Source organism: Drosophila willistoni (genome assembly GCF_018902025.1).
Source record: "Drosophila willistoni isolate 14030-0811.24 chromosome XR unlocalized genomic scaffold, UCI_dwil_1.1 Seg144, whole genome shotgun sequence".
NCBI classification, from domain to species: domain Eukaryota; kingdom Metazoa; phylum Arthropoda; class Insecta; order Diptera; family Drosophilidae; genus Drosophila; species Drosophila willistoni.
In genome coordinates this window covers 10191953-10257300 of record NW_025814057.1, presented here as the reverse complement: position 1 = coordinate 10257300, position 65348 = coordinate 10191953, and the positions used below count along the sequence as shown (strand labels likewise).

The following is a 65348-nucleotide window of genomic DNA, read 5'->3' as shown; positions in this document are numbered from 1 at the left end:
TCAAATCGTTCGACACACGCACAAAAAGATGCATTTTTCCTTTGATTGCAACTCCAAAACATTTTGAGTCAAAATTGCAAACTATGGATATTGGAGGCGTGGACCATTTGAGTGTATTTTGGAGATGAGTTAATAGTGCTTTTCTCTCACCAACATCACTCAATTAATTAATATCCAAAGCAAGATAATTCTGTTATGTTTTAAGTTAACTTTGTCTATTCCTGGAAATAATTATTTAATCACTCGACGGCTGAGTTACGATTTATATTTCAATTTGTTGTCAAAAATGTTAACCTTGTTAGGCTTGAGTAGGAAATTAAAATTATTTTCATAGGAGAATTCTAAGAATTCTCCAAGAAATAAGCCATCTAGAGCTTAGAAATTGCTTCACTAATTGGAACTCCAATCCCTTAAAGCTATAACTTTTGCTCTGAACTCCTTTTAATAAGCCTATAACTCTTAAATTTTAAGTACAAATTTCAATACCAATTTAAAATCTTTGTACATATTCATTAAAATATTAATTTTATTCACTATTTTTTAAAGATAACCTCTCGTTTCCTTTCGTGTTTGCCCTTGCTTTGTATGTTCTTGATTAATTGTTCCTCTGAGACTCACAGATGTTCAAATCGTATAGATTTAAAATACATATTCAAAACGTGTAAATCGCATGTTATTTAAATAAAAAAAAAAACGATCAGTTCCTGCAAATAAATAGTGAAATGCTCACAAATTGAGTGAAAAATTTGAGTGAGTTTTATTGCTTGCGAATTGGTTTGAGTTTTGAGTGTTTTCTTTGTTTAGAACTGTTGACTCATTGCAAAAAAGTTATAATAGCAAGAGTTTTAATAATTTTCTAATTTATTTGTTAGTAATGGTTATGAAAGAAATCAATGGCTAATAGCCAAAAGTATAAATTCAATTTTACTTCCAGTTTTTCAAGAAGCTCATGATTTGATTTTCTTTTGCAGATAACAGCAGTTTTCTAAGTGGTAAGTCAATATCAATTTTTGTTCATCATATACTAAATTAAATCATTTTGAGCTGGATTTTGAAAATTGTAATGAACTTAACATGAGAAACTCTTAATTTGTGGTCGATGCTCTTCAACCTTTGTTTGACCAATTAATGCTGAAGCATTGTCCTGCATCAACCGCAAATACAGGGTAATTAAGTGTTCCTTTATCGGATAAGAAACTACATTCTATTCCAGATGATTAGAATGCTGTATAATGCACACATTCTGTGACATTTTGATTAAGTAGCATGTAGATTTGGCAATTCAATTATATTGTATGTGGAAGTAGTTGTCAAATAGTTGGCCATAACTTTGGATTGGGCCTGACATTTCCCATTATGAGTAGGAATACATAAAATAAAAATTATAAAAATCAAATCAAATGACATTTTAAATAATTTCCGAGGAAATGTGTATATACTTGGTTTTGATTGATTGATTGATTGATTGATTGATGCCACAAATCAGCTAATCGGCCCAAAAGCCATCTACTTAAAAGTATATATATACATGCCTCTACATATACATATATATATATTGTGTATATACTTACAAATATATATATAGGAAGTTAAAATTTATCTCATCCAATCATCGCTATTAGCCTTCCTTACTTATTCATCAGTCACTTAACACATGCTCCATTCTCCCTTTTTCCGTTTTGGCCCATTCTCTGGTTAATTTTTTAGCTGTTTCTCACTCTACCTCACGCTGTCTCACTTTCTCACCCTGTGGTGTTATCTTTCCTTGAGAATTGCCACAGGAAATCAGAAGCAGTCAAGGGCATTGTCAACAGCCAACCAACTGATGCAGCCTGAGGAGGCAGCTCGATTTATTTATTAAAGCCAAGTCGACACTCCTCATACCCTTTATCTACTCTGCCTACTACCCGCTACTTTTGTGTGTCTGTGTGTGTGTGTGTGTGTGGTGTGTGAGGTGTGTGCGTGAAGTGCGCACGTTTCCTCACTTCTTCTTTTTTATATACATATTTTCCATCTTTCCCTTTTTTTTTTGTTGTATTTTTTAAGCACATGACATGACACATTTTGATGCCCAGGTAAAGTAAAGTAGTGTTGGTCGCCTCTTCGCCTTTCCCTCTATCTACTTGCCTTCCTCTATCCCTCTCTCCCCATCCATCATCTTACCCCTTGCTCTTGTCGTTTATTCAACGTAAAATTGTGTAACTTAAGTATTCATAAGTTGCCAGTGTTTCTCTGTTTGCGTGTGTGTGTTAGAGTGTGAGTAGGTTTCTTTTTATATTTATTTACTTGCAATCCCATATAGATATGGGTTTGAATATGACTATGGGTATGGGTATAAGTATGAATATGAGTATGAACATCAGCCGCTCCGGCAGCTACGACAGTGGCAGACAACTCAACCTTAAAACCAACTCTGTTGACATTATAAAATAAATCCGCGTTGCGCATACGCCGCATGTGCCCGATGACGATGCCGTGTCGCAGGCTAAATCACAACGCTAATTTGTCTCGGTATCTATCTGTGTGTGCGAGTGTGTGTGTGTGTTTGCATGTGTTAGAGTAAGTGTGTGTTTGTTTATTCTTGACTATTTACACAGTAAAAGTCTCAAAGTTTATGTCATTTTACGTTTTTGCTTAATGCTTGCCTCAATATTTATCTTCTATTTTGCTCATTCTTTCAACAAATTTTAAAATGATTTTAAACGAAAAAAGAACAGAGTGCGGCAAAGGAAGATAGAGAGAGAGAGAGAGAATAATCGAAACTTAGTGCTAATGACCGCGACATTTGAATCACTTTCCTGTTACTTAAGATCGTTTATCCACTTTAGTCAATAGTGGTTGAAAAGTGTCTCAATTTCATACATTTGCTTAATATTTTTTAATTAAACAAGATTTTTTACCTTCTTTGAATATTCCTCTATAATTATCACATTCTATTAAAATCCAAATCTCAATCTGAAGGTTTCCTATTAACGGTTTAAAATTCCTTTTATGAATTGTAGTCCATTACTAGTTAAGGCTAAATTACTAGTTAAGGCTAAAATTGTTGATTTGCATTTGTATATAACTGAATAATAGATAAAATTGTTTTTATTGCAAACACAAGGTAAAACAGCTGATCAAAAATATAAGACCCTCCTGCAAGGCTATTGAAATTTGTCATAAAATGCTTTGCTTTTTTGATTCTTTATTCTTTACCATCAACAATATACTATGTATATACATTTGTATGATGTTATATCCTACTTAAGTTTTTCGTTGGAAAATTAGATTATATTTTTGTCTTTTTTTATTCTTCGTTTTTGGCTCGTCACTGACCTTTGCCGATTACTTATACATACATATGCAGACATATACACTGTACATATATATAGATTCTGTCGACTGATGTTTTTTGTGAATATTTTTGGTTGATTTATTTTTAGCTTTTAATTAACCAAAACAAAAACAAAACAAAATTCTCATTCAAACGTTTAAATGTAAAAAGTCTTCTTGTGCTCCCGCCGCACACCTCTAAGCAAATAAACGACCAATTGGGCGAGTGACTGGATGACCAAACAACCAACCAACCAAACCAACCAAACCAACCTTACGTCCCCCCCGCCCTTACCTTCTTTCGTCCAATTGAATTTTGCCGTCAATCAAATTTGTTGTTGTACATTTTTAACAAGTGCTGGCAATTTATGATGCATCTGTTAGCAATTTTTCTTTTCCTTCGTCATTTTTTCTCCACTTTGGTTTTTTTTTGTTTTTGTTGTTGTTGTGTGTGTGTGTTTTGTTCTTGGTTTTGTTTTATACGTTTTTTGAGATTTTTTAATTCAATTAAACTGTTAGTCTTGTTGTTGGTAAAAGAATTATAACTCTTTCAGCTTTTATTTTTCGAAAGACTGAAAATTAAATTTACCTTTGATGTTTGACAAAGTTTTTTTTCGTACTTTTATGGTATTGCCTGGTGTTGGGTTAACCTTTGCTTCTTAGTCATAAGCAATTTAATAATAAAAATATTATGATGTAAATTGCATGTAAGAAAAAAAAAAACAAAAAAACGAAAATCTTAGTTAAATTGTATAGGAATATGGTAACAATAAGAAGAACTATCGTGCATACCAAGTGCTTACAAGTCACGAACAATACTTGGACTTATATTGGAAACTTTTTCTATTGAAATTATATTTATAGTCTGCCTCCATTTCGCTCTCTCTTTCTGTTTCAGTCAAAGTGTGTCTCTTTTGTTGCGTTCTCTTTCCAAATTACAGTACCTGACTGAGAGGCAGAATACGTGCTGGGTAGGAGTCGCAGGTTCTGGTCCTTCTACCGATTTTTTTTTTTTTCTTTTTTAGCTTATTAGAGGAAACATATCGTAAGCTTTGCTTATGCTTTTTGCATATAAATGACCCACATATGGCCCAGAAGTAGGAATGAGAGTAGAAGCTGAAACTGGAACAGAAGCTGGAGCATATATGGCTGCCACCACATGCTTTTTGTTTATGTGTGTGTGTGTGTGTGTGTGTTTGTGTGTGGTGTGTCGGTGTGTGTATGCATCGAAAGTTGCGAATTTCAATTTAGTTTCTGTCCTTGTCCTTGGTCACTTGTAACAGCCCACTTTGCGTGCTGTCTTTAAGGCTCATTGGCTGCATGGCCCGAAATCCTTTTTTTCGGTTCTTTTTTTTTTTTTTGTTTTGCCTTTTGAAAGCCAACGGAGATTGCTTTGGCTTCCTGTCCTTAGACTCAGCTGCACTCTGTCTTCATAAAAGTCGCATTGAAGTTCTTAAGAAAAAAAAAAAAAAGCAAAAAGGAAATTTACATAAATTCGCTGAGAGATCCTCGGCAATCAATAAACGCACATAAATTTCAGCTCTATCCGTTTTGCAGTTCCTCCATTATTTTGGCATCTTTCTTGTTTGGTTACCAAAAAGTCCTTATCGTTGGCTTAGCTCAATCTCCTCCAGTCCCCGCATCGCTGGCTGCCGAGTGGTGTCTGCTCCCTTTTTCGTTTCGTTTTTTTTTCCAGTTGCCTTTGTCGTTGTTGAGAGAGGGGCATGGCATAATTTATTTGCCATAAAACATGAAATGAAACATTTGGGCTCGTAAATTATGAAAGAAAGGCAAGCGGTGGATGTGTCAAAGTCCATGTTAAAGGCACAAAATAAAGCCAATAAGAACAAAAGGTATGAAAGTTCATCCATAGTTTGATGTCAACAAATGAAATATATGGCAATCCTTGTATAATATATGGAATACTAAAAATTTAATCATTCGCGTATTGAATATGTTTGCAAATAAAGGCCCATACGAAAGATTAAAGCAAATATTAAAAGGTCCCATCTTGATGGTTTTAATGTACAAAATTTGTTTAGTGACACAGTCAAAGAACACTAAAAGATTCATTTGCCATCATATTTTTAAAGAGACAAAAGTCTCTTAAAGTCTCATTCAACAGCGACCCAGCTCAAACCGAAAAAGGACTTGGAAATTAGCGAAAGTCCAGTTGGAAAGTAGCCAACAAAAACAAGAAAGACAAACAAACCAAACAAAAAAAAAAAAAATAAAGGAAAATAAACGAAATGGTTATACATATTTTGTTGCGTGTTGTACAAGCATTTCATTTTGTGGGATCATCTTAGTTCAGTTTATGCACTCATCCTTTAGTATATATGTATGTACGCATGTATGGCCGTTGGCCAGTGCAATTCTCGTAAAATCTTCACGCCCAGCACAGAAGATGCTGGCCAAATAGGACAACTCTCTCTCTTTCTATCCCTTTTTCTCTCCCCGTATCTCTTCTTTTTTTTTTTGCTGTTGATGGCCGAGGAAACATAAACAATAAATCCAGTGACTAGCGCCGAGTGGTGCCGCCGCCTGCTTATCGCAATGAACCAAACTGAGTTGGCATAAAATGCTTTTATGTTAACGAGTCCGCGACTAAGAGCCAGCATGCCAGGACAGGGATAGGAGCTGGTTTCAAGTGGGCTGAAGTCGGCCCCAGGTATACGACTTTATGTGCCTGTATATGTGTATGTGTGTGTGTGTGTGGCCCTTCTTTCTAATGGCCCCATCATTGCGCGTTTTGCTGTCAATATCAGGCATACGACACGTGAGCCCACAAGAGATCTACAAATGGACAGCATATTATACCCTGTAGCTAAAACAGAGAGGTGACAAAGTAAATAAATGAAATGAATAAAGCTCAAGAATTTGCCATAATTATACGTTTTCTTGAAATAGTTTACTTGCTTTAAAAATTCAGTGAAAATACTTCAATTCATATAAAGAGGTATTGAAGGCTCGGCATGTGGCGAATTTCCAGATCCTGCTGTGCACAGGGGCGGACTTAAAAGAGAAAGATTTAACTAAAATGTTTGTATTTGTGGTGCATTATAGTAGAAGTTTTTGCATCAACGTTGTTTTGGGGGTGGGGGTAATTACTCCCCCTCTGGAACCGCCACTGGCTGTGCATGTGTCCATTTTTGTGGGTATGTGGGTGTAGATGTGGGAGTGTGGGCGTATGGGTGTTCGTATGCATGTTGCCTAAGCAAGTGTCATGTTTGAGAAGCAACAACAATAAGGCACACACCCGTTCGAACACCCACAACAGTGCGTTTTAAAGCCACTGTAACTGTAATTCGAAGCTAGCCAGTTGATGGCCTGAAGCCATCTGCCTGCTGTTTTTGGTATTGCTGGTGTTGCTTTTGGTGTTGGTGTTGGTGTTGGCGTTGGTGTTGCTGCTGCCTGTTGGACAGCAAACGAGTGACAGCCTGTTGTGTACTGCTTGTCGCCATCGACGCCATTCTGGCCAGTTGCTACTCATATTTCTACGTTTATTCCTCTGCTTGTTTCACAATACACATTCATATACATATACTTTTGTATGTGAGTGTGTGTGTGTGTGTTTGTTACCCGTGTTGTGGCATAATTTATACGCTTATTTGTTAATTTTGCACGCACTCCAAACGCTGCTCGTTACTCGTCTACATATACAGATAAACATATTACAGAATCGTACCAGTTTGTAACCTCCTCACCTCCCATTCTCAAACTCAGAAAAACACATACACACACACACACATACACACATAATATATATACAAAACTCTTGGCTTAATTAAAAGTTAAGGCAACAAGTTTCCTTTTTGGTGTTTCAGGCAGAAATGAAAACAAAGAAAAAACCTACGAATACCCTTTGATGGCGCATAAAAGTAGACTATACAAAACGAAAATATTTAATCGGAAATTCCCTTTGAGATATACATAGTTAAAATCAGATCAGGGACCAATCAATCTAAGGTAAAAATCAATAAAAAAAAAAGATGAATATTTTTTTTTTAAATGAAAAGAAATAATAAATGTTAATAAGAATATATTAAAGAACCTGAATATTGAGAAGATATAGATCTATAGTTTTCATTTCCATTTTCTTCTTTGGTTTTAAATAACTTGTAAATGTTGAAATATTTATTAATTTTAAAGCTTATTTATAGAATAAAAGTAAAATCAACTCAAATTATAGCAAGCAGAAAGCAGAAAATAAAAATTTAAAATCTATTACAATTTATAAGATATGTAGATGAAATTGTTTCTACATTCAAATACTTGGAATTATAATATTCAAAAACTTGGAATTCTAATATTAAATAGTGAAATTAATATAATAATAAGTTCATTTTAATCAGCTTATTAGAATAGAGATCTTGAAAGGGTTTGACTTTTATTAATTGAGTTTAGTATCATGATTATTAGAAGTATTTTAGTTACTTGTAATTGGATTATTGTTATTAAACAAAAGTGATGCATAATTCATATTGTTAATATAACCAACACATGCCTCTAATGACTTCCTCCTTTGCCACATCTAACCCTTGATATTAATCAACTATGTTTGGTTTTTTGTTCTTCTTCTTCTGTTTTATCCCCCATTATTGGTTATAAAGGTAATAAAGAAAACTCATCTATCTCACTCTTACTCACTCTAGTTTTCTTACTTGGCCAACAACACCAACTTGATGAGTATGGCGATAAGCAACATTCTCAAGTAGGGCACATACATTGTGTCTATCCGTGTGTGTCTGTGTGTGTGTGTGTATATGTGTGTGGTAAAACGAGCTCAAGCTGTAAGCAAAGCAACAGGATAATTATATCACCATATGCTTAAATGTCCTGCTGCTGCTGCTGGACAGAAAGAAGGCCACTTGGTCGGTTGGACCATGTAATTGTAATTTAGACACCACATACGCACACACACACACACACTCATGAGCTTATATATGTATATACCTTTTTATATTGTATACATATGTAAAAGTGGTTTTGTGTCCATGGGTTGTAGAATTTTTTCCGCTGTCATGCGGTTAAACGTGGAAATTACGCGCCCATTTTCTACTTCTTATGCCAGCCGCCAGTTGCGCTGCTGTAGCTGCTTTCCTATTGCTTTATTTAATTTTCTCACCTCATTTTTATAGAATTTTATCTCACAACACACACAAACACACACACAGACAACTCGACCACTTGGAGCCACGTGTGTGTTTAACCTAATTACAGGAGATTGTGCACATCGTCCTTGTTCTCATCTTGGTTTACCCATCATGGCCAGGAGGCTAGAATATCCATCATTATTAATACAAAAGGCATATTAGTGCCCATGTCAAATCAAACGCAAAAGACGTCTTTCATATACGCACAACAATTGTTTTCAGATCTTTCTTGCCTATACAATAAATAGTAATTTGAATTAACCATGAACTTGATCATACTTCTTTGTTTGAGTATTAGCCTGGTCAAGTGAATGGTTTGAATTAACAAAGTCCTCACAGACCGACTGTAAGACAGTTCCAACTAATATCAAATTCTTCTTAAAGAAACCAAAGTTCTACAATTTATCAAGACATATCATTAAATTTACTACAATGGCAAATAGATATATGGTTTATATCGGCCTCACTTATGTATACTTTTCGAGGGTATACAATTTTCATGGGGATTTAGTTTAAAATTTTTATAATACTCATTCGCTCGCTTGCCGTGTTTAGGTCATTTATCCTGATGCTTGTTGTTGTTGGTTCTGTTGACTCATTATATTCATTTAGAAATTCAATTAGCGCCATAATTGCAGCAAGTGGTTTAATGATGATAATGTATTTACCGCCAGCCGCTTTGGTGCTTATTCTAATTATGAGGCCTCTAAGACCGCGCATCTAAACAAAATTTAACCACATCAAACCACATCTGCATACATATTAACCATCCATGTTCAAAAGGAAGTTTTATTTTTGTTTACATAGTGGATGGATGCTTTTTGGCGAGATTTATGCATTTTTGTGTGTAAATTATACTTTCATTTTGTGCCAAAAGGCAAACAAAATAAAAAAAAAAGAAAAAGCATGACAACTTTCCTTTCCTGTCTTTCTCACTCCCTATCTCTGACCTCTTCACATGCACGGAGAGAGGGCGAAAGCAAAAGGCAAAAACTGTTTAAAAATCATTTATGTAAATGCCAACAAAGGCATACAAAATATTAGATTTCCATATAAATTTTTTTGTTTTTCTAAATTTCATGTTTTTTTTTCGAAATTATTACATTTTTAATTTGCATATCATAGAAGCGAAAGAAAGAGAAACAAATTAATTGCAAATCAACTTAAATATAACATTAAAATTCAAATTAAAAAACATGTGGCTGACATGGCATCCCATGGAGCACATAGAAGGAGAATGTCTGAACTAAAAGTTATTTGTTTTGGTGTGAGTTGGCATGTATTAAAAACACATACATACCTATTAATTAAAGTATGCTTGAAAATTAGAACATTTAATTAAAATGTTATGCAGTGTCTTTTTTATTTACTAACTAGTCAATTATTATTACTTTTTTTTTTGGCAATAAAATGAACATGATTAATTTGACCAACTTTCCTGCATGTGTCCAATTCCCTTAATTATTTATAGTTTGACGAAAATGTCATTCATTAAATAAAAGTGGTGATGAACTAGTCAAACTTTTTTGTTCGTTAAATAATATGATGAATTTACTAAATGGAAAACCAAATTATGTAGACGAGGCGAATGAGTATTCACACAAACAAATAACTTTTCAAAAACGTTAAAACGTAGTTTTAAGTTTTTAAAAGATATGGGTATTCATTTGCGTCGTATAGACATTTACATAATATTTAGAATACTGTGACATTCGTAAGGACTCGTTTCGGTTTCGTTTCTTTGGAGTTTCTAAAAATGCTCTCATTGAAAAATATTCAGAGTAATCGAAGTTTTGAATTCGATTAGCCCCCTAATAAATGCAAATACATCCAAAAATTAATCTTAAAACTGACTGTTATCTGAAAATTTGTTATAATTATTAGTCAATTAGTCAAAGTTATATTTTAACAGCAGCTTTTACTTTTGTTTTCACCTTTTTTGACTTGTTTACAAATTTGATAATTCGTATCCCACAATATCCACAAAGGAATCTACTTTCCTTTACCTGATTCTAAACTTAATGTTGTTTTGAATTGTAAGTGTAATTGTAGATTCGATCTCTCTTTTGATGATTGCTTTTCAATTTTTAGTAGAAAAAAAATAATTTGTAATGAAATTCACTTAATCTTAGTACTTTACTATTCAACCTCAGCTTTATTTACCATATTGATCGCAGGTGAAAACTTTTCAGGAACTTCATTCAAATTCGAGAGCATCAGATTCAGTTTTACTGAAAAACTTCAGAACATTGTTTATGAAACATAAGCTCAGTTAATGCCGATTACCGACCTAATATTGCCATTAAGTTTCCCTTATTTAAAATAATACGTATATTCACCCTAGATCCTAAAATTCGATAAATATATCGCATTCATTTTAAGGTGTGACCATAACCATGAGAATACAAAAGCTTTGCGGGCTTTTTGAAAGCTATATAAAGCTTAGTTCATTGAATAGACAAAAACCGTTAAATTTGCTTTGCTCTTTTTACAATTTGATATTCGTTTTTATTTGCGTTTATAGATTTTATATACAATTTTACAATATCATGTTATTTGGGTTTGTTTTGTTCATCTCGTTATTCCAATTAGCTCGTTCATTTGTCCATCTAATTAGATCGTAGGTATACCGTATAATAATTGGTTTCATATAATATTAAACTTTAGTTTCTGTTTATTTTTTGTTTTGTTTTTTTTTTTTGTTTGTTTTTTTTTTTTTGTTTATTGCACTCGACTTATATACAGTTTCGTAAATTGTTTGTAGCCTATATCATTCATTTTATATACTCTTGGCTGGAGAATAAATAAACAATATAACATACTCATTATGTTTGTTTCGATGTAATATTTCAAAAAGCTATTATACAAAACTATGTAAAATCATTGGAAGCAAGTTTTATCTTTGTTTCTCAGATTCATTATATGTACATATGTACATATGTATGTATGTATGTATGTAGAGTAATATGGGCAAATGGTTTAGGAAAATAACACAATGATAGGAACAAAATTTTGTGATTTTCCCATCGAAGATGACAAGTGGTGCTTGAGAATTGATTTTCTATTTTTGAATTGATTCGATATAATAATTTTGTGTATAATTTCTAACAATTTGTTGTTTCTTATGTTTTTTTTTTTTTTTTTTTTTTTTTTGTGTTATTGGTTTTCTAAATATTTGTTTTATATATTTCTTTTTTGCCATATACAATTCATATATAATTTCTAGATATATACACTCTACTATGTATGTAATTAACGCTTTTATACAAATGAGTTTTGCTTATTCGGATTTTTGTTGTTGTTCACTTCTAAATTAATTGAACTACAATTGGTATTGCCTATAGGGAAAGTCTTTATGCATTTGAAAATTTGAAAATTACCTTTAATTGAGCAACAAAACTTTCGATATAAACAATATCAATTGTTGGTATCAATTAAAAGTGGGGAAGCCTTTCAATATTATAATTCGATATTATTCCACATGCTTTTTATCCACTCTTCGTTTTAATTTTCATAACGATATCTATATATGTATATATTTTTCTATATATATGTACATACATATGTATATATATATATATGTATGTATAAGTTTAGTATGTAAATATATAAATTAAACAAAGTTTTTGTTTTTCTCTAGACGATATGTGTACGAAAAAGTATGTCAAATATATATATATATATATATATTTAGTATATGTATATATAAGTAAAATGTATATCTATATAGGTAACATATTGTATATATGCATAAGTACACGGGTACATCTATATGGTAAATATATAGGTTTTTATTATATAGGTATATAATTTTCATCATATTCGGATCAGAATCTTTCCTCTAATTACTTTGCTTAATAAGCTAAATTTGTTTTTTTTTCTGGCGGCATGATTTCGACCTCGACATCGATTTCGATATCGATTTCAGCATCTGTTTGTTTGTTTTAGATTTTGATATCGACATCAATATCAATGCAATTGTCAAAATTGCTGACATTTTAAAGCTTATTGTGTGTGTGTTGTTTAAAATATTTTTCGTTTTGTTGCTTCGGTTTTTTGTTATATTTGTTGTGTTGTTTTTTTTTTCGTTTTTGTTGTATTATTTTGTTTTTTTTTTCTTTTTTTGTTTTGTTATTGTTGTAGATAGTTTATATATTGATTAGTTTGAGTTATTTCTGGTTTTATAATTAACTAACTTCGATTATACAATATAAAAAGCCAATAACTGAACAACAGCAGCTACAAATTTGAACTACAGTTTTATATATGTATGTATGTATATACAAATTTAATAAATTGTTCTTATTAGGTTTTGCCCTTTTTTTCCCCCCTATATACTTAAATTCAATTATTTGTCAATTGATATTTGGTGAGATCGACAAGATGTTCATAAAGCATATCCTCCTGCGGTGTTAATCCAATCATTATCCATCCCGAAATGGCCGCAATACTGCGAGTTACCGACAAACTGCTCCATACACTCTGTACACTGTTGCTTAGCTGTCATTTGGATAGAAGAAATCGTTCAAATATGATCAGTTATTGTGTGGAAGAGTATAATATTTACCAGTTCATGTTGTGTCAGTGTTATATTTGCATTATTGTTGAATAGATAGAGTTTCTCATCGATAGAGTCCGAGCATATGGTGAGTATTATTGTCGCTATGTAGATCATTGTGATGATGAGCCAACGAAATGATATCAGTTCGCTGGCATTTGAAAAGCTCCAACGACAAATGTCCATGCTGTAAGGGTAAAGCAAACAATAGGTTAATATATGTTTACTTAGTTAAATATTTTTCTAATTTTATTCGTTCTATGAGAGAGATCCTTTTATATTCCTTATACCTTGGACTAATTTTCATTGCTTTTTTTCCACCTGTTTCTTTTTCTTTATATTTTAGGAATTTTTTTTTTTTCCTAACTCTCAAATTGCCGTTTCTATTTCGTTTTCTTCCACATCCTCCTTTTCCTTTCATCTTTCTTCATTCTTCTTTCTATTTCAATTTCTTTCTATTAACTTTCTTCTTTCCGCTATCATTTCAATGTCCCTTTTTTATGTACTTATTTGTTTCTTCATTCTTCTTTCTCTTTTTCATTTCTTTTTTGCATTCTTAGCTTTTTCTTCTTCAAATCTAACTTTCTCCGAACTTCAGCTTGTTCTCCTTTTCACTTTCATTTGCAGTCCTTCCCTTTATTGTTATTTTTTAAACTTTTTGTAACAAATATAAGATTATCTTTATGAATTTAAGCTGGATGTTGTCCTTTCTCAGCGTTCTTTTAGTTAGTTAGTATACAGTTGACATTTATGCCTCTTAATTCAATCAGAGTCAGAGTCTCAAGTGGGTTAGCTCATCTGCATGTACATAAATAATGTTATACTATATACTGTATACTTAGTAGTAGAATATGGTTGAGATGCCAACAGCAGTGAAAGGTCAACAACAGATACCCATAACGCCCACAGTCTGACTATACATGAATAACATTTAGCCAAAGCAACTGGCAATGTACAACAAGAACGTACATAAATCAGCGGCCACAGGATAACGAAGTGAAATGTCATACACAGTTTCACACTTTTATCCATTCTAGAAATGAAAGAGGATGAGAAGGTTGGTTCATCATGGACACAAAACAGGACAAAATTGCAAGCCAAAACAGCAAAACCGAAAAGCAAATGAACATCAGCAGACAATTGCTCTACTGCCACCCACTCAAAATTCGTCGCAGCCTTTAAAGGTCAAGAGTGCAGGCAGAGCTATAGAATGGAATGGAATGGCGTGGGACACTGGCACGGCACGGGACGGTACAGAGTAGAAGAAGAAGCAGGGGGGTGGGCAAACGCAGATGGTGGTGGCGAAAAAGAGCAAAGTTTAAGGGCATTAAAATATTTTGTCGCGGCTGATGAAATCGACTATATACATTGAGAGCTATGAATACAAATTATTTGCCATGAAGCCAAACAAATAGTTCAACAATTTCAAATTCGTTCAAACAAAATGAAGAAAAAATAAAAACACTAGCCTACATTTCAGCGCTTGTCTAGACTCGCACACGCACACACACACATACAAAGATTACGCTACACATGCATATCTATATGTATTTTTATGGTAGACTCAATTTCCCTTGAGATTGGTGGATATTGTATGTGGTTTTTTATTTTTTTTTTCGTATGTTCTTCAATGAAAATATGCATGACGGCTTATCCAAGGGTCTGACCAAGCTTAGGGGCCTGCTATTTGAGGTCAATGTGTTCTTGAGCCCACACCTATAAACACAGCCTTATACTAGAATCTAACACGCACATGGCTAACCCAACGCTAACTAAACTAACTACTTCAGCGAAATGAGTTTGACTTTCACTTTCTATTTTTAGCAAGGATATATGTATATGAAGGTTGCCAGACACACGAAAACTTGTAACTGAATGAATGGGAAAAGGCCTTAAAATTAATCCTCTTTCGATTGTAATTGTATTGTGTGCCATGTCATTTTTCAAGTGAACTGTCAATATATGTCCTTGCTGTTTGTCATTTTCCTATTCTACGATTAATATTTGATTGGACGCTTTGAATTAAACTCTTCTTCTCTCACTATTAGAGATTATTTTTATTTGACTCACCGATCAAATACCGAAACGAGACAGATGATAGCCAAACAGTAGAAGGTATTTAAATAGATTTCCGCAAATCCAGCATAATCACTTATTAATGCCAAGGCATCGTTGGCATTTGTCGTTGATCCTGATGATCCTGCCGCTGCTGCTGATGATGAAGATGATGATAATGAAGCTTCGCCACTTCCGCTTGTCTCTCCAATATTTAAATCTATATTTAAGCTGGTTGTTGTTGTACCTGTAACTGATGCTGTTGTTGTTGTTGTTGTTGCTGTTGCTGCTGCTATTGTTGCTGCTGTTGTTGCTGCTATTGTTGTTGTCGCTGTTGTTGTTGTTGTAGTCGGTGTAACCATTATCATAGATGTGGCAGATGTTGTCTCGCCCGCAAGACTCATGCCATTGATAACCTTTGCCCAATCCATGGGATGACTGCTTAATACAAAAAGTAAATGAGCCAATGCTAGACCAGCTAACAGGCCATGGCATATATTTGAAATGAGTAGCCAAATTCGTTGAATTACACAGGCCAATTGTATATTACTGGTAATACCACCGCCTCCGCCATTACTAAAAAGAAAAATAATACAAAAGAAGGGGAAACCAGTTAAATATTTTCATACACTAACATCAATTTTATTATCTAACTAAAGCTAAAGAAACCATTTTAGCATTCATCTCACACACAATCCATCGTTTAGGCCATATAAATGATTCCGATTTGCATTAATCCCCATACTTTAAGGATATTGCTAATAACGCATTCCCAAGGCGCGTTTCCAAAAACGATTAAGACCCTTAAAAAATAAGTAAGCACCCACCGCCCTCCCCTTATACTCAGTTCATGTCCGATTGGGTATAAATTGTTAATTTAGAAATGTAATGCAATCTTCAAGCGGGTCCTCGCCACAACACAACAAACCCCAAAAAAACCAAAAATGTATTTGGGGAGCCGTTTCTAAAAATAGCCCGGGCAACCGCAGGATTATTTTTGTCGAATAAAAAACAAACAAACAAGCAACAAAAAAACACCCGAAGGGGAAAAACATATATATGTATTTGTGCACGTCATTCATCACATACCGAGGAGGTCCTGGTTTTTCTCCTCCTTTTTTTTTTAACACTCACCGATTGAAGTCGGCATCGAGCAGACAACGCGTATCGCTGACTGAGCCAAAGCCATTCGAACGGAATAGACGACGACCACCACCGCCAGCACCACCACCAATGCCGGCACCACCCAATTCCGCCGCCGAGATGCCATCTAAGCTGCCGTTTCCAGCCGCTCTAATCGCAGCACCCGCACCATTAGCACCACCTGGTCCCGCACCACCTGAAATGCCGCGCGAAACGCCCACAAAGGAACGTTTATAGTAGCTATGCTCCACTGGTCGATACCCTGATGACGTCTGCAAGAACATTTTGTCTATATGCGCGGGCGTATCATCAGTGGGCGAGACGACCGGTGTGAATGGATTGTAGATCTCTTCCCCCTCAGTTGGGGCAATGTCATCGGCCAGTTCCTTCAAAATGGATGATAAACCACCAGCTGAGTACAGTTTACCTAAATTGGGCGACAGAAAGAGGAGGAGAAAGAGAGAGAGAGAGAGAGAAAGAGTGGGGGGTAGAATTAGCCAGGCATTGCGCAGAAGCCTCGAGAGCATATAATTTTGTGTTTTTGTAGGGGTTTGGGAAGCTTTTTTTTTCCTCAATGGGTCTTGGGGACTACTCACTGATTAGCTGGCCCCGTTTATCCCGCTGCGATTTGGTCTTGCGATGCACTCGTCTCTCCTCATAGCTCTGATCGATTTCCAATTCCCCCGACAGTGAGGCATCATGCATATCTGAACATTGTTTCAAATAACGCATTAGAGTCTCATTCGCCTGACGCACTTCCATTTCGCCAGCGGCAATAAGTTTACGTTCACGTCGCCTACGAGATTCCGATTTGCTGCGTTTACGCCGTGGACTCTTATCGAAACTGCTACGCGAACGTAATGAACGTTGCGCTGGACTAGCCTGGGGATCGGATAGAGATTGCTGTTTACGTGAGGCACCACTGCTGCCAGCTGCACCGCCACTGCTACCGCTAGGTCCAGCACCACCACCACCCGTAGCCGATGGCGTTGGTGAACTTTGCTTGAGCTCACGATCCATATAACCCAAAATGCCACGATGAAATGATGAATCTGCCTCCAGGGTACGCAATGCTGGCGATTGCGGTGAATGCGTCCTTCTCGAACGATGTCCGTGGGTGGCTGCTGGCAGTTGCTGAAGTGTTTCACGCAAACTCAATGCATCGCCCGATGAATTGCGACTGCCATCGCTTTGCTTATTCAATGTTGGCTTTGTGGGCGAATCATCCAAATGGGTGGCACCAACCAATGAAGAGGAAACTTCCTCCTCTGGATGGTGATGACTGTGATGATCCGTTGAAGATGTTGCTGGCGGTGCATGCCCATTGACCAGGACAACAGTCTGCTGGGAGGTTTGACTAGGTGAACCAACCATTTCAATGCTATCGGCTGAACTTTGAGCACTAATGCGACCAGCGCTAGATGTGGCTCCTGTTCCAGATGGCGAATCATTTAAAGCAGCGCCAGCACCACCACCACATGATGACGATAATGTGGCTAACTTTTCCGTTGGTTGTGCTGCTAATAGCTCTTGTTCTCCAATTGTTGTTGTTGCTCCTGCTGCTGTTGTTGGTGTTGGCGTTGGTGTTGGTGTGGGTGTTGTTGGTGTTGCTGTTGCTGTTGCTGCTGCAGCGGCTTCACGCTCCAGCCGACGTTGACGTGCTTCAGTGCGACGCTGACGTTGATGCTGACGATGCACCTTTGGCTGTGTGGCCTCCATGTTGTTGTTATTATTCTATTAGGCTACCTTCATAACAGGTGGACACTTTTCTGTTTTCGTTTTTGTTTTTGTCGCTTGCCCCAGCTTAGTCCTTTCAATACGTTAGCTGGGTTATTTTCTTCTTCTGCTCTTTAGGATTGACCCAATTACCACAGTTGTCGTCGCACAAACACACCACACGCACACACAGACACAAAAATAAAACACAAACTCGATAGAGGGGAGAGGGCAGAGCGCAAAGAAGAGAAATTGATGAAAGGGTTATTCAAAGAGTTTTGGGCATTTTTCCCCCAAGGTTATGGCTACTCTAATAATATTTGATTCCTGCTTCACTTTGAATATTTTGTCAATCACTTTCTAGAGAGCCAATGCTGCTCTATTGCCCTTTTGTTTTGTAGTTAAGAGAGATATATATTTATATATAGATATACTTAAATAGGAATTGGCCCGATTTAATGTGTGTTTGCACGCTTTCGCGGCTGCTTGGCGACTGACTGCTGCTGGCTGCAACGAGCCAAGAAAAATGTTGGCCTAACCTAACCTGGCCCCACATTTTGTTGTGGGTGGTGGGTCTGAGCCAGGATGGCGGTGATGGTGGTGGTGTTGGTGTTGTGTCCTGCTTCCTGTAACGTAGTAACGAGAGCAAAGCTTTTGCTATAATGACGTCAACACGCACACACAGAAAGCCAGCAGCAATGCGCCCACGAATTGACAAATTCTATATTTAAGCCACACTGTGAGAAATTTTCTTGCAATTAATATCTAATTGAATTTCATTAAAGACGTCACATTTTTTATTTGAAACATTTTGCCTAAAACTCGTTTGGAAACTTTTATTTATTAATTATAAAAAAAAAACAATGAAATGTTTTGATTTTTCTTTTTACTTTATTACTGTGTATTTGAAAATGCCAGCTGTCGTTTATAGCGCGCCCACACTTAGCTTTCCAGCTCTTTCTTGCCGCTTATTCTTTCTCTTTCCAACTCTTTCACTCAATTCTAAGAAATCAATAAATGCGTGGCTTGGCTCTGTCTACTGCGCAGCTTTTGGTCTGTACACCCTAATGATGACGTCAATCGGAAAAGCTCGACTTTGTTCACTTCTTTTTTGTTGTTATTTTCTTTTTTCCGCTGCCACAACACAAAAGCCGGCAAAAGCTTCACAGGACTAGAGAAAAGGACAAAAAAAAAAAAGAAACAGAGACATGAGACAACAACAAAAAAAGTAGAGAGAAAGCATTTCCAAATGTCGTGGTGATTCGACATTAAGTTACTCTTTAGGAAAACCAAGGCTTAAAGGTTTCAATAGTTAAAACTTCAAAAAATAAAAAAGTCGATCGAATAAGTAGTAGATCTAGGGCAAGATATATGTAGCTAGATTCAATGGAAAAGCTAGACTAGAGTTTAACAAGATGCGGTTAGATTTAGTTGAAATGTAAATCTAATAGATCTGGCTACAAGGATCATGACAGATATCACTAGATTCAGACTTGAAAGAAGAAAAAAGTATAAGGATCTCGGCTGTAATGGCTAGATTAAGCGTTAAGGCTTTGATTAGAAAGAACGCAACTATGACTAGATATGACAATATTTTGAACAAAAAAGATCTAGCCATCTTAATTCTGTTTAAAGCCAGATGATTGGAAAAATAGCAAAAAGGTTATGTATGTGCATGTACATATATTTTGATATACCTTTCTTACCTGTTAAATACCGTTTCAGTATATAAGCCTTTTTTTATTTTGTCCATATGGGTATCAAGGGGTAGAAAAGAAAGAAAGAAAATTTGATTATCGTAAAGCCTGTGCAGAGACGACTTTGTCGTAGTTGTAGTCGTTGTCGTCGTCTGGCGTTGGCGTTAACTAATGGCCCTTGAAATGGCAAAAGGCATTGGGCAATTGACTCAGTTCTCTCACGCGCTCGCTCTCTCTTTATCTCCCTTGCTCTCTCTCTCTCTCTCTCTCACTCTCTCTCTCTGTCTTGCCCTGGAGAGTTTCGCGAATGCGTCTGGGCACGTCACCATCATGACGTCAGACTGACGTCAGTGGGCATATTGCCAAAATAATAATAAGAAGATGAAGCAAAAGCAACAAAACGAATATGTATGTATGTCTGTATGTACAAAAACAACTTTTGGAAGTGAGAAAATTAAAGAGAAAAGAGAAAGTAGCAGTTAAGAGGACAAAGGACAAACAGAGGCTAAAAGATAAAATGTCAGCCTGGATGCTGCTGCTGCTTCGCTAAAATGCTCTTGAAGTGTCAAATGAGGTGGGGAATTCATATGGGTCATTAGGGAATTATTAAATAGATCAATTTTTAAAAGAAGTTCCGAAGTACTTGTGGCAATACTATCTGCAGTAAATGCGAGGGTGACAACCCTACTAGTAGGTTGCCCTTGGCAACGTTAGGTTTTCCGTTTTATTTTATCAATAGACTTGTTAGAAAACCCAAACGCAATACAAGCACACCCACACACAAAATGCCTTTACTGGAGGCACCAACGGAGTATCTGGAAACCTCTCCAGATCATTCCCTGCAGGCTGAATTGCCCATCTTGCTGGCTGCCCCAGGGCCAGCGGCTTTAGCCCAATTGCGTATACCGCCAGCCGAAGTGCGTTTGAATAACTTGCACCAACAGCAGCAGCACCACCAACATCAACCATTGGCAGCAGTTGCAGCACAGCTGCAACAAACGCCACAACGGAATAATCGTCGCTTGATTTTGGGACGTAGAAATTCATTCGATCGTGATGTACCCATTGTGGAGGAAACTCAACATTTTCCAGCCTTTGTGCATCTATTGCCAGTTGTGTTGCCCACACAGGCGCCAGAACCTACGCTCGATGAGCTGCTGGTGAGCTGGTTGCACTTGCACTTTTCACTTTTACCCAAGAACCTAATGAACGCACATCTTACAGCGTCGCGTTACCCAACGCACTGACTTGGATCAAGTGGAGACAGTGCGTCTTCGTGTGATTTCCTATACCATAAGTCTATCGCGGCTATCCCTGTTCATGCCGCGTCTACAGCATTTGGATTTAAGTGGTAGTGTCCTGAGTTCATTACGTGATCTGGGCTATGGTTTGTTGCAACTCAAGCACCTGAATATCAGCAATTGTGGCTTGAATAGTTTCGATGGCACAAGCGGTTTGCCAGGTCTAAGAGTTCTAATTGCCGATGGCAATATGATACAGCGAGTGGGTCCCTTGGCTGAATTGTCCGAATTGCAAGTGCTGAAGGCCTGCCACAATCGCATCAGTGAACTTGGTTTGCTCTCCTTTTTGGGCCTATGCCCTCAGCTGAGAGAAGTGGAGCTTTTGGGTAATCCTGTTTGTCGCTTGCCACTCTATCGAGCCACTTTGAGACGCAGTGTGCCTTCCCTACAGCTGCTTGATGGGCAATCTTTTAATGTGACCCAAGCTAATGAGCAGCCCGCAGCAGAGCACTCAATTTCCTCTCCTTCCAATGAGGAAGCACAATCTTCACTTTCGAGTGAGGCTTCTTCCAGCAGTGAATCGATTGCCACACGACCTGCAACAGCCCCACAAAATCATAATAACAATTACCCCTTATTGGACACACCGTTGAGACCAACATCCGCTTTGGTGTCCCTTAATGTTGGTCATCGTCAGCAGCAATTGTCTGCTATAAACTCAACACCGGTGGCTGGTTCGGTTTTGGGCTTGGTGCGTCAACGACGCCGACGCAGTGGTCATGCCTGGGTTAGCTCCTCCTCAAGTGGTTCCTCATCGAATGCCTCGTCGGTTATGTCAACGCGGGCTCCCTCAATGAGCTCTTGCTCTTCCAATAGCAGCCTCGATTTGCACTCAACTAATTATAGTTTTAATCCACGCACAACATTGGATTAGTTCGAAACCAAGGAAAGATTACAAATAAATATACTAAAAAATGGCATAGCCAAGCACCAAACAAATCATTTTTGCATATTCAAAGTGTACTTTGTTTAATATATGTATGTATATAAAAAAAAACGATAAAGAGAGAGAACTAGGACCCAACAGATCAATTGTCTACGTCTACGTTATGGTGAGCATTTCAGTGTGAATTACATTTAACTAAGAACAATCAGAATTAAAAAAAAAACACTACAACATTCCAATCATCTATTCCGTATAAGTGTACTGAAAAAGAGCAGCTGATGGTGATCGTACGGGAATCAATTGGCTTTGACCATTGGGATTGCGAAAGACCATATAATCACGACCATTGATAAAGCGACGCACTCCACCGCCCATGGCACCGCCACCGCCGACTCCATTCGGATCAGCACCTCCTAATAAAACACCATGACCGCCGTGTCCCATTTGGCCAACCGCATGTCGCCAGCGGTGTGCATTATCGCTTCCTTTAAAGATACTCTGATATGGCGGCGGTGGGGTAACATTCTGGCCATGTGTGGAGTTGCCCAATAGCTGTTTATTGCCACTGCCACTGCTGCCATCCAAGCGACGAAAGCTGCGAAACCAGCGTGAAGATGGCTTTATTGACTGGCCATTCGGTGCTCGTCCAATGCCATGAGTTGCCCATTTATTGGCATTTGCCTCCTGGCGACTATTGATAAAACGGCATAACAATTCGGTGGTAAATACAGCCAAAGACGTGGCAAAACCAGCCAACATAATGTAATATGTCATCATTAGATCGCCATTACGCAATTGTCGCTCGGTGCCGCCCAAATCCTGAGGACAAATCTCAGCACTGGGCAAATCTTTGGCCGACAAATGTTTCACAATGCCCGATTCGACTAGATTCAAAAGTCTAAATGGAAACTTCCATAGAAATATTTGTGATTATTTTCGAATTTTCATCTATACTCACTCTGGATCGAAAAGTACGCTTAGATTTGAACCAATGGGATAGGCAAATGAACGTTTCTTTTTCAAGAACGGCTCCTTGGCCATAGCAAATGGACAATGAACCTTTTCATTATTATAACTTATCGTTTTGCGATACAAGTAGTCCTGATAGAGCATTATATTGATTGCCGGACGGTCACGTACAAAGACATAACCATTTCGTTCCACATAATTCTGCAAATTGTATGTATCATTGCTGGCATCCGAGAAAACTGCATAGTTATTGTTTATCATGCGGCTCAGTATGGATAGCGATTCGTTTGTCTTACACATGGGAATAGAGTTAAAAATATTGAATTAGAGACTTTGATATAATTTGTATGCTAATTAAATTGTAATTTATGTAAATTTGTGGTAATTATACCAAAATCTGATTCTAAAAACGCATACCCCTATGAGGGTATTAGATCATAATCTACTTTACATGATGTTGATGATTTTTGAAAGCTTTTTTTAATTAGTCTGATTACTGCTGACCAGGCAGAGATAATACTTATAGATTATGTGTCTAAAAACCTTGCCAATCTTTTGCCGTTTTATTTACTTTTAATTCGCAACTAGTTTTAGCGTTGAAGATATGACATGACCATTGCAATGATATAACTATAGCTGTCTAGAACTATAACTGTAATTGTCTTTGCCAGAATGAGGTCGAAGATTTGATTATATCGATTATTTTGCTTACCGTTCTTATGGCATATTCAACGCCTCCTCCACGTATAGACACAAAATGTTTATTCTTGACCAAAATATCGTTTACCGTATTATAGGGTAATGTGAATTTCGAGAGCGTTAGAAACGCAGTCAAATTTGCAGTATAGAAGGAGGTTAAAATCGTTATGAATATCCACCAAGTGGCAAAGAGCAATCGTGTCGAGTCTGGAAATGAAGAATGGAGATTGGACATGGATTATGGATGGTTAGTGGGTGGGTTTAATACTTTGTTAATTGAAACGACAAACGCTAAGATTGTTGCATGTGCATTTCCCATTACGGCCACTCAATGATGCCTATCTGTGCATTAGGGTTAATTGCTTTGCCCTTTGTTGGCCACTGGGACTTACCTGCAATGGGTGACAAAGTGCTACCCTGTTTCATGAGAGCACCGTAGACAAACCAGGCACAATGTCCCAATGAATATGGATGTTGTTCTTTATCGCCAGTCAAACGATTGCGTATAATGATCAGAACATATATTATGGGTCCAACAACCAGCAATGAGACAAATATCAATATCCAAACCCAGAAATCAAATGGTGCCAATAGACCAGACCCACTAGCCGATTCCCTTGGACGTTGCATGACCATTATCCATTCACCCTCATCCAATGTGGTAGCAGAATAATACACAAAAGATCGCTGTTCCGAGAGTGAAGGTATAAAAGCAGCTGCCAAGTCAACTTGCTGTAAACCACCAAATAATTAAACATAAAAAATGTAATTTGAAAAGAGTTATCAATTGACTATACTCACACTATTGTTAACCATCTCTATAAGACTACGATCATAATCTGTGGGTGAACCAATGATATTATCCTGGGGGACAAATACCTCATAGGTGAAATTAAATTTCTTTCGCAAAAAATCAATGATCTGAAATGAAACTCCATGGCCGATACGTGTGCCATTATCAAGCAGTTCGGTATAACTCAATGGATAATCCTCCAATGTGGCAATACGCAAATGTTTGCCATTAATCCAATCCCTCATGTCACTCAACTTGCGTTTCTTTCTCAATATAACCTCCAGAGTTTCTACAGGAGCATCCTGGTCGAGACCAACACCGCCAACAACTAGTGGAATTTCGGTAATCATATTTCCATCATCATTCAATTGCACAAGATTCGTGGGTAATGTTTCATTTTGCATTGGTGGACAGCCAATGCATAGAGCCGCAGCCACCATCAATTCAATGCCATTTGCCATCCTTAAGCTTTAATGATCTTCAGAAAAATTAGATAAATTCTTGTGATTTTTTACGCTTTCGCATAATGCACAATTGAAAAGTTTTTGTGGATTTTAGTAGCTGTAGCTAGAACGACGCTTGGTGTGCTACTAAAAATCGACAGGTTTTTTTCATTTTTATTTTGTTACTTTCACTGTGGACATTTTGAATTACATTCACACATACCAATGTATGCATATTGACCACGCCCAACATCTACACCACAGTTAGTAATATGTAAATATGGCCCATGCATGCCTCGAGCCACATCAAATACAATTAAGAATAATGACAAGTGCAAACATGGAACCCGTAAACCACCCGATCCCTAACCCAATTCCAATCCCCCCATTACCCGTCTGTTCATTCAACGAAGATTGGAGGCTTTGATAGAAGTCCTATATCAACACAAGAACTGGCCGGGTTGCCTGGCTGGCTAATGAGCCAAGTAGTTGCTTAAGAAAAACAGAATTAGAATAAGAAAACACCCACCTACTAAATATAAGTATACAATTTATTGTATGTACTTCAATTGGTTCAAGTCCAATTCAAATGGGTTAGACAATTTCATATGTACCTGGGGCCATTCAAGGTCGACGTAATTCCCTTTGAGAAATATCACAATTCAACTAAATTAAATCGATTTTATATAAGTCGGTATATTTAATTGCATGTCCAACACATTCTTACATTCATTTACAAGTACTATTAAATAGATGATATTTCAAACATGACCCTTAACAGACGAGACGGATGGTTTGTATGTTCTTAATATCCTGTACATTCTAGTTTAGTTAAGAACATTCTTCTCAGGAGACCAAGCAATCATAGGTCATGTGAAATGTTTGATCCATCCATCGTCAAAAAATGTTCATTTTTAATCTTTTGTTTTCGTTTTGAAATATCGTCTTAATTGATTATGTCGAAACTGATATACATTTTAGATTTAGTTATTTCCAAATATTTTTATATTTATGGCAAAGTCAAGGGTTGCCATTATGCCTCTAAAAATATTTAAGAATTTTAAAAGGTTTCCCCATAATCTGCTAAAAAAAAAAAAAAAAAAAAACTATTACTATCTTTCCCTATAATAGTAAAAGAGTAATACACAAATTGCTTCATTAATTGTCTTTTTTATTTACAACATTTATATACAAAATAAATAGCCATTCAGAAGTTGTCAATTAGCTTTTGGTTCTTAACCAAATCGACTGGAACTATCTAGAACTTCATTACTACTGGCGCCACTAGTAAAAGAATTTTGATTACATTTGCAATCTTCGCCATCGATGCGACCCTTGCCAGAGGTAAGTATACGCATGCCTTCGGCAAATTTGGGAAATCCTGACATGGTCTCTTTCAATGTGGTCATCATAACAGGCAGATACATAAAGAAATCTTTGAAATGTCCCACCACAGTGTGATAGTCAACACCTCGACCCACACCACCCACTGAGTTTTGATAGTTGCCATCGATGTCTATGTCATTGCCAGCTGATGATGATGACGATGAATACGAAGGTAGGCAACTGCCATGTTGTAAAACTGCTAAAACGACAGAATGTGTATTGTGTTATGTCAATTCAAAATTTCAATTTTGCTGACTTGAGTTTGAACCTCACCCAACATGAAAACAATTGCGACAGCTTGATATTGCATTTTTACGGACAACCTCTTTAACGAACAATAACTTTCTAAATGCTTTTAATCTTGATATGGGTATGAGTTATATATAAGATTTCTTCATCGTGCATAGTAAGCAAAAAAATTTCAAGAATAATTCTCTTGTTTTCTGATGCCTTTTAACGCTGAGCTGACAAAAAGAAAATAAAACAAAGACAACAAAAAAATGTGAAACTTTTGCTCAAAAAATTTAATAACCAATGTTAACCCAAAGACCTTATAGTTTTTATTGTAGGGTTAATTGCGGTTGAAAATGCTTTATTTACCATTAATCAATATTCAAAAAAAAAACAAATCATTGAAATATAAACAAACATTATTTAAAACTATTTAAATAGTAAAACAATGTCTTTAAAATTCTTAAATCAAGCCCGTAGATAGTGTAACTCAAGAACCACAACTGCAACTCATTTTTTTGAATTTTGTTTTGTTGAGCGGCATTTCGATACTTATCGATAAGTAAAGCTCAGAGCTTTTTTTGCAAAAGAACTAGATTCAAGTTCGATTCAAAAATTGTTAATCTAAAAACTATAAACTACCTAAAAAGACCATGTTCTAATCAAATTTAAAATACTTTTTAATAGGATCAAACTGTAATTAAACAACTTTAAACTAATTTAATTTGCGTTGAATGTTGATTTTATTCGTTTTAGATATAAACAACTGTTTATATATGTAGAACTATCGATAGAATAATTTTGCATATTATATTAAAGCGACGACTTTGAAATACCCTATGCTTATACATATGAAGGAAAACTTGACCAGACTAACTAAATAATATTTCATTTATGATCATATCTACCAATTTTCGACAAATTTCTTTTACTTCTTAAAGTTAGTCACATTTAAAATTCATGTAAATACATATGCCTTAAATGGTGTGAAATTTGTTAATTTCTTACAATTAGTTTAGTGATTAATATATTCACAAACTATCGTATACACTCCATAAGGAACAATCATGCTGGCTTGTTTTTAAGGATACCAATATACCATTACATGCCATCCTGTGTACAGGGTATGAGCATTAGCGTCTTGGAACTAGATTGCGATGGTCGATTGAAACAACATGTTCAGAGTATCGTAAAACGTGAAAATGTCCATGTCTATAAAAGTAAAGCAAAGCGCTGTTTGGGTGCATTTCACGAAAACAAGCAATAAAAAAGCATTTTGCAAAATATGCAAAAAATCGCTAAGCATCAAAGGAGGTTCCTATGGCAATTTGAGTCGTCATCTGAAAACGCAACATCACAGAATCGTTGTAAAGGTGCCCGCTTCTGAAATTGCCATCAATAATTCGTCATTATCAACATCGAATGGACAACAACAAAGCCGGCAAGAGACTTTAATTGCTTCTATGCAACGGCAATATGGTAGCCATTTAATTTCTCTTCGAATTCTTTTGGAATCATTCGGATAACTCATTTTTTGTTTTAGTAGGGGATCCACTTTTGGTAAATGAAGCCACCTTAAGCGACAACGATGACTGGAATACAACGGATCCTGATATACAGGCATATGATAGATTTAATAGTTCTGGTCTAGTTGAAACGGAAATCAAAGTCGAGGCTGAGGACCAGGAAACGGAGGATACCACGACGACACCGGTTTATTTAAAACGACGAAAAATTGACTATCAATCTCATGAAATGACACCATACGAACGGACCATGATTAAATTGGTAAAAGAGCGTACAAAAACCATTGAACGCATTGCCACAAAACGCCTTAATGTACTGCAACGAATGGCCGATGATAATGCCAGTTATCATACAAAAATGCTTGATTTATTGGCCAACAAAATTCAAATTGTCAACTTGCCCAACAATGTCAAGGAATCAAAGTAGACTAGGAAAATTCAATAAAACCCAAAGCAACTCAAAGCGGGTGACGAAAATTCAATCAGATTCGTTCACTCCAGCAGCAAACACAACGAAGCACAAAAATGAATAATAATGAAATATTACAAGAAAACCTGAGGCGAATTACGTGCTTTGCCGAACTCGATGATGATTTTTGGTACTTGGTGTTACAAGTTTCGCCCCTGGACGACCAGCTCAATTTGGTAAAATCCTTTCCACGTCTAAAAAGTTTGTGTAAACTCGCAAATAAGAAACAGATTCAAGTTTTAAGCACCAAGGAGTTATCATACCCTAACATCGACAGAGCCCTCAGGTGGTTTGGGGAAGATATGAAAGTTCTTTATGTCAATGATAGTTTTTCCCCAACGGAACGTTGTGAATGTCTAAGAGCTGTGCAAGAGTTTTGTGATAACATAGAATCAATTTCATTCAAGACGCCAGTCACCAAATGCTTGTCAAATTATTATGAAAGAATGAAATCACTACATTCAATACATATGGATTATCATGTAGATTCAGACGATTGTCTCTTGGAAATGTTTGGTCAAATACCGTTGCTGCGAAGTATACACCTTACCAATTTTGATACATCGAAATGTAAGTTCTTTCGTTCAATTATGTGCACATTAATCGCCTATAACATTGCGTTTTAGTACGAAAAATGAAAGGTGTAGAAAATGTAGAGGTTTTGAAAGTAGATGGTAAAGTGACTATTTATGATATGTATCACGTACTTCTTTCATTTTTGAATTTACGTATTTTGCGTTTAAATTGTCCTGGAAATCTGGATTTGGACTATTTGGATTTTTTACCTTTGGAGGAGATCGATATCTCCCAACAAACAACGAAGTGTAGTATACCATATTATCCGAATTTAAAAAGATTGCGCATCAATTCGAGTTCCATAAAACTAAAAGTTATTCTTGAAAATAGAGTCGAATATTATGCAAATCGGTTGGAGAAATTGCACTATGTGACGGAGACCGATTTTGAAACTGCTGAAATAATTAGTCAATTTGTAATGCTTAAGGATCTTGCATGCAGGCCTAGTGATCCTGAGTCCTTTCAATGTTTATTACAATTTAATCGACTCGAACGTTTAAATGTATCCGGCAATTGGGAAAACTTTGGTGATTATGTCTTACTTATGGTGCACAACAATTTACAGACGCTTGAATATCTCGATATCAGCTTCTGTGGAACAATCACTACTCAATTTGTCTACGAATTGTTAAATTTATTGGAAAAAAAGTCAAATCTGCCGTTAAATCGATTTAAACTAATTGCTAAGTTCACCTATATTGATTCTCGTATAATGAGTATGGTGGGTATACTATGATCCATAATAGGTATTGAAATTGTTAACTTTGCTTTCATTTCAGCTGGGTGACAGGGTAAATCTTATTGATATAACAGTAACATATTATTAATAAAAATGTTTTTATCACTTGTAAAGAGGCCACAACTCTATTGATAATAAACATGTATGCGTATATTTGTGATAAATATTCTGTGTCAATGAGTTTTGTAATTTAAGTGTAGGATAAATTAATGACACTAATCATATCAACACAACACAAACCAAAATGAAATCTTACACAAATCATACATAAATATATAGAAATATTCCACCTGTCAATATGTATTTTCATTTTGTTTGTAATTGATTTGAAGTGTCAATATATGTTTTTATTTTGTTTGTAATTGATTTTAAGAACTTGTAATGCATAACAATTATAAATGCCAAGAGCAATTGAATGTCCGGATTCCATTTATTTAGCTATTAATATATGGAATACTTATCAATCAGATATTGGCAAGAAAATGCATAACTGGCTGTTGCAATTAAACTAATTACCCATCGAAAATTCTAAACAAACGAATGCTGACGATACTATACCCTACCAACAAAGGTTATTAGAAAAAGTGTCGCCAAGTACTTGACTAAATAAATATGACCTTTTTTTGGTTTAACTTGTAGAAAGTGTAATTTAAACTTTTGCAATTTATTCCATCATTGAAATACTGATCTATATTAACTATGTATGTATGTAGGTATATATATTAAAACTTGCTGACCATGTCGATTAATTGAAAACCTGATTTTGATTGGGATTCACAACAAATTTAAAATGGAAAACGAGAAAAACTATTATATACATATAATCGGCTCTCTGAGTTCGCTCTCGCACAAGTTCAAAGTCATTGAATAAAATATGCAATCGTTGACCTTAACCTTAACCTTAAGTTTAATCGTTGACCAAGTTACTTCTGACAATGAAGTGAAAATACGTTAATTCTATAAATAATTTCAACTCTTTCTCTCCCTCTCATTTCGCACTGGCACGCGAAAGCGTTAAAGATAGGGCGTTAAATTATGTATGTGTGGGGGAAAAGAGGCGTGTCAGTTATGGCAAGTGGTCCATTAAGAATCAGAAACACGTACGACTCACATATATAACCAGAAACCCGCAAGCGTTTCAAATTAAGTAACAATTAATGAGCCAGCCTTTTTATGCATGTTTCATGCGTATACACGAATCACTTGCTCGAAAATGATGGAGCAAAAAAATATTAAACAAATCAAATTGTAACAATTTTTATGATTGAACCGCCACACGACGATGCGACAAAGAGGCAACAGTTAATAACAGGGTGAATCAAGAGAAAATACATCAACAGAATATATAAAAAGAAAAACTGAATTATTTTCATGTCTAGCGCATGGATTTGAGTACGACTTCGATTGAATCTCTTATAGTAATATAAATCCTTATTCGAAAAATACAGTTTTCTGAAGGCTTAAGTATAGTTTTCCCCAATCTTCAACACAGTTTTCCAGCTCAGTTTTTCCTCTAGACTTAAACTTTGCCATATTCTTATAAGTTTACAATTGTGAAATCTATAGTTATTTCGATTTGGGTTTTGATATTCCGTTCTAAGAATAATGTCTATTTTAGTATAAATAAATCATCATTTATTTTAAATATTATCAATTAAAAATCAGTTAATATTTCACCCATCACAATGAATCGACAAGATGTTATTTTTGTTCTCTTCTTTTGGATATGTGAATATAGTGAGTCACCCTATTGACTGATTCATTTGGTATGTATGATATGTAGTCAATATATGTATGTACATACATACATACTTCAGAGGTAAAACTCCAAATCTTCTGCACACGCGTTGTTTCTTCCCTTTAATTATTCGGGTACATGCCACGCCCTTACATATAATGTCATCCCCTTTTTTAAATTTAGTGAACTGAGCATAATTTACGAAAGGTTTTTTTTCTTTTGCTGTTTATTTGTATAATTCATTTGCCAAGATGTGCAATTTTTTTTTAGAATATTTACTTAGATCTAACATGGCGCTAATTTTCGTATATATGTATACACATGGAAACCTAATATATGTTATGTATAGTATATTTGTATATAGGAAGACTTACTTAAGTATCACAGGGAAGATATTTGAGTTTGGACGGAGAAATGTATATACTTATATCTACAGACTAGATCACAAAGTCAGAGCGACTATTCTCTCTGGTTATGAGATACGGACGCTTCTCGCTGGGGCAATGGAATTTTTCAAAAAGTTGTGTGCTAAAACCACTCTTCTCATCGGGCATTTCGAGCATATTATTCCACACGGAATTGGCAGCAGCGGCATGACCACGCTGACTGAGATGAAAGCAATCCTCAGAAAAGAAACGGGTATCCGTTTGTCCCGAACGTGTGCGAGGGAAATCATGAAATTGCGAGAATGGCTGGACATTGATAGTGAAAGTCTAAAGAACAAAAGAATACCAAAATCAAACTAATGAAATAGCTATAGCTATTGATGATTTACTCACCTCCGTATTGAACTCCTCACGATTGGCAATTTCATAGTCCTTGGCTATCCAACGTTTCATAATGCCTTCCATGTAATCCAAATGCTCTTTGGGCTTCGCCAGCAGGCAGGGACATTCGAAACGTAAAGTGCTATAACAAACCGGCGGCAGACCCGTCAGATTTGTTAGAAATCGTAAATTTGGCGCTGGCACAATATTCAGCATTAGACGTGGCACATTATCCCTAAGATAACGATAGGTCTTTAGCATATTCTGTTCATGCCATTTAACAGTTAATTCTGGGTTCGGATAATAGCATATATCCGTACAGAAATCATTATTGCCAATGAATAGAGTTATCAGTTTCCAATCTCGTGTCATATTCACATTTGGATCGCGTTGCATGCGTTTAACCAAGACAGTGGCCATATATGGCATATCCCGAGACATTGCAGCCAATTCGGCGACATCGAAACGTGAAGTACGATCTGTAGAGAGACCATCCTTAACGGCATAGCCATATAATTTCGGATTGAATTCCTTTAGAATATTGGGCAATGTGAGGTATTTTCGCCAATTGTATTGTCCGCCAATGGACCAAACCACACCACGATTCTCAACAGTTACATGCAGAAGATTTGTGGCAAAGATGCCATTGCCAGCTGTCAAGGAGTCACCCATGGCTCCAATCACATCAATATCGCCAGGACGCAAACGATGAACACTTTTTGGACGTTCTGCACTGCGTCGTCCTGGTCCATGTTCGGCATCACAGAATTGTAGTAAAGCACGAGTGCGGGGATTCGATTTTTGTGTTTTCTAGAGAAATATATGAATATATTTGGGGTTTTTTCTCTGAGTGTTTTTTGTGCAAATTTCGACAATACGAAACAAGTTTGTAAGCCATCGAATTGACCAAGCCACTGGACTTTCGTTTCCGTTATCTATATGCTGTTGGACTTACCCCTGCATTACGTACACGCTGCACGTTTTGTGGATCGTCACCAGAACGTCCGCTGAAGGCCAAACCCAGGAGACGAAGTGGTCGATAGGCATTCCTTAAAGCCACATCCAGTGAGGTGCGCTGTGATGTCACCAAGTCCAAGTCCAACGACATTAACATTAACAACAACATGGCCAGGAAAAGTAAAACTGAATTCGTTGACATGTTGACTAAAAAAAAGAAAAGAAACGAAAAGAAGAGAAAAAAAATGGGGGCCAAGTGGCACGATGTAAAAAGGTGGGCATGTCTCGTTTTTTCTCCTCCACTATCTCATTCTTCGTTGACTCTTGATTTCATTTGATGACGTAGTGCCTCGGCAACGACGTCCTCGGCACTGAACCAGTTCTTTGAAATATACAAACAAATATGTGGCCGTTACACCAGAAATCAAGCGCCAATCATCTTCAGGTTGTTAACCTTTTGTGGTCGTTGTTTTGTTTTTATTTTGTTTTTTTTTTTTTTTTGCTTTTCTGTGATTTTATTTCGTCTTGGCTTATTTTAATATTTAGCGTTAAATATTTTATGCAAATTTTTTGAACAAATTCCTCAAGTTATTATTGTTGTTGTTATTGGTATTGTTATTGTTTTTGTGCCAAAGTGACTAATCGATTTCGTAATTAACTAAAATTTATGAAACGACTAACGTTTTTTATGATTGTGTTGAAAAAGTGAAGTGTTAACATTGACTAGACAAAATTTAGAATACACAATTTTAGAACTTTGGAGAAACTTGAAAAACAAAACCCAAATTAAAAAGTAAAAGCAACATATTTTAAATGAACAGGGGAATACCTGAATGAACAACAATATGAAGGAAGAAAACAAATAAATCTTTGATTAGGAATAGTCGCAATCTAAATTATAATCTCTTCGCTTTCGATTTCAACTAAAATCTGTCCGCTTCCAAATTGTAAAGCCTCTGAGAGAGTTTAAATGAAATTTGTAATTCAAAAACGGTTTGAAAATGTAAGTGATTTATGTTTCCAACTAAAATGCGCTTTACTCGGAATAATTTAAATTTTAAGACTTTTTAAAAATTAAATCAGAAATCACAACAGACCTAAATAAAAAATGATCCATTTGTTTGAACAAATTATAAGATATTTAAGTTGATTTTGAAACCACAAAAGCGTTTTTTTAATGCTACTTAAGCATTTTATATTTGGAATTTCAAATATAGTTAAATAGTTTGGAATTCAACTGTTTAATTAATGCATTTTAGATGTTCGAATGCATTATTTCTATTTCTATTTCCTTTTCCTTCTCTTCACTTCCTCCTATTAGCTCGGGCAAACACACATTCTAGCGGACTGTAAACCAATTGTTTATTTTTAAATTAAGAGAAATTAATTCATAAATTTATGACAATCTCTTAAATCGAGTTCTATTTAATTAAGTTTTTAATCCCTGATATTTTTCACTTATCCCCGCAAAATATTCACTTCCTAGAAGATGTTCAATTCCGGATCGATCGAGAGCACAGATAATCAAGTAGAAGATATATATAATAATAGACTTCTCTGTCCGTCAGGCGGAAGTAACGGAAGAGGTTCGAGTCAAATTGCCACGCGTTTGCACTAAATTTTTTTTTTTAGAATCTCGACAGCGTGCTAAATCCAGTTGTGATAAAAGATTGATTTAAATATATTATCTGCTGACTGCGGCGGCTGCTGCTGCTGCTGCTGCTTCCTTTAAGCATCGCCAACAAAAGACTTAGGAAACAAGCGCACAAAATGGAACACACAAAACAGAAGAAGCAAAAAAAAAAAAACGCACACCAAACACAAGAAAAAAAAATTAACTACTATATATTTCATTTTGCATTGTATGTATTATTACCTATATGTATTTATGTATATATTTTTTTCTGTTTTTTGAAAGCTTTACTAATTGAGCACACCAACACACACATACACACAAAACCGAAGGGGAGAACACTTTTCACTTTTCAAATATTGCCAATTCTCTTGAGAAATTTGCATATAATTTTTTTTTTTAAATTTTTGAAAAAAGAAACTATTGAGAAACAATTTTGTAGTGGGTTTTTTTTTATTTTATTTTTATTTTTCACGCAGAGCGTGTGTGCGGCTTTGTCAATTGCTTAGAATCAACTGCTTGGTAGAATAACTGATTATGCTGATTTTATATATGTGGAAGACCCCCAAAGCCAGAACCAGAGTCAGAGCCAGACCCCAAAGCAGGCCCAGACACAGACAGAGACACCGCCGACGCCGACGCTGACGGCGACGCAGCAGCGTGCTATTGGCGCAGTCGCCAGAATAACGATTTACGCATAGAATAAAATGAAATACAACTAAAAACAAAAGCAGCAGCCATCAGAAAAGAACAAAATAAAATACGACAATATAATACATACGTCTGTTTATACATATATAAAATTGACTGACTCCGTTCACACTCACTCACACACTCTCAAATGGAGGAGGTGTACATGAGGAGGGGGGGACGGACAGATGTAGACGACTACAACGCGTCGTAGACCCAGCCGGTTAGTGCTTAACTCTCAGAGAATCGTACAAAATCAGTAAAAAAAAAATTAAAATTTAAAAATAAAAAAAAATTCACTTTCATTCAGTCTGATAAAAATAGTCTCGATCCCAGCCAAGTTGAAGCACTTGTTATGCGGGGTGCAACATCTTTAGCGGTTTTTCTTCATCCTCCCCAGAATGAAATCTGCAAACTCATCATCGTCATCAAAATGTCTCGACTTTGTTGGAGTCTAGAGTCCGAATCTTCTTCAGCATTTTAAAATCGGACACTTTTACCTGTTATCTGATTTTTTTTTTTTTTGTGGTTATTGTACGTGGTTTTCACCAGCTATTAGTCTCACTCAATTGGCTAAATTCTCATTGCATGGACGTAGCGTTTCGAGAGGAAGGGAAATGTCGCACAAATTAGCTAAATTTAAGAGCATCTTAAATCATTCTCTACTTAGTTAGCATTGTAACAATGCAAATTTATTGCTATTCAATTTTAAAGAGTTTAAATTAAATAGTCATTCAAAACAGAAGTTTGAAAACAATCTACGAAAGTCAAAAAAAAAAAAATTGTTTAAAATTACATTTAACTATTTGCAAGTCTAGATGTACGAGATTTAATTGAAATTGTTATCTCGTTAAAGCCTATTCCCTTTTTGGTCTGCGCCCATGATTGTCATCATCATAGTTTTTTTTCCACTTTTTTTTTTGCGTCTCTGACAGGCAATTTATAGTTGCTAATTGGTTGAGCTGAACTGGTGTTGATTTTTATCACCAGGAATATCATAAAAATAGAATACACTTTGGACTGTAATGTTTTACGGTTGCAGGCAATCGGCTCAAATTATCTAGAAAACGATACACAAAAGAGGGAATCAAGAAGAATATCTTCAGAGGACTCTTGCCATGATCAGACACTCTTTTTTTCCGTTTTGAGTAAGCCGATTTAAAATGGGAATTATGGGTTAGGAAAAGTGCCTACAATTTGAAGAAGTAATATATGTATTTAAGTTTATTTAGTAAGCTAAAAATATTTACTTAAATTGCCCTTCCCATTAAGTTAATCGATCGCTTATTGACAGACACTGAGACTTTGGCTGGCCGGTCACATGTATAAGCCGATGATCATACTTCAACAGTTAATCTTTCATGAGATCTTCTTCGCCAGGCATGATGCTGCTCCTTCTCAGCTTGGTGCTTCTTGACAAACACTTCCTATACAAGTGCGATACAACTTCAACTACAACAACAACAACTATGTATGTATGTATGTACATACAATGAGCCATGCCCCTTGGTGATACTGTGGGCAATTGGCTAACCTTGTCTCAATATAATAATAATAACGGCAGGTTGGCAATTAAAGAGAAACAACGAAGAAGCAACAACTTGTTATAAATCAACCTCAACCTGTGGTACTGGGGTGTACTCCTCACACTCCTCACAACACTGAGACGTAGGGTGGGTGACGGGGCGACAACTAAAAATATAAAATACAATACAATACAAAAAAAACTACTACTACTACAAAAAAAAGAAGAAACATGACAACTTTTTGTGGCAGCAGCAGCCACAGCAGCCTCCTCTTGGCCGGTCGTCTGGTTAATGATTTTGATGACGTAGGCAAAACTGTCAATTATCATATAAGTATGCTTGAAATGGATCCGCATTAATCGCCTAACTGTTTCTTTTTTTTTTTTTGTATTGTTTATTTCGTTTCATATTGCCGCTTATTTCATAGGCCTAACATTTTAATTATCGCTTCGAGTGTTTTCAGTGACTTTCCAGCGGAAGATATTCTTTAAATATAAAACCTTTATAAAAGGATAAATAATGCATGACCATTTTGGTGGATGCAAATCTTCAAACCAATTCAATACACCCTTCTAAGCAAGCGTATAAGAATGTAAATCGCTTAATATATATGCATTGGCATACCTACCATATTTTAAGGTCGCTTACATAGGAAAATAGTTAATTGGCAGTGGAGATGTTAAATATCTATAAATAGACTTTAAAACCAAAGGTCCAGGCTCCATTTTCAAGGTTGCTGGCTTTAAGCTGATAGACTAGTTTGTGTTGCAGCAAATGTTGTGGGAGTGTTAGTAGTAGGCGGAGACCAGCAGAAACAGAGTTGTATTTAATATATTTAAATTTATTTTAACAATATTCTAAATAGTGGCTTGCAGTTGCTTGTTAAAATTAATTTTATTAACTTAAACTCAAGCAACAGTCTGAAAATACAAATTTAAATTTACCGCACACTTGCGGTTATTTGTCTCTGTTATCGAAATCGATATTGTTTTTCGATAGTCACTGAAATTCACCGCTAAACCGATTAACTCACCGCAGTGGCTCATTGTCGGCTCAGAGAGTACGTATACGCAAAGTGAATTCACCGCTACGAAATTGAATGTTTAATAAATTATTTATAATATCCTTTTGTTGTTGTTTTTGCGCCGTTTGCAAATCTTGCAATCTATAAGTTTAGTTAGTGCATCATTAATGTTTTGTTCATTCGCAAACTCCATGAACACTGTGAAATAATCTAAAACAATGAAAAATATATAAAAACAAAATAATTTTATTTAAAAATACAAATGTGTAAAACGTAACATAAGGAAATTATTTCAATAATATTGTGACATATATACATCGTAAAATAAATGTGACATGTTTGTTTGACACTCCCTAAAAACAAAACAAATCAAAAGATAACAAAAACAACAAAAATACCGGAAAAACAACAAGTTCAGAGACCGGGAAAAAGAAGAAGAAGAAGCAAACATTTCCCCTTATCATCTCAATGGTCAAGATGACAGCCCTCCGTTATATGGGCTGGATCACTGGATTCTCTGTATTCACCGCGTTTCTATCCATCATTTATCAGGCATTTCTCTCACTCCAAGCACTCAATAGGACGACAGTTCTTCTAGCCGGTCTCCTGGCCTTGGAGAGCGGCCTAAAGAAAACGAATCTTGGCCCGGCACCCAAAGTGGCCATTGGTTATGGAGCCTGCACCGACTTACAAATAAATGCCACCGAATTCCTAGAGACATACTATAAATTGCGTGTACCGCTATCTGAACGAATGGCAGCACAATCTTCCATGGAAATAGTGAAAACTGAAGATGAATTGCTGCAATCGTTTGCCTATTATTTTCAAAATGGAGCAGCCGCAGAGTAAGTGTATCCTTTCCTTCATAATCAGCAAGCAATAATTGTGTTGATATTCCATTAGACGCATGATGGCCAATGGAACGTTGTTCCGGCAATTGGTGGAGTATGCCAAGATTATGGGCGAGGAGCGCATACATTGGTATATGGGCGGAAATGCTCCCCTTATGGCTGTACGTTTCTTTATGGAGGGAGCCGATGTATTGCTCGGAGCGCACATGTCCAAAAAGTAAGCCCAAATTGAATGATTCCCTTAGATATCAAACTGTAAACTGTGGATATTTAATTTCTTTAATAGATTACGACCCTTGCTGCCCAAAGAAATACACTTGGCTGGTCATGAGATACCTGATGATGATATACATCTGATACTGGAATACAAAGCTGGCGATGGTTGGGGTCCATATCGGGCGCCACGTGCCAATCGCTATATACTGCACAATGATAAGAACAATCCACATTTGAGATCTGTCGAACAGTTGACCGATGCCCTTAAAGATTATCATCCGCAATTGCTGGTGGTCAGTGGCTTACAAATGATGGATATGTTTACATTTCAACCCGGGGAACGGGAGGCTCGCCTACAGCAAGTGAAATGGCAATTGATAAGTCAACCGAAAGATACATTGCATCATTTCGAAATGGCCTCGTATGTGGAATTGCAGTTGTTGCAGCAACTACAACAACTTGTGCTCCCCTATGTCGATTCTCTGGGCATGAATGAGCAAGAGTTGTCCAATTTGCAGCAGGTTCTCTCCTACGGACGCATCACAATGGCCACCGATTGGAATCCACGTATTGCCATGACCCTGGATAAAATGCGACAAGTATTCATTAGTCTGTTGGAAGACTATGAACATGAACATATACGAGATGCCAAACGTCGCCGGATTTCGCGCATACATGTCCATACATTGGCCTATCAGGCTATACTAACCATTAGCAGATCGCAATGGAAGAATACAAAAGCAGCAGCAGCCAAGGCGGCATTGACAGCCCATCGTTATGTATGCAAATCTCAATTTGTAAGTAAAATCCCATAGAGAATATCTAGATCTGTACTCAACTCCTTTTTGAATTGAAATTTAGATCAATCCCGAATCTGTGTTGCAAGTGCTGGATGACAGTTTTGCCACCTCCACCCAGGATCAGGCACCACGTATGCGCATTAATGCTGCTAATCCTGTACCCTGCTGGCAGGAGTATATCCAATATGGCAAGGATTTCCAACGCATCGAAGTTGAGATATGCGTTGCACCGGTTTTGGTATGCCGTGTGGCCAGAAAGACAGCTGGAGCTGGTGATAATATCTCCGCTTCAGGATTGGCTGCACAATTGTAGTGAATTTTGAACTGGAAGTTGCCACAATGAATGACTTGACTTCGGGACCGGCAAGACTGCTTTATACATACATACAAATAATATACAAACTGAAAGACTTTGCATGCATATATACGGATATATGTATATATGTGAATTCCCTGTTGGAAAATCCCTTTAGATTTATATACTCTCAAGCATATTTAGCACCTTTAGTGACCTTAGGAACGCGTTACCTTCAAAATACATACATATAAACACAGAATACTGACGACGAAAATGCTCAAGACAACGATATTGATATAATATATTATTGGCAGGCCTCCTCCTCCTCCTCCATCTCATCCTCCATTCCCTCTTACACATTTTCCACAAGAATAATGGCCTTAAACACATATCTAAAAAAGGAAAAAACATGTTTTTGAGAAGAAGATAGAAAGAGAAAGTTATTATTATTCCTATTCTTATGTATTATTAATTAAAATTACTCAATTGTGTTCCGAAATTTATTCCTAAAATGAAACAAACAAAAAAAAAAACGCATCGAAAAAACCTAGTCCTAAGTTTTGTAAATTTTTCTCGAATTAATTGATAAACCATTCATTCCTATTTACAATTTGTTTTGCGTGCACTTGGTTTATAAAGCTACAAAAACACAAAAAATTAAAACATTGCATAAGGTTACTTATATATATATATATATATATATAAATATATATTATTCTATATATAACACTCTGGCATATGTGTAATAAAAATTCCTGTTGAATGCTTATAACGAATCTGATCTTAACTTAACTTTATTATGCAAAAAATTTTGAAATACTCAATGGTTAAAAAAACAAAAGAAAACTGAAAGGAACAGAAAAAACTATCGACTAACTTTAGTGTTCCTTGTGTCCGTCACTATTACGTGAAATTTGTTGTATGTGTAAAAAACAAAAACATATTGAACTTGTTATTTTCTCTCTAGGTACGTTTCTCGATGGAAAGTGGCACAGCCATGGGAGTATCCAGAGTCTCTTCGACCAGCATGGGCGAACTCCAACGCATAAGGAAATAGGCAGAACCAGATTTGTCATTTGTGCCCGACAAACGATTCCCACCAAATGGTGGAATGCCATCGGGATGGCCTGTGCAACGTTCATTTATATACAGATTACTGGCCGACATGCGCAAGTGCTTTAGACAGTGGGAAATGATTTCATCGCGTGAGGCAAATATCGAACCGGAGAGAGCGTATTTCGATTGATGGGCCAGCAGTTGGAGGGCATCGGTTAGAGCATCATCGGCATAGACAAACACTGGAAGAATCGGCCCTCCAATGGGTTCGCTTAGCAGCGGATCAAGTGGATCTTGAGCTACGGCCAAGATTGGTGTTATGAAATTACCAACGCTGCGATCACAATTGCCACCGCATAAAATTTCCAACGTATGGGTGAGTTTGGTGCGATTAATTAATTTCTCAAGACGTTCAAATGCCAGATGATTGACAACGGGACCCATTTTTGTATCCTTGGCCGTGGGATTGCCCACTTTCAATTCTGCGATGGCATGGCAAAGACGCTCCTTTAGCTCCGGCCACAGGGAAGAGGGCACAAAGAGACGGGAAAGGGATGTGGAGTATTGGCCAGCAAAATTAAAGGCAGCATCCATTGTGGCCGAGCAGACGGCATCCAATTTGGCGCTGGAATGAACGAAATGGAAATTCGTCCCTTGACATTCGGCCGCCAGGCGGGGAAAGCATATATAACGCTTCATTTTGTCGCCAACCAATTTATGGATATGGCGATAGCCCTCAGCCGTGCCGTGATAATTGACGCCAGCAAAGTGAATAGAATCCGTGATTGTGTCCACGAACAAACGGTCATTGGATGGTACAAAATTAAGCACACCCTTGGGCAAGCCAGCCTTACGGAAAGCCTTGTATACCAAATAACTAGCCGAAGCTACTTCCAATGCCGGATTCCATAGGACAGTGTTGCCCATTAGCACCGGGCTGAGAGCCAAGCCTGCTGACAAAGCCACTGACTCAAACGAAGACATGGCAGCTACAAAACCATCTAAGGGACGCAAATAAAAGCTTGGAAAAACATTCACTTCGCCCGTAATATCAAAACGCAGTTGAGATAAATGTTCTAGATAGTCGGAATTGGATCTCAGCGAATTAAGCAAACGACACACATCATTGGAGGCATCTGACTCGGTTTTGCCCAGAGATAATATTAGATGGACTTTCAGTTCCATTAAATCTGATTCTATAATACTGGCCGCTTTACGCCAAATTGCCAGACGTTCTTCAGCGGGCACCATACTCCAATTTCCTTGGGCATCAAGCGACGACTTGATGGCTTTTTCGATTTGACAACGATTTGCATAAAAGACACGTGCGATGTGCTCGGAAATTTCATGCGGACAGCATACCTTTTGCATGTCCATGGTAAAGAACTCCTCACCAGATACTACAGTGGGGACTTCAAGGGGTTTGCGTTGTGATTGAAGGATGGCATGATTTAAGAGCAATTCTCCATTCATTTGAATTTCTGGTTCGGCTTTCGGTGCTTCCTTGGGCTTGTCCTTGTCCTTAGTGTCCAATATTGCCGCCGGATGGGCTATTACTAGCTCACTGCTAATACTAGTTGCTCCCATATGGCGACATAGCGCCCGATTTACGATCGCTGAACCGAGTTTGAGCATCTCTTGACGAGAAATTTAGCGTTTGAACTATGGAAATTGAGATGAACTTTTATAAAAATAAAAGGTGCCACTGTGAAATATAGAGGCTTGGGATAGAGATTTAGTCAGAAAATGAAAAAAATGTTTACAGTTTTAATTTTCCAAAATAAGCATCCCAAAACTTCTAATTTGAATTTCGCGCCCAATAACTTGCTTATCGATTAAATATCTAGAGTGACCACATAAATTCTCGTTCACATGAAGGCCACACTAAAATTTCAGTGTTGGAAAACTATCGATATTATCACCACTCGATGTTATTGCAATCGATGGTTATAACTATCGATACTGTCGATGTAACATCGATGTTATTTCCAGCACTATCGTAGTGTCTTCGGCTGCAGAAAAAGTAAATAATTTAAATATGTTAAGTAAATGATTTAATTAATGAATAGTGCGGTAAAAAATCCATAAATAGTATTAGCAGCATGGCAAAATAGTGCCCAAGTGAAGTTGACAAACAAATGCATTAATGCTTTTGGTGTTTTCCGGTTGTTGTTCCACAAAACTCGTTTTCCACTGAAAAATTCAGGTCAAATTCTTGGAATACAAACTCTGTAATGGGAATCCAATAGGAAATGCCAACAAGTTTAAAAAGATAAAAACCTTATCACGGACGGCGCATCCTCATCATCATCATCCACTAGTCCTGGCCATGTGTTTAGCTTAATGCTAAAATTTGCTCTTATATAATGAAAATGTATAATATGCAGGTGGGCGTCTTAGGTCATGATGGTGATGAACGATGCCCATGATGTGGATAAATAATATGAGATGCGCTTGCGCCTAAGACGGAGGCGGATACGCCGATTGTCAAGCAAAAAAAAAAAAAACGCAACGACGCAACGCAACTGTAAAAATGAAAAGTGAAATTTATCCTCCAAATTGAACATCGTCAACATGACACAGTGAATATTAGTTATAAAATACAAATGGCAAATGCATTGATGACGCAATAATTTGAGTTCCCCCAGTAATCAACCCAGTCGACGGCCAGTGCCGCGTGTTTTTTTTTTTTTACCACCGTCTGCCTCGTTCTCTGTGGGTCATGATTCATCATCATCATCATCATCGTCATCTTCATAATGATCATAGTTATATTCATTATCAGGCAGCATGGTAGTATGTATATCTGCAATAACTGAAAACAAGTTGTCGAATAAGGCAGAGAGAGAGTGAGTGAGTGAGAGAGAACCAGAGATGAATGGTGATGGCGATGAAGAGGGGATCCCCTCACAACTCTGAACTGTGCCGGCTGCGTCTCAACGTCTCTCGTGGCGTCTTCTTGCAACGCTTCAATGAACACACGTGTTTCCCCCCATTTGCCTGGCTGACCACGACCAACTTACTCAACGGCAACTGCATTTTTTTTTTTTTTCAAGTTTAAGTTGTTTTGCATGATAATGGGAAGAGGGGCTCGTCTTTGCAAATGCAATTAACCATAAGAGACCATAAGAGATCCACAAAGAAGTCTCTTTGGCTAGTAGTGAGGTAAAGTTTACGATTCCACACCTTGTCATATATGGTCATAGGGTATACCATAGTCGTGATCCTGCGTGGAAAAGCAAACAAACTCATTTTGCACCTGAATATAAACAGCCTTGAATTTACAATATGGGGGCAATTGGGGCAAATGCCTAAATGCCTTAGATTTTTAAAGGGGCGCGGCAAGTTTCAAGGCCTGAAAAAGAAACTTTTGTGTTTGTCTAAACATGGACTCCTCAATAATAGTTAAACCTTTTACAGTCTTAAATTCTAGACACTGGCTTCAGTATTATCTAGAAGAAAAGGGTGACATTCTTTAAGGTGCGCCCAGGTCGGCATTTTTACTGAATCCGGCCCTGCGAGCAAAAGCAGAATAGAAAAAAAGCTGATAAAATATTAACTGTGGATTTCTTTCACTTCTGGGCGCGTGTTTGAACTTGAAAAGTTTTTTTATTTTATTGATTAGGCGCATACCAATCAAATTGAATTAGTTGGCATTATAATTACTTAAATATTTATAATGGGTCTATCGGGGGAAATTAAGAAATGTCTAACGATAATTTCGCTCGCTAAAATGTCGATATGTGTTTGATCGATTTCACTTAGAGGAAGTAACTTAGGGAAATTTAAAATCTTTACGTGCCAAATTGTCGATATTCAAGAATGTTATGACATTTAAAGCAGGATTCCCCTACACACACAAGGGTTAATGCATTCTCTGTGCTCCCTCACGTTTAACTCTGTGTGTGTGTTTGTGTGTGAGGGGGCGGCTTATATCTGAAGGCAAAAGGTAGCCAGCCGATCTCTAACCGATCGCTGGCATGAAAACTTTTTATTTGCTTTTGTACGGCGGACTTTGACTTAATTGTAAACAAAATATATTTCGACTATAAATACACAAAACACACACCCCGCACCGCACCGACCCGATCCCTCGCCAGCTCAGGCGTTCTGTGAACGGGCAAATCGATAAAAGAAGAAGCAAGAAGGAACTGGGTACATATAGAGATAAGTCTAGAACTAGCCCTCTACCTATGACCGATTCTTATCAGCTGGTTGAATTTTGAGGCCATACCCCTTTTTCCCTCAAAAGATACCAAACACGAAACGGGAAAAAAAAACAATTTGCGTTGTCATGTGCTCCGGCTTTTTATCGCACTTTCCGCTCATCATATGCTGCTGCTGCTGCTGCTGTTGCCTCGTCCACTCCCCTCCCACTGACGTATATATAGAGTAGTAGCATGAGTCTCCTGCTCGTTGTCTATCTCTCAGTATCTGTATCTACGAAAACACAATTCGATTTCTACAAAATTTTTATGTGCTTTTTTTTTTGTTTTTTCTCTTGGTATTATTGTTGTATTTTTTGATATTTCACTCTCTGCGGCAGCTCGGCGGGGCAGTAGTCAGTCAGTCTCTTTCTTTTCGATTTCCCACCGACAAAATTCAGTCGACGCGTAGCACTCGAACACGAACAAACGTTTGCAGTCTCGTATCTGTCAGATACGTAACGACGACGAGTACATATATATATATACCACATATATATATTCGGTTGGTTTCCATTCTAATTTTTTTTCGTATTTTCGTATTTGTTTTATTTTTCTTTTTTTTTTGGAGCAATCTTTTAAATATATATATATGTATATAGTGTAGATCAGCTAGATTTCTATGAATACATAACAATACGGTATTAAGTCATATGGAAAAAAAATGATTAAAATCGGCAAATGCAATACTCAAGTCACACGCTCTTCAAAGTTGATAGAATCTAGTAATTATATTTAATATCAATTAGCATTCATCAGCATAGAAGAGACGAGTTAATATCATAGATGAGATCTTCTTCTGCTGCTGCTCTTCATATATAATTTGTTCAAGTTTTCCTAACAAAACTTATGTAACCTCCTTCGAGTGTTTTCGTAACCAAAAAGGGGCGACGAAAACGCAAACTGAATCAAAAAACAAAAGAAACAAACACAAAATAATTGCAAAGAAAAAAAAATAATAATAAAACAACAACAAAAAATGCGGGCAGGAGGAGGAAACTAGAAAAAATAAAACATAGATAAATAAGAGCACACAAAATGCACTCAGCGAAAACGAAAAGAGAACAAATTATGGGGCCAAAAGAGACGCAACAAAAGGTCGCCGTCAGCCAGTGAACTAAATTCAATTAGCCTTCACATTGTGTGGAGGAATTCATAGTGAATGGATTGGATCAATCGTGTTGTAATCGCTCATAATCAAATGCACTTTCTCCCCTTCAAACCGGTTTCAAAAATGTGTTTTTTGATTAGATGATCGATTGTATTTTAGGGGGGCATATTCAAAAGACACTGTCTGATGGTCGGATCGAACTTGGAACCTGATAAGAGCATGTGACCTGACCGTAGTCATAGTTTACTTTATTAAAACCCAAATCCAAACCAAAGCCCAACCCAATACAGACCAGCCACGCCCCGTCTTTCCTGTGATAATGATTCCCCACGCGCCTTCTTATCAATTATTGTCGTCGTCTACCACGAAAAATTGTGAGCTAATCATGAATAGATCAAGTTTTTTTTTTGTTTTTTCGAGGTTTTTGCGTATTACTTGTGGCCTGATTTAGTCTGTTGGGTTGATCTCTATTTGGGAGGCCTGTTTCTTTATAGTCTCATCACTATCAGGCAATTACGTACTATACCTCGATGTGTATATAGAATGCAGGAGGGACATTCACTTCATTTTTATCTGAACACGAAAGCAACAACTTGTTTAACTGGTAAACCACAACCAAGTCAACAATAAATTTTTGTTGTATTTACCAAGTAAATATTCATAAATGATTAACGTAAAAAAAATGAACCGAATTCGAACAAAAAAACTGCGCAGAAAGCAAACGCAAATACAGAAAGAAATGTATGTATAAAAAAAAAACATGGGGACACATCATTTCACCATCTTTCGAGTGGCAAGGGGGGATAGGGAAGAGGTAACGAACAAGGCAAGAAGTACATATATCTCTCTTTTTTGGCCAGCAATCAAAAATTATTCTCGAATAACCAGGCCCCAAAAAGCAAAACTGAATCTAATTTGACGTCATCAAAAGCGATCGTTTCTGTTAGAGTCACGTGAATATATGTATGCGAGTTGCGTCTAGTCACTACTCAGACAAGATATGTAAATTCATTCCGCACACCCTCTTCAAACCCCACTCCCCCCACCACCCCTCTTTCCCACTGCCCCTTTCTTGTTGGTAAAGTTCGCTTCAGTTATGAAATTCAATTTTAGTTGGCAACAAGTTTTCAATTAAGTTGAATTTTTCGGGTCTTTTTGGTTGAGTGACACAGTTAAACCATAAAGCAAGGCCAAATGACGTAGGCGAATGTTAAATACATGGGGTACATCTAATACTACTATCTAATCGGTATTACAGCAGGCAGTAAGAAGGAGGGTTGAAGCACTTGTCTAAATACATATACAAATATAAATATATATATATATATATAAACTATGTGCCTTGTTTGTCAACAAAACGAAAGAAAAAAAATATAGAAGAAAAATATAACTGCAACTTGGCAATCAGTCGTAATCAGTCTACTAGTTAATTAACTCAACGATGTGTGTGTGTGTTGTGTTACATCACAAATGTTTAATCTTTATATACAAAAAAAAAAAGTTAATTATTCATTTCCCCCTTTCACACAACATTTGCCATTTTCCAGTTCAATTTTGTAAAGCCTCAAAATGCATAGAGCACATACAGCCTTCAGTTTGGCTTTATCGCCCATGGCGCATAAAAATTTTGCCACTTGGCTAATTAATAGCAACAGCAGTCAAAGGGTAAGTTATTTTACGCCCACTCCCCAAGATGAATAAACCATTAATTTTTCTCTCTCTCTCTCGTCTGTTGTTAGCTGGCCAAAGTCACTGCAGCTGCAGCTGTAAGGACCTACAATTCGGCAGCGGCGGAACCTTTTGCCAATGGCAGCACTGCATCATATGTCGAGGAGATGTACAATGCCTGGCTAAGGGATCCCACATCAGTGCATACTGTAAGGATTAATAAACCGAGTCGAATATTTTTGAATATTGTGTGGTTCTGGCTTACGTTCAATTCAATTTGTGATTCAATTTTGTGACATTTACTTTGAGAATTTCTGCAAAAACATTCAACTTATTTAGTTGTTGACAACATGAGAGTATATCAAATTTCATTTAATTTGTTTTTAACAAAAAAGTTTAGAGGATAACTAATTTGAAGAGAAAAAGGAGATGATTACCAGTGTTAATAACATTCAAAACTCTTGTGCTGTGCAATTGAGGATCTAAAGCTGTGAAATGGTGAAAACTATGCTCGCTAAAGTATGCAATAAAAAGTCAAAGAAGCTTAGAAAGTTATTTAGCTATGTCCTGTAGATAAAAAAATAATTCTCGAGGCAAACAAAAAAGTTATACATGAAGCAATGAATACTTTGACAATCTATTGCATACTTTTAGGGGCAATGTTGCCTCATTTCACATTTATGTAATGAATTGTTAACTAAATTGCTATTATTGCTGGCCTAACTTGTCTAAAATTCAATATGATTTTTGCTATAATTGACATTAATATAAATATTTTGTAATTGAAATCCAATATCAAGTAGTTTGAACAAAGAAAACCCACAATTATCTAATATATTTATCTTGTATTAACAAAATACTAAATATTTGGTAAATATTTCAGTCCTGGGATGCCTATTTCCGCAGCAATACCTATGTCAGTCCACCCAATTTGGCTCCAGTGCAGGCCAATACTTTGCCCCTGACGGCATTCAATTTTGGTGGCGCTGTTTCGGGTGCTGCTCCCGATTCCAAGACCATTGATGATCATTTAGCTGTGCAGGCCATCATACGTAGCTATCAGGTAAGATCATTTTGTGTTGGATTCTCTCTCAGCAGTTGAGATTGCAGCAGCAACAAAAAACAACAACAACGGCAGCCGAAAGCGTATTTGTTGGAGCTTTGTTTTTTATTTATTTTTTTTTTTTGTCTGTTATCTGTTCAGTTTTTCCTTAATTTAGGTTCCATTTGTTAATTGTGTTCTGTTTATGGAATTTACTTTAGAGCTGCGCCACCCTATCCTTCCATACTCCTACTCCACTTTAAGTGTGCGTTTCATTATTGAAAAGAAAGAACAAAACGAAAATCATAAACTAAGTAGTTAGTAGTAGCCTCAGAAATTATTTCTCTCTCTCTGTATCTCATACAATCTCATGGGTTCTCAAACATATCCTTTTGTCTTAGTTAAGAAGTTTTAAGTTTTTTTCGTGGGTTACATGCACTCGACTTCATTTACATGACTTTTGTTTGTTTTGTGTGAGGAAATGAATCATCATCACTCAGTCAAGTAGTAGTAAATTCATTCATTTCAATCAAGCATACTTATATATAAATGTCTATATAAAAATAAGTGTAGGATCTGTATACTCCTTCACCCCCCCCTTTTACAGCACCATTTACTTTTATTTTTTAATTTGCCCAAAAACGGTTTGATTTTTATTTTTTTGAATGGTAGTTAGTTTTCAACACTATAACTTGTCTATCCTCAATTAAAATGAATTGTTGTACTTAATGTCGGATAACGTCGACTGTTAAATACCCTGTATCTTAAGAAACTTGTTTCTAACAAAGTAATACTTAAAAAAACAAATAGTTTTAGTCGGTTTTGTCAAATTCTTTTTGCCCAAATTAAAATGAATTGTTTAAGTTTATATATACAGGGTGCTTACCCTATTTAGATACAGGGTATACATATATTCAAACCTTTCAATACTCTAAAAACAAAACACATTTACACACATTATATAATATACAATAATTTATTTGTATGTACCATAAACACCTATATATATATATGTAAATATATATATATAATAGTCACGTGGTCATTTGGCATCTGATCTGGATCCGCTTGGAATTTTAACGCGCGAAAAAACCGTTTGCAAGGATGGCCTTGCCCGTCGTGCCAATGAAGATGTGCTCAGACAGCATTCTGGGTTTTTGTTTGGTAAAATTTCTCTCTCTCTCTCTCTCTCTCTCTCTCACTGAAAAAGCATATTTCTAACCCTAGTCTCGCTTGCACCCATTGCCAATTGCACCAACCACCCACCAACCCCCCAAAACCAAAAACCAACACCAACACCCACAATTACCTCAATCACCCAAATCAACCAACCAACCAAAATCCAAAATCCTTACACACACACAATATTTGGATAAAATTTGATTTAGATGCTTCATTCTGTTGTTAACACCAAGCAAAATGTGTAATGAAATTCGGAGTTTTAATGAGGCTATCAAAAAAATATATAAACTATGGATCTAAAAAAACGAGAAGAAATCGCAGATATATACATATATATAAACAATATTTACTAGATTAGCTTTAAGTTAGTTTCAACATTCTTTCTCTTTACAATAATATATGACTAAGTTTCCTATTATTTGTGTTCTCGTTTAGTTAGAATATTAAGAGTAAAAACTATATTATCAACGTTTCATCTTATGATTTCTTTTTTCCTATTTGGTGTTCTTTGGCTTTTAGCGTTTTTTCGGCACCCATTTATTTACTTAATATAAAAACAAAATTTTTCCTCCACTTGACCTTTCGTATGTAACTTGGCTAATGAAACTGAAATATGTCTCAAAGAAAATTTCCAAAAAACAATCAACTCATAGTTTTTTTTATTTTTTTTTTGTTCATTGTTCACTGTTTCTGTTTATGTTTTGCAGCTTTCAATGTTTCGTTTTTAATGTTTGTTTGTTCAATTGTTGCGCTTCTTTAATTATGCTTATCAATAGTTTTTAAAAACAAATACTTAATATTTTTTTTATTTTTACTTACTTTTATTTTTTCTTATTTTTTTTCTTTCATTTTTTTTATATGAATATATCTCTCTATCAATAACAACAACAACTGCTTCCTAACCAAAAAAAAAAACAAAAAACAAAAACAACCAAATGTATCTGCAATCTGTCAATTTTCAAACAACAACAAAAATTCCAAATTCTTCTTCTTTCGTGTATTATCTCTATCTCTCTCTTTCTCTCTGTGTGTCTCTCTATGTGTGTGTGTGTGTGTGTGCGTAATGTGTCAAAAACAAAAAATACCATGAATAAATAACAAAAAAACGAAAATAATATATTTAAACATATAAAAATAAATTAAAAATACTGACCCGACCACAACACATTAGATACGAGGACATAATATTGCTCACCTCGATCCACTTGAAATTAATACACCAGATTTGCCTGGCAACTCCTCGACGAAAACCATTTACGCTAATTTCAGTTTTGGTAAGTAAGTTTTAGTGAAAGTGTTTAGTGAAAAGGAATTTGCATTTTTAGTTTTATTCTTCCTTTCTTTTTTATATATACTACTATTTTTTTTTTCTGTATCTATATAAGTTTTGTCATTAGTTTTTCCCTTTTTTTCCTGTCTCTTTTATTTAATTTTTTTTTGTTTTGCTTTTATTTAATTCTTTCTCTTTTTTGTTGTAAATATTATAAAAACTCTATTGAATTCTATGTTGTGCTAGTGATGTTTTTTATATATCTTTCATGCATACCAAAAAAAATCCAAACCACAAAAAAATTAATTTAAAAAAATAAACACCAAAAAAATCCCCTCGATCTACTACTACTTCTACACAAATCTATCAAAATGATATATAATCCTACATATATATAATCATATATATATATATATCTACAGAACCAAGTAAATATACATATATGCCAAAATTTGTGTTTAATTTTCCTTAAAAATTAATTGTATATATAGAAAATTGTTCAATTGTTTGTCAAGTGAGGAAAACAACAAAAAACGAATTCAATTTGCCATTGCATGTTTAAGTCTTGTTAAAAAAACAAACAAAACACGACAAAAATAAAAACCATAATTGTTAATTACCTTAAAGTTGATTGATTTGTTAAGCGTGTCATTAGTCGAATTATAAGGCATTAAAATGCCATCAAGACAAAACAAAAACAAAAAATTAAACAATTGTAATTATATATAAAAAAATGCCTCTCAATTTATTTACTGCATGTTAAACAAAAAAAACTATCTGCATGTTTACACCATAAAAACTATGTAATTCTATATAGAGAAGATAAAACCAACCTTGATCATTACACTCCGAATTTCAAACTAAACATTTAATGCCTAATTTTAAAAACTAATCCCACACAATAACTAAAACCAAAAATACTTACAAAAAAAACATATTTTATACGATCAACAATTTTGCTAATATCAACTTTTTTCTAACAAAAAACAAAAACCACAAAAAAAAACAGGCGAACAGGATATGGAACGTCAGTTCAAATTGCCAAGCACCACATTTATAGGTGGTGATGAGGCTTCATTGCCTCTCAAGTGAGTAACATTTTGTTCATCCATTCAATATTTACATATATATTGATCGATTGCATCTCGTTTTCTTTTTTAGGGAAATCCTAAACCGTCTGGAGAATGTGTATTGCAATAAAATTGGTGTAGAATTCATGTTCATCAACTCTTTGGAACAATGCAATTGGATACGTAAACGTTTTGAGACTCCGGGCGTATTGAATTTCTCACCAGAGGAGAAACGTTTGATTCTGGCTCGTTTGACACGTGCCACCGGGTTTGAGGCATTCTTGGCCAAGAAATACTCATCGGAGAAACGTTTCGGTTTGGAGGGCTGTGAGATTATGATTCCCGCTTTGAAGGAAATCATTGATGTGTCCACCGAATTGGGCGTGGAATCGGTTATTATGGGTATGCCACATCGTGGTCGTCTAAACACTTTGGCTAATGTCTGTCGCAAGCCCTTGAATCAAATCTTTACCCAATTTGCTGGTCTCGAAGCGGCTGATGATGTAAGTATTACAATGAAATGAGCCCGTGAAAAGGATTGAGAATAATGTTTTTTTTTTCTATAGGGTTCTGGTGATGTCAAATACCATTTGGGTACATATATTGAACGTCTGAATCGTGTGACAAACAAGAATATTCGCCTTGCCGTCGTTGCCAATCCCTCGCATTTGGAGGCCGTCGATCCTGTTGTCCAGGGCAAGACCAGGGCCGAGCAGTTCTATCGTGGCGATCAAGAGGGCAAAAAGGTCATGTCCATATTGATTCACGGTGATGCCGCCTTCTGCGGACAGGGTGTTGTCTATGAGACGATGCATTTGTCGGATCTGCCAGATTATACCACACATGGAACCATTCATGTGGTGGCCAATAATCAAATTGGTTTCACCACCGATCCTCGATTCTCGCGCTCCTCACCCTATTGCACAGATGTCGCTCGTGTGGTGAATGCCCCCATTTTCCATGTGAATGCCGACGATCCCGAGGCTGTGATGCATGTGTGCAAGGTCGCTGCTGAATGGCGTGCCACTTTCCATAAGGATTGTGTCATCGATTTGGTTGGCTATCGTCGCAACGGACACAATGAGATCGATGAGCCGATGTTTACGCAACCTTTGATGTACCAGAAGATTCGCAAGCATAAGAATTGCTTGGATTTGTATGCCGATAAACTGATTGCCGAGGGCACAGTCACGGCCGAGGAGGTTAAGTCGGTGGCAGCCAAGTATGAGAATATTTGCGAAGAGGCCTTTGTTCTGGCCAAGACGGAGACACATGTCAAGTACAAGGATTGGTTGGATTCCCCCTGGTCGGGCTTCTTTGAGGGCAAGGACCCATTGAAGGCGGCACCAACTGGCATCAAGGAGGAGACCCTGAATCACATTGGCAATCGTTTCTCATCGCCACCACCAAATGCGGCGGAATTCGTTATCCACAAGTGAGTTGTCCTGCATCTGGGATTTATTTTCATGTGATTAATCGCTACTCTTTCCAATTTCAGGGGTTTGCTGCGTGTCTTGGCCGCCCGCAAGGCCATGGTGGACGAGAAAATTGCCGATTGGGCTTTGGGTGAGGCCATGGCCTTTGGTTCTCTATTGAAGGAGGGCATTCATGTGCGTCTATCGGGTCAGGATGTAGAGCGTGGCACATTCTCGCATCGTCATCATGTGTTGCATCATCAGCTGGTCGATAAGGCGACCTACAATTCGCTGCAGCACATGTATCCCGATCAGGCTCCCTATTCCGTTTCCAACAGCTCATTGTCGGAATATGCTGTGCTAGGTTTCGAGCATGGCTACTCGATGACCAATCCCAATGCTCTGGTATTGTGGGAGGCGCAATTTGGTGATTTCAGCAACACGGCCCAATCGATTATCGATCAGTTCATCTCGAGCGGTCAATCGAAATGGGTGCGTCAATCGGGTCTGGTGATGTTGCTGCCCCATGGCATGGAGGGCATGGGCCCAGAGCACTCTTCGTGCCGCGTTGAACGTTTCCTGCAAATGAGCTCCGACGATCCCGACTATTTCCCTCCCGAATCCGATGAGTTTGCCATCAGACAGTTGCACGACATCAATTGGATCGTGGCCAATTGCACAACGCCAGCCAATTATTTCCACATAATGCGTCGCCAGATTGCCTTGCCCTTCCGCAAGCCTCTGATATTGTGCACACCTAAATCTCTGTTGCGTCACCCCGAGGCCAAGAGTCCGTTTAGCGAGATGAGCGAGGGCAGTGAATTCCAGCGCATCATCCCGGACAATGGGCCAGCTGGACAGAATGCCAGCAATGTTAAGAAGGTTGTATTCTGCACGGGTCGCGTCTACTACGATCTGACCAAGCTCCGTACTGAGAAGCAGTTGGAGAGTGATATTGCCATTGTGCGTGTGGAGCAGGTAAGTCTTGGATGAAGTCACATTGCCATCCGATTCGATTGGGGCTGTTCTAACACGTTTATTCTATGCAGATCTCGCCCTTCCCCTTCGACCTGGTCAAGGAGCAGGCCAATCTCTACAAGAATGCCGAACTTGTTTGGGCCCAAGAAGAGCATAAGAATCAAGGTTGCTGGACCTATGTTCAGCCACGTTTCCTTACCTCTCTAAATCACAGTCGCGATGTCAGGTAGGTGACCAATATCAATTGCCATAATCAGCTTAGCACCATGCCCCACCCCTCTTGACTCTGACCCTCTTGCCCCCAGAATCATTGACAAACAAAAAAAATTGAAAAATAGATGATTCCGCTCTTGGTTTAATTTTTTTTTATCTTGAATTGATAAAAAATTTGACGGCTTAGCCGAAGTTAGTCGGACCCCCACACACACACTCTCTCTCTCTTTTCTCTCTCTTTCTATCTCACATTCACACAAAAAATCTCTTTCTCTCTCTCTCTCTGTGTCTGTCTCTGTTTATCTCTATCTAATTTGTGCACCTTTCTGAGGCACTTTCTTTTCATTTATTCTATACTTTTCACTTGATTATAATATAATATATATTTTTTATTCACTATTTAATTGCCTTAACCCTTAATATTCATTTTGATTGAACTTTAGTTGAACTCTGCACTTCTCATTGACTTTCATATTGCATTTGGCACTTTATCGATTGATTGATTTTTTTGCTTTTTTTTAAGCTAAGTTACTAACTCTTATCATATTTAGCTGCAATCAATCTCTTTCACTCTGTTTCTCTCTCTCTCGCTCCTTCTCTCTTTCTCTAGCTAGTAGTTAAGACTTTAGGTCTCTTTGAAGTACTACAGAATACTTATCTTTCTCTATTTATCAATCTCTCACGTTTTCTCTCACTCTATAATCATCGACATTAATTTATATATTTTTTTTAAGTTCTTTTTTTTTTGTTGTTTTTGGAGCATGTTCATAAAGTTTCAGTCGAAAAAAAGGAATTTGTATACTATATAAAAGAACATCAGCAAATTGGCTTCATACTTTATCACACACACACACACACACACATACACACACAAACCTCTCTATCCATCTTCATTTTTGTTTATTTTGCATGGCTTTTTGACTACAACGAATATATATATCTTTGTCCTTTTGATTTCTGACTAGATGAACAGACAGTGAAACATGCAAAGAACAATTACTTGAACCGTTTCGGGTTAATTGCTCTATGGTTAGGCTAAAGTGTGTTTCACTGTATTTTAATTGTTTTTTTTTTTTGTATGTATTTTTTTCTCTTTTACGTTTTGTGTTTTTTTTTTGTTTGACCCTTTATTTTGATTACTAATTGATATGATAAATATGCAAACCAATATGTAAAAGAGAAGCAAGAAAATATTTGTAATCCTTATATCCTAAAGATCCTATAGACCCATCCATTTGATGTATGGATACATATATATACAGATATATAATGTGTATATATATATCTATGTATATAATTGGCAAAAAATGAAAAATATTCAAAACAAGAAACCAAACCAAACCAATCCTATCTGTCTCTTTGTCTACCTTTTTCTCTCTCTCTCTTTTTCTCTCCTCTCTGTCTCTCTCTTTCTCTCTCTCTCTCTGTGTATGTGTTATATATATATTGTTACAGCCAAAGCGATGAACAATCCTCCTACTCCAATACAACTACTACTACTTCTACTACCGATAATACTACTAATAATGAAACCAATTCAAATTCTGAATCGAAACCCTGGCTAAGTCGCATGTTTACAACCAGCAACACAGAATCGAATCAAATCGGTGGCGAATCTACTTCCATCTCGGGCAATTTTAATGCCGCCAAGCATTTTGATTTAAAGAATGTCAAAAACGATTTCAATAGGCCCGCTGGCATTGCGGCTGCCCCAGGTGTACGCAAATCGAAAACCGGACGCAAAATTAGGTAAACCATAAATCAAAATCGATGCGCGATGTGAAAAAACAACTACTACTACTTACTCTCTTTCTCTATCTCGTATCTCTCTTTCTATATATATAAATCTGTGTGCAAGAAAAAGCAACTACAAAAAAAAGAAATACAAACTAAAAAAACCAATTATTTCTTTTTCCTTTGCCAATCTAATTTTATTTTAATGAATGTTTATGTTTCCTTTTCTTTTGTTTAACTCATCGTCCCCCGCTCAACAACTACTCTCGTATACTTACTCAATCAATCTAACTTTAATCTCTCTATCTAACCTAACTTAATCTATAAACTAATGCACTTTACTCGTTTCAACATCTGCTCCTACTTCTCCTCCTCCCTCTCTCTCTCTCTCTCTCTCTCTGTCGTCTGTCTAAAATGTGTTTTCTGTTTTCTTTTTCGCACGCGCAAGTTTTGTCTCTTGTTTTTGATTTTTGATTTATATATATTTTGCCCGATATTTTTAAATATATATATTTTTTTTTTATTTTAATTTGTGACTTGCTCCCCCCAAGACCCCAACGTCCTGCTAACTCTGAAAACTAACTCTGAATATTGTTCCAATTGTTTGTACGAAAATTTGTTTCTATATGCAAATCAATCATACAATCTCAAACTAAAACAAAATACCATCTAGAAAATAGACTCATATCATCATTTCATTAAAAAGCAATTTGCTGTATGAGCTTGAATAGAATATCTTAAAATTTCTATAAAATAGTCATTGCTATATAAGATCTTGATGTATTCAGTCAGTTTGATTGCTGGCCAACAAAGTCAAGTGCCATTATATCTTATACTTCAATCGTTATTCTGCCCCTTTTCGATATGTTTTTAACTCTACTTAAGATGAACCCTTTTAATTGTCACTATGAAAGATCAAATCAATCATCTGGGTTTTCACTCAATTAACAGATTTATGGATTCATCTTCAAAGGTTTTTTTTTGTACGGTGGTGTAGATTTATTTATTTTTTTTATATCCTGTCCTCCTTTTGTCCTTGATTTACTGGTGGCTCATTCAATTGAAATTTTTGCGTTTCATTTTCGTTTCATATTCTAATACTTTTCGCTTTTGCTCTAACCTCTTTCTTCCTTCGATTCATTTGAACATTTTTCATAAATCAGAAGAAAACAAAAAAAAAAAAAAAGAAATGTGCTAAACCAAAAGGAATTAGTGAAATTTAGTGCACGTTACGTACAAAATGAAATAATTGTTATGTTTTATACTTACTCACACACAAATTGTGGAGCGTTTTTTACAGAAATCGAATGTTAATTTTCTCAATTTTTTTTTGTCCTTGCCTACATTTTTGTTGTAGCTATGTTGGACGTGCCTGTGGCGCCTCCACAGCCACCGGATCGAAGGCCCAGCACATTCGGGAACTGAATGCTCTACTCAATGATGCGATTTCCACCTAAATGCAAATACCACAGAATCGATAAACAAAATGAGGATATATAAAGTTAATGGTGAAGAATTATTAATTACGATTATATATTTTGTAATAATTGAACAAGATGAAGCAAAAAAGTTGGGCAGACTCTTTGATATGATGATTTATATATACCTAATATATATATATATATTTTGCTGACGACAAATTTGTTAAGTGCATTGTGTGAAATTGATGAAAATGAAATGTTAAATATTAGTTTAGTGAAATTACAACCAATACAAACAACAACACGACAAGATTGTTTAGTGTTTTAGCAAACAAAGATACAATTTAACAACACAAGAAAACAAAAAACAAGCAAAACTATAAACTCACAGCAAATCTTTTAAGCAAAACTAAAGAGCATTATCTAGTAAATAAAATCAAGAAGGAAAGATGAAAAACAAAAACACACACAGAACAACAACAACAACAATTACATAAAAAATGAGTAAAACTTTTGAATAAAACAAAAAGAAAATCAACAATTTTCCTAATTTTATTATAACTTTTATGTTTAATATTTATTTTATTGTATTATATACACACACAAACGAAAAAAAAAAACAGAAAATATAAATATAGATCGATATAGCTAAATAAATATATATATATATATCTTTCTATATTTGTATGATTTAACTATCTCAAAAAAATCGTATGGGAAAAAAAATGAAAAAAGCGTGAGAAAGATTTACTTTTCAAATAATCATTCAGAATATGTTTTTGTTTGCCTAAGTTAATCACATTTTTTGTTTATAAAATAAAGATGATGAACACGAAAAAGAATTATGAATGTGTGTAAAATTATTAACAAGAGTTTTTTTTTTTGAATATCTTTAAATATTTAAGTATATATAAAGTGAGGGGATTTTTATTTCAACAAAATGAAAACAAATATCAACTGGAATTACAAGTGAAAAATAAAATTGAACTTGAAATGCTTTAACTAAAACCCACAAAATGTTTTTTGCAAAACAAATTTGTATTTGTAGTGTGAAACTGATTTAATGATGAAATGATAAAATCTTTTTTTTTTATTGAGAGAATACAATTCGATTGGCGGCTACTTGAAAAAAACAAAAATTGCTCGAAAAACTTAAACTTACTACTTATTATACAATATACAAAATGCACTTTTTCTCGCACCAATATATGATATTGAACGTAGAGTGATAAATGCAAAATGACAAATGAAAAAAAAGAAGAATAAAAACCCTTAAAACTATTTTATTAACTATTACTAAAGACAAAACAAATGAGAGAGATATGTATATGTATGTGTGTATGAGCGGTTAATTTATGAAGAAAACTCTTAAACTTTTACTCTAACAACAACATTTTAATGTTTCCACAACTTTGCACCAAGTAAGTAAGTAGCATGTTAAAATCATGAATAGATATATCTTGGCTTTCCTTTTCAAAGAAAAAACAAAAAACGAAACAGAAAATGGAACAGACCTATCAAAAATGCGTATAATAATATATATGCCAAACAAATAAATTATACAAAACAAATTTAAAAACTGTGTTGCATACTTTTTGGGTTCGTTGGGAAATTATTTATCGAATGGAATTCTAATCTTTCTTTATTCGTTTCTCTCTTTCTTTATCTTTGTGTCTGATCAAAATAATGACCAACTAACAAATGACAATTGACTAACAATCTAACAACAAGTCTTTCTTCTTTTTGCCCAGATTTGCCAATTTTAGTGAACAGGAAGTATTTGATGTCAGTTGCCACATGCCACATGCCACACACGCACATGTGTACATACTTTTAGCTGGATCATTTTCACTGCCATTCTATCGTGAGCATTTTACTTTCACATCTTCCTGTCTGACAACTTGGACAACACAAATTGGGCAAAACAAAAAAAAAAGTAAAACGCTCGCTTTTGGTCAATTTCTGCACAGAAAGATGGCCAAGATGATGGGGGCCAGCAGTTGGATGAAGGCGCCCATTGGCAGTGGCGTTACAAGGGGTAAGATTACAATCATTTTGTTTAATCTTTGGTATTTGGATGGAGAGGATATCATAAAAGAAAAACAAATACCTTCATTTGTTTAGATTGTTAACGGCTTAGCGATGAGTCACATCTAGATTTAGTTTTTTCTCTTTCATGTTGTTAGCCCTTCTGACTTGGTTCTGTTTATTGCCCTCTACGTCCATGTTTGCTGGAGGCAATTTTTATTGAACATCTTTGCTGGTTTTACTTTACTTTCTAATGCGCCATTCGAGTTGGTCTCTTGGCAATAAAAAGCTGATTGGAGTCTGATCTGAAGCAGGTGTAAGTGAACGTGTTTTGTATTCTTGATCAGCATGAAGCTAAATGCTTTAGATGGAATGGGATGTGATTTTTGCGTGCCAAAACAAAACATAAAACAGATGAAATGGGAACACAATGTGTATGTTTGTGTTTATTTGGCCTATGAAAAGCTCTGCTAATTGATTGTGAGGCAGATCAGAGCACCCTGTTTATGCCCTGCCAAAATATGCGAAATGGGGTCACCATTTCATCAAGTATCCGTTATGTGGGTAAATAGCCCTAAAGAAAGCTTTAAACTGCTAATTGATCAAGAGACACGAGTGTTCAGCCGAGCCGAGGAGAGAGAGCCTTAGCGTCGCGATGTCTGTGTGTGTCTGTTCTGACCCATGCCCATCGTGTTTTACTGTTGAGGGGGCCAAAGCTCTCTGGAGTCAAAGCTTCGTAACATACACAATTCGTTCGGCTAGTAGTCCGTGTGTGTGTGTGTGTGTGTGTGTTGGCGCTCTCACACCATCACAATCACATCGGTTCAGAGTCAGTTCAGACATTCAGTTCACTCAGTCAGTCAGTCAGTCAGTTAGTCTACCAAAGCCCGCGAACGTGATCGTAGGAGCAATTTACTCTGATATAGTACACCGATTCGGGATCAATTTAAGACTTATTTCTTTCTTTTTTTTGTGTTTTTTTTCTGTTTTGTTTTGTTCTTTTTTTTAATTGTTATCGAAATCAATTGGCATTGTGCAACGTGATTGATGGATGCATTAGCAATTAAATTGGGTTAACCAGCAAACTAAATACAAATAAAAAAAAAGTAAAAGTGTTCGTGTGTGGGTGTGTGTGTGTGTGTGTGTGTTCATAGTGATGATGGCGCCACAAATTGTGGCAAGATATGGGGTTAGACCCCCCATCCCTTCTTTCCCATAGACGCCGGCAACATTAACATGAGAAAGTCTCTTCATTGAAAAGTTCGCGCAAAATTTGTATAACAATAACCAAAATGCTAAAATCATTGTTATGCTCTTTACATAATAACTAATAAGAGTTGATTGATTTAAAGCTGCATAAATTTGCCATACTCTAGAGCCCATATTAAACATATACATACATACATATACTATACATATATACATTTGGATATTCATCATCGATTCATCACAGAGCGAACAAACGGCCATCAAAATGTAAGTCGCCATATAATATAATGAAATGGAACTGATAACACACAAATACATATCTTTCCTTAGTTTTTTTTTTTTTTCTGTTATTGAATGTAATATATAAATATATATATGTATATTGATATACATACAATATTCGGAGTCATATAACAACAACAATTTCTTCTTTTGTGCAATGTGTGAATTGATAAAAACACAAAAGTACAACAACAATGAAACCTTCTCCATTGGCTTATCACTCGTGCCTTTTCTTTTTTTTTTTTTTTAATTTTCTTGGAAAAATAACCATATAGCATATATGTAGACTAAACGTCTCTCTCTCAGACCAACAGGGTATTAGCAAACGGGGATTTTATTGCCAGAAAGTGAACCAAACTAATAAGTGTTGATTGTTTTCGTCTTCTAATAGTCAGCTGTTGGTTCATGCAAAAGGAATTGGTTCTTCCTAAATGCGAAATAAATTAAGCAAAAAGGAATATTGTGGAAAATACTTTTCGAAAATCGTAAACTTAAATATAACGAAAAGTTTACTAAAATCGCGGGCTTGTTCTCAATATCAATTTAAAAAGTCAAAGCATCCATTTAATGATTAAAATGGGCTAGACCCCCCTCTCAATGCAGATTGCAGAGCCCATGGATTGGCCTCTTGCTACATCATGGGTCTGATTCATTCTGCTCGGTTGTTGTGGTGTGTTTGTTTTATAGATATTGCTCTTCTTTAGCCTTAGCATCTTATGATCGTGTTGGAGTTGTTGTTGTTGTTGCTATAGTTGTTGTTATTGCTTTTTATTTCTTACTTGTTTACGCCCTTCTTTGGTAATTCACAAGTTGGTTGATTTAGAAAGCTGCAAAAAACAAATAAAGGTTGGGTTCCAATTGAAAGTTATTCTTCTTCCCCTCTAGTTAAAAGGGTGGAATGGATGGGGGCGGAGTAGGGTGATTGGGATACCCTCGTTAAATCTGATTTCTAAACTATGAAAGTTAAATAAGTGTAAAAATAACTATGCATAATATTTCTATCATCATTTTCTATTAGTAAATAGATGATTGCAGTTTTTAATCATCGGTTTACTTCCTTTCTTGTAACTTTGTTACTATATAGAGAGGAAGTGAGAGAGAGAGGTACTAAGAGAGAGAGAGAGAGACAAACTACAGAAGTCCATTTCTCGTATTTTAATCTATTATATTTTCATTCTAATTATTTAACTTTTGGTCTGGTTTTTTTTTTTCGGATCGAACACAAAGCGAACCTCACTTAACATTTTTTCAGTTATATCTCGTTATCTTAAACCAATAATATTCCAATATTCCAATTCCAAACCAATAAGATTCCCTTCTGCCCTAGATATGTTTATATAGATAAAATGAAAATACTATTACCACATATTTCATTTACTTGTTTTTGGCTTTATGGGGCATTAACTAGGCTTAAACAACACTAACCATTTAGTTATTTTAGTTATTGTTTAAGTGACAAATGCAATTCTGGTATATGACTTCCGTTGTTTCAGTTGTACAGATATAACATAATATATAATAAGCATAATAATATAGTTATGCCACACTATCAACTCGACATTCCATTTTGCAGTGGCTAAATTATAGACGTGTTTGCATATAACAATCATGCGATGTAGGAAAACAAAAACAGAGAAGAAGTTATTATATATAGTGGGGAAAAGCAACTTACAAGACACTTTCCATTTTCATTTTTAATGATCTCACAACAAGTTGCGTTTTGTAGTTTGTTGTTTGTTTGTTCATTTGTTTGTTTGTTTCTTTGCCAGCTTCTTTACCCTATCGTATAGATTTGCATAACAATTATAATTATTGTGTGTCTCTATGCACAATTTGTATTTATAGTTCGACGCCCACTCGACTCGGGGTCCAAAATTGGGTCGTGTGGGTGGTAATTGTTATTGTAATTGTAAAATATTGTATCTCATAGATACTTATAATTATGTTAAGCAATTTATGAAAGGTGAGCAATTTGTGCTGACAGATAAATTCATGAAATTAGCCTCCATTTGTTGTTGTTGTTTTTGTTCAAACTTGAAAATCGGAAATAATATTCGCCACAAATCGGGCATTCCTGTGTGACTCTCCTCTGACTCATTGCCATGGCATCACGTTTAAGAAAGCGTTGAATGCTCATTGAATGGCATGGTCCAGTCTGGTCCACAACAAAAAAAAAACTAAGAAAAAAACCTGTAGCTGTGGCCGACACAGTGCTGCATAAAATTCCATGGTCAGGTTTTCGGTTTCAGTTCCAGTTTGCATACCAAAATGCATTCGATGCATCAGCCAATGAACTTTGTCTTACCATTTGCTACAAATTTACTGCTCTTTATACCCTGCACTTTGTTCTGCTCAAGCTCAATTTAAGTGTATAATAGGCTAAAGAAAATCTAAGAGGCTGAAATTAATGTGTGAAAATTTATGATCTCTGTTTTGGTTACTATCAGAAAAACTTATTTTAGTTTCTAGCACAGTGAGTGTATTTTGGTTTTGTTTTTAATTGTTTTTCACTTATCTTATCTTAATGCAGCAGTTGCAACATTTGACAGTAGCATACTAAATATTATAACTGGAATTAGGTTAGATTAGATCAGCATTATCAACAATACAATCAAGATATTACCCGGAATAACGGAATAAAATAGTATAAATTTAAAAACTACCTATAAATAATGAAAATCCACAGATTTGACCGATCAAGCATGCATTAACTAACTGATTGGGAATTTTTTTTTAAATTCATATTTATATTTATAGTTGAATTGCGGTTTACCTATAAATTGAATCAACAAACTTTGATAAGTGACTAATTTTTGAATCACTTCTTTGCCGTTTGAGGGGTATCATTTAGTCCATTTCGTCTGTTAGCCCTTTTTTTACCTACTCATTTGCCTAAAGTCAGCAATTTTGTTTTGCCACGCCAAGTATAAATATTGTGAAAATTGAAAATGGTTAAGTTAAAGTGGAAAAACACGTCATCAGACTCAGGGTACAAAAAAGCAAACAAATATTGAAAAATATTTCGTGACATTTTCTCAATGTGAAAACAGCGGTGGGGGCTATCGATAACAATTGATTGATGAATGGATGGATTGATCAGTTGAGCTACTCAGTTAACCTGCAAGTGAATGCTAATGAAGCCTGTCATCATCAAACATCATTATCATGATCATCAATTTCAAGTTCTGTTTTATTTATTTTTTCATTTTTGGGGTAACTCAATTTCTTGCCAATTTTTGTTGTATTTTTGGGTTTCTTTTCGGTTGGTTTTCTGTGAAATTCCCCTGGAGAAGCTGAAGCAGGCGA

The 65348-nt window shown here is 36.0% G+C and overlaps 9 protein-coding genes across 17 annotated transcripts; 4 read left to right on the top strand and 5 right to left on the bottom strand.

The window, feature by feature from the left end:
- Positions 1–12593: 12593 nt before the first annotated feature.
- LOC6639499 lies at positions 12594–18435 on the bottom strand. Its single transcript, XM_023179552.2, has 6 exons — positions 16824–18435; positions 16219–16654; positions 15402–15660; positions 15100–15287; positions 13039–13216; positions 12594–12971 (listed from the first exon to the last, which is right to left on the bottom strand). The coding sequence occupies exons 1-6, from the start codon at positions 17944–17946 to the stop codon at positions 12816–12818; spliced, it is 2340 nt and encodes a 779-aa protein (XP_023035320.1). The 5' UTR covers positions 17947–18435; the 3' UTR covers positions 12594–12815.
- A 1893-nt stretch (positions 18436–20328) lies between these two features.
- LOC6639500 lies at positions 20329–21865 on the top strand. Its single transcript, XM_002061665.3, has 2 exons — positions 20329–20800; positions 20865–21865. The coding sequence occupies exons 1-2, from the start codon at positions 20426–20428 to the stop codon at positions 21813–21815; spliced, it is 1326 nt and encodes a 441-aa protein (XP_002061701.1). The 5' UTR covers positions 20329–20425; the 3' UTR covers positions 21816–21865.
- A 33-nt stretch (positions 21866–21898) lies between these two features.
- LOC6638731 (glutamate receptor ionotropic, delta-1) lies at positions 21899–24749 on the bottom strand. The gene is made up of 5 exons (XM_002061666.3): positions 24297–24749; positions 23888–24227; positions 23509–23702; positions 22786–23087; positions 21899–22725 (listed from the first exon to the last, which is right to left on the bottom strand). The coding sequence occupies exons 1-5, from the start codon at positions 24747–24749 to the stop codon at positions 22071–22073; spliced, it is 1944 nt and encodes a 647-aa protein (XP_002061702.1). The 3' UTR covers positions 21899–22070.
- Positions 24750–25891: 1142 nt separating this feature from the next.
- Positions 25892–26454, bottom strand: LOC6638732. 2 transcript variants are annotated; one of them, XM_023179844.2, is made up of 2 exons: positions 26391–26454; positions 25892–26316 (listed from the first exon to the last, which is right to left on the bottom strand). In XM_023179844.2, the coding sequence occupies exons 1-2, from the start codon at positions 26425–26427 to the stop codon at positions 25967–25969; spliced, it is 387 nt and encodes a 128-aa protein (XP_023035612.1). In that variant the 5' UTR covers positions 26428–26454; the 3' UTR covers positions 25892–25966. The 2 variants fall into 2 exon arrangements, with proteins under 2 accessions (XP_023035612.1, XP_046868144.1); XM_047012188.1 differs by having other exon boundaries at positions 25892–26313.
- Positions 26455–27516: 1062 nt separating this feature from the next.
- On the top strand, positions 27517–29942 carry LOC111519747. Of its 4 annotated transcripts, none has more exons than XM_047012159.1 (4): positions 27520–27827; positions 27895–28913; positions 28970–29640; positions 29699–29942. In XM_047012159.1, the coding sequence occupies exons 2-4, from the start codon at positions 28400–28402 to the stop codon at positions 29744–29746; spliced, it is 1233 nt and encodes a 410-aa protein (XP_046868115.1). In that variant the 5' UTR covers positions 27520–27827; positions 27895–28399; the 3' UTR covers positions 29747–29942. The 4 variants fall into 4 exon arrangements, with proteins under 4 accessions (XP_046868116.1, XP_023037363.2, XP_046868115.1 ...); XM_047012158.1 differs by having other exon boundaries at positions 27892–28913; XM_047012160.1 differs by having other exon boundaries at positions 27517–27827; positions 27895–29640.
- Positions 29943–31621: 1679 nt separating this feature from the next.
- On the bottom strand, positions 31622–33347 carry LOC6638734 (phospholipase B1, membrane-associated). Its single transcript, XM_002061669.4, has 3 exons — positions 33119–33347; positions 32176–32973; positions 31622–32109 (listed from the first exon to the last, which is right to left on the bottom strand). The coding sequence occupies exons 1-3, from the start codon at positions 33320–33322 to the stop codon at positions 31834–31836; spliced, it is 1278 nt and encodes a 425-aa protein (XP_002061705.3). The 5' UTR covers positions 33323–33347; the 3' UTR covers positions 31622–31833.
- A 4895-nt stretch (positions 33348–38242) lies between these two features.
- Positions 38243–40761, top strand: LOC6638735 (ADP-dependent glucokinase). The gene is made up of 4 exons (XM_002061670.4): positions 38243–38838; positions 38897–39061; positions 39131–39857; positions 39922–40761. The coding sequence occupies exons 1-4, from the start codon at positions 38462–38464 to the stop codon at positions 40171–40173; spliced, it is 1521 nt and encodes a 506-aa protein (XP_002061706.2). The 5' UTR covers positions 38243–38461; the 3' UTR covers positions 40174–40761.
- Positions 40762–40921: 160 nt separating this feature from the next.
- LOC6638859 (delta-1-pyrroline-5-carboxylate dehydrogenase, mitochondrial) lies at positions 40922–42962 on the bottom strand. Its single transcript, XM_002061671.4, has one exon. It carries the CDS (start codon positions 42847–42849, stop codon positions 41122–41124), a length of 1728 nt encoding a protein of 575 aa, XP_002061707.3. The 5' UTR covers positions 42850–42962; the 3' UTR covers positions 40922–41121.
- A 258-nt stretch (positions 42963–43220) lies between these two features.
- Positions 43221–59386, top strand: LOC6638860 (2-oxoglutarate dehydrogenase, mitochondrial). Of its 5 annotated transcripts, none has more exons than XM_047012165.1 (12): positions 43221–43237; positions 48078–48195; positions 48270–48407; positions 49082–49261; positions 50275–50404; positions 52702–52780; positions 52854–53265; positions 53329–54197; positions 54261–55155; positions 55227–55381; positions 56824–57117; positions 58460–59386. In XM_047012165.1, exons 2-12 carry the CDS (start codon positions 48100–48102, stop codon positions 58557–58559), a joined length of 3348 nt encoding a protein of 1115 aa, XP_046868121.1. In that variant the 5' UTR covers positions 43221–43237; positions 48078–48099; the 3' UTR covers positions 58560–59386. The 5 variants fall into 5 exon arrangements, with proteins under 5 accessions (XP_046868121.1, XP_002061708.2, XP_015034567.1 ...); XM_002061672.4 differs by lacking the exons at positions 43221–43237; positions 50275–50404 and adding exons at positions 45840–45924; positions 51594–51696; XM_023181637.2 differs by lacking the exon at positions 43221–43237 and adding an exon at positions 45848–45924.
- The last annotated feature ends 5962 nt before the right edge of the window (positions 59387–65348 follow it).

Excerpts from the sequence above, each read along its gene's own strand:
- LOC6639499 (XM_023179552.2), bottom strand. The coding sequence starts at position 17,946 with ATGGAGGCCACACAGCCAAAGGTGCATCGTCAGCATCAACGTCAGCGT. Across the intron at positions 16,655-16,823 it reads TAAACGGGGCCAGCTAATCA|GTAAACTGTACTCAGCTGGT; the intron begins GTGAGTAGTCCC and ends CGCCCAATTTAG. Across the intron at positions 15,288-15,401 it reads CAACAGCGACAACAACAATA|ACAAGCGGAAGTGGCGAAGC; the intron begins GCAGCAACAACA and ends AATATTGGAGAG.
- LOC6639500 (XM_002061665.3), top strand. The coding sequence starts at position 20,426 with ATGCCTTTACTGGAGGCACCAACGGAGTATCTGGAAACCTCTCCAGAT. Across the intron at positions 20,801-20,864 it reads CTACGCTCGATGAGCTGCTG|CGTCGCGTTACCCAACGCAC; the intron begins GTGAGCTGGTTG and ends CACATCTTACAG.
- LOC6638731 (XM_002061666.3), bottom strand. The coding sequence starts at position 24,749 with ATGGCAAATGGCATTGAATTGATGGTGGCTGCGGCTCTATGCATTGGC. Across the intron at positions 23,703-23,887 it reads CACTTTGTCACCCATTGCAG|ACTCGACACGATTGCTCTTT; the intron begins GTAAGTCCCAGT and ends CTTCATTTCCAG. Across the intron at positions 23,088-23,508 it reads TTGAATATGCCATAAGAACG|ACAAACGAATCGCTATCCAT; the intron begins GTAAGCAAAATA and ends CCCATGTGTAAG.
- LOC6638732 (XM_023179844.2), bottom strand. The coding sequence starts at position 26,427 with ATGCAATATCAAGCTGTCGCAATTGTTTTCATGTTGG. Across the intron at positions 26,317-26,390 it reads CGCAATTGTTTTCATGTTGG|CAGTTTTACAACATGGCAGT; the intron begins GTGAGGTTCAAA and ends CTGTCGTTTTAG.
- LOC111519747 (XM_047012159.1), top strand. The coding sequence starts at position 28,400 with ATGAATAATAATGAAATATTACAAGAAAACCTGAGGCGAATTACGTGC. Across the intron at positions 28,914-28,969 it reads CAATTTTGATACATCGAAAT|TACGAAAAATGAAAGGTGTA; the intron begins GTAAGTTCTTTC and ends ATTGCGTTTTAG. Across the intron at positions 29,641-29,698 it reads ATTCTCGTATAATGAGTATG|CTGGGTGACAGGGTAAATCT; the intron begins GTGGGTATACTA and ends CTTTCATTTCAG.
- LOC6638734 (XM_002061669.4), bottom strand. The coding sequence starts at position 33,322 with ATGTCAACGAATTCAGTTTTACTTTTCCTGGCCATGTTGTTGTTAATG. Across the intron at positions 32,974-33,118 it reads AGCGTGTACGTAATGCAGGG|AAAACACAAAAATCGAATCC; the intron begins GTAAGTCCAACA and ends ATATTTCTCTAG. Across the intron at positions 32,110-32,175 it reads GTGAGGAGTTCAATACGGAG|ACTTTCACTATCAATGTCCA; the intron begins GTGAGTAAATCA and ends TTTGTTCTTTAG.
- LOC6638735 (XM_002061670.4), top strand. The coding sequence starts at position 38,462 with ATGGTCAAGATGACAGCCCTCCGTTATATGGGCTGGATCACTGGATTC. Across the intron at positions 38,839-38,896 it reads CAAAATGGAGCAGCCGCAGA|ACGCATGATGGCCAATGGAA; the intron begins GTAAGTGTATCC and ends ATATTCCATTAG. Across the intron at positions 39,062-39,130 it reads GGAGCGCACATGTCCAAAAA|ATTACGACCCTTGCTGCCCA; the intron begins GTAAGCCCAAAT and ends TTTCTTTAATAG.
- LOC6638859 (XM_002061671.4), bottom strand. The coding sequence starts at position 42,849 with ATGCTCAAACTCGGTTCAGCGATCGTAAATCGGGCGCTATGTCGCCAT.
- LOC6638860 (XM_047012165.1), top strand. The coding sequence starts at position 48,100 with ATGCATAGAGCACATACAGCCTTCAGTTTGGCTTTATCGCCCATGGCG. Across the intron at positions 55,156-55,226 it reads CCATTGTGCGTGTGGAGCAG|ATCTCGCCCTTCCCCTTCGA; the intron begins GTAAGTCTTGGA and ends TATTCTATGCAG. Across the intron at positions 55,382-56,823 it reads AATCACAGTCGCGATGTCAG|CCAAAGCGATGAACAATCCT; the intron begins GTAGGTGACCAA and ends ATATTGTTACAG.